The sequence below is a fragment of the Camellia sinensis genome, chromosome 15, assembly GCF_055761805.1.
Source record: "Camellia sinensis isolate YWXY chromosome 15, ASM5576180v1, whole genome shotgun sequence".
Lineage (NCBI taxonomy): Eukaryota > Viridiplantae > Streptophyta > Magnoliopsida > Ericales > Theaceae > Camellia > Camellia sinensis.
In genome coordinates this window covers 8511443-8583531 of record NC_138975.1, presented here as the reverse complement: position 1 = coordinate 8583531, position 72089 = coordinate 8511443, and the positions used below count along the sequence as shown (strand labels likewise).

Sequence of the window (72089 nt, the reverse complement as noted above, 5' to 3'; positions counted from 1 at the left end):
ACAATTCGATGACCAAAACAAATATAATCTTCTCTTATCTATGGTGCTTCTCTTCTTTCATAATTTAATTTTGAGAACTCATGTTTATAAATAATAAATTTCTCAATATATAGATCAGAGTATTTGTACAATATATATGGGGCGACTCCACAGTAGTGTTGATGGTCCCATCCCCCATCAACCAAACAAATGTCCTTTTAAAAAAAAAATTATTTGTATTATTAATTAATATTTTATTTTATATAGTTTGATTCTTTTAAAAAATTAAAGGAGCTCATCAAATAAGGGAAATAATTAAAACAATGGAATGGTATCGTTATTTGGTAACATTTCGCCATTTATCCTCTCATCTATAGGAAAATTTTGAGAGTGGGGCTCACCATTCACATATAAGTTTATTGTTAATATGCAATATCGCGTGTCAATGGTGACATGATATCATTATGATACTGAATTTTTGCTCATCAAATAAGGAAGTACACTCATTAGAAATCTACTATTTGAGAAATTTAAATCACTTTGTTTAATAAACAGTTTTTAAAAATAATTTTTGATTTTTTGTGTTACTTGTCTTTGGTTATTTTTTTTTTTCAATATTCTAAGTAATTTTTTTTTTAAAATTTTATTCTTAGATTCATTTAATCTAGATATACTTAAAAAGTAAAATATTTATGTGTGTTTTTTTAAATTATTAAATACAAAAAATACAAAAATTTATTATATTTTTCACAAATATTTTATTTTTTAGATGCATCTAAAAAAATGACTAAGATATAAATAAATAAAAAAATTAAACAACAAAACACACCAAAAAAAAAGAAGAACTACTTTTAAAAATTCAAAGTCAAACAAAATAAATGTTGTTTAGTTTAATTTTTTTTAAAAAAAGAAAAGAAATTATAAAATTTAAATTTATGAAGTGACCCATCTATAAAAATTCTCTACTAATTATATATGCCAAAAGTCTTTGAACAAATACACGTAATAAGATATTTAATGTACGCAAATATAATCCCTTTTTATTTTTAGAATTTCAAATTGATGTGGGATTACAAACAGGACCCAAAAAATAAAATTTCAAAAACACAAAAAAAGAAAAATACTTACAATCAGGTAACCAAAGTAACGTCAACTATATATCCCCGAAATGTTTCATCCAAACCTTCCACCTCTGTTTCTCCCTGACCTATTATATTTGATCTCGAGTTGCCTATCTTCTTTTTTTTTTTTTTTAATAAGGTTTTGTTAATGAGTGCGGCTAAGGCATTTGATATGAAATTTAAAATGTTTGTAAATGATGCATAAGAGAATGTATAACAAACAATATACAATCAATTTAAATATTATTAATCAATGCCCTTAGAGTAATACTATGAACCCACCCATATTAATTCAGAAATTATCTAAAATTTTTATTTTGTGATTCAAATTTATTCTTTATATAAATTTCACATTATATAAATTCACGCATAACCATACAATTGCATTCAAGATAAATTAGAGAAAATTAAGTGGATACCTGAATTGTTCATGCCATTAAGACACTTTTTAATCAAATCCGTTTATTATATAATTATTTTGCTAGATGAAATGTTAATGAATTAATAAGTACAACTAAACATTTAAGTTCCAATCTAAATTTCTTCTTAAAAATCTAAAAATACAACTGTGTTCAAATTCCTCATCAACTGACCTGTCAACAATGCCATTCTAGTAAGGGGTAACCAAAGGATTTATTATCTAAGAAGTCTCAAAGGTGAAATCTTACAAAAGTTAAACATCTAAAATTTTGAAACTATTAGAAGTTTCGAGATTAATCCAAGAATGCGTTAATTCGCTCAGGCACCCTTATAAAAAAAAAACAATGCCATTCTACCACATCAGCTCAAGTACTGAATCAATTCTCTTTTATGACTATAATAATACTAGAAAGAAGACAAAAGCAATAAAATAGTTCATGTGTGTTCGTCTGTGTATGAGAGAGAGGGGAAGAGAGAGAGAGAGAGGGGGGGGGCCTTGGGATTGCGAGCCACAGTTTGAAACAAGCAAACCCTGCTCCCTCTCCCACTCCAAAACTCACATCAGTTGGCCGACACCCTGTTCCCTGTGACGCACCCTTTGCCTTGTCCTCATTATACACCCTTCCTCTTCTCATGCCCTTCTTTCCTACCTTTCTATTCTTCTTCTACTTCATTCACAGTAAAATTTGACAAAAACAAAAAGAAGGGTAATACTACAATAATTATTATACGTAAATAGGAAATTTTACTATACATATTCTTTAAAAATAAGGTATCATATGTATATTTAATTATATAATTTTTTAAATTATGATTAATTTTTTTAATTATGATTCATGTGATCTTTCGTTATACCTCATGTAATATTTAGTTATGACTTTTTATTTATTTATTTATTATTGTTATGACGCAGAAAGTATGAATTCTATTATTTTCTTCTATAATTATAAGGTGCATATGTACCACAGTCATTCCCTATATAAATGGATAATTATTTAGTAGTTTTAGAATCTTAACATTGTTTAACTAATAACATAATGAAAAAATTTAAGATAAGATAATGCTAACTCATGATACTCTCAGTTAATAACATAGTGAGAAATTTTAAAATAAGACAATGTTGGCGAAAAATTTCAAATGGAACAATGCTAATCCATCTCTGCTAGGTAATTGGAATAGGTAATTGGAAAACAAAAGTAGACTCACCTAGTGTGATTTGTAATTTTTTATTTATTGGGAGTATCGGGTAAAAAATGACACATAATATTTTAGAATTAACAATCTTTTTACATAAATTATTTTTTTATTAATTTTTTTTAAACACTAGACATAAAGACATGAATTTCACTACTATATTTATGTATGGTAATAAGAAAATCATATACAATAGTAAAAAGTTGAGATAAAAAAATTAAGTAAAAATTACAAATCAGTGGAGTAGTGAAAAATAATTATACTATTGACGAAATCTTTTTTAGTTTAATTCTAACACATAAGAAACATTATAACATATCAGAGTCGTAGAGATCAAATATTTTGGTCTTTAAAAGTGAAAATTTTGTTGTAAAAAATATTTAAGGATCAATTTTCATCGTTATGAGGATAGTCTCTAAAATATCATCCTGAAAATTCAAAAACAGGACTTTTAGAGACAAAATTTTAAAAATGTCACTAATAAATAGACTTTTAGAGACAAAATAATTTGATTTTAAAATAGTTTGTTATTTGAGATAAAAAATTTGGTCCAAAAATGATAATAATTCATCACTAATGTTCAATTTTCGTTGCTAAAAATATAATGACGACACTTTTCGCAACAAAAAATTTGATCCCTAAAAAATAATCTTATTCCTAAATTTTGGTCTTTAAAACTTTAAATTTTTAAAGTGAAAGACTTGCACATCATATACACAGAACATTTATACTACTACAAAAATATAAATATTTTCACTGTCCCGTTAATTTACAATCACTACAAAAAATTAAGGTTTTAGAGACCAAAGTTATTTTTTAGGGACCAAATATTGTTGTTACAAAAAGTATCGTTATTATATTTTTAACAACAAAAATTAGACGTTAGTGATGAATTATTATCCTTTTCAGACCAAATTTTTTATCTCAAAAAATAAATTATTTTGAGACCAAATTATTTTGTCCCTAAAAGTTTATTTATTAGTGACATTTTTAAAATTTTACCGCTAAAAATCTTATTTTTGACTTTTCAAAATGATTTTTTAACGATTATCTTTATGATGATAGAAATTAATTTCTAAATATTTTTTACAACAAACTTTTCACTTTTAAAAATTAAAATATTTAACCTTTAAAACTCTTATATATTATGGTGAATTTTTTCAAAAATTAAATTATATAAACATTAGAAAAAACAATCATTCCTTGGGTTACACTACTTCACTAGTTTCCATTAAAGTAATCCACAAAAATCCATGCCCACGTTCGCTACACCTTTCCATGCACGAAAAAAAAAACTCCCTCAGTTTTCGAACCATGACCATGTTCACTCCCCCCCCTCTCAAAACCTAGTCAACCGTTCTTTCTATATATACCTCTTTCTCCACACTCACTCCCCTCAGGGTCCAGCTCCATACATTGTGAGCTTTTTTCCCAATACTTCTCTCTTTCCTTTTTTTTTTAATCTCTGAAAATTTAAAACCTTTCATTGGTCATCATCATCAACCAGACTTAACCACCATGGCTGGGCTAAAGAAAGAGTTGAAGAGCAGTGTCTATGGCACTTCAAAGAGAAAGTCTGGCCATGGCTTCTCAAGGAAGTGTGCTTCCTTGGTTAAGGAGCAACGTGCCCGAATCTACATCCTCCGCCGCTGCGCCACCATGCTTCTCTGCTGGTACATCCAAGGAGATGACTAGCCCACCCACCACCACCACCACCCTCCTCCAATCTTTCTCCTCCCAACTCCATTTTCCCTCATTTTCTTTCGTTTTCTTTCACTTTCCTTCTTTTTTAACCTAATCACTGACACGTCTTCCAACCAGGCTTCACCTATAGATTCTCCAGGGCAGGATTGCAAGGCAGGTCTAAAACAAGCAATCTTGCCCTTGAGAATGCTATCAGTAAAGATTTGTAGGGTAGATGTGTTTGTGATCGGCTTTGTCCATTAGTCCGGTCTGGTTTGGTTTTATGGGGCTGTGTAGGGTTGTGGCCTTCTTCTTATCACTCTTACTACCTTTTGTGCCCTTCTCTATTTTTTACCTAATTGGTTATATAGGCCAATGGGTTTTTTAGGGCACAAGGGAGGAGAGAGGTTTACGGCTGCATTCCACCGCTTTTTACCGAACCACCCGGCAAGCAACCATGCAAGAACTCTGACGCGGCTGACATGGCGGGGTTCAGCTCATCATCCTCAACGTTGCTCTGAAAATATATATAGCCGCTTAACAATTTATGTATAAGGAAGTCCAAGTGCACAGAATAAGTTTATAAAATGGAGCACAAATGTGATGTAAAGGGTGTGCCCTATATTACATCTGCGTCCTATTTTGTGAAATTTTACTATATGCTTTTAGCACAGTTGTTTATGTATTACGGGCTCTCCTCTCTATGTATATTTTCTTCTTTGTAATTTTCTCGGCTTCCAAACATGGAATGAAATAATGAATACAATAAGAACATGGAGGGGAGTGGCATATGGTACTGCATGTGATGTACTAATAAGTTGCAATGTGCAACGCTTCAAGTTATGATATACTTGTTTGTACTGTGGCTAGTATCAAGTTATAAGAATAAAAGGTTTATATTATTATTATTATTATTATTATTATTATTATTATTATATGTGATCTCTGGATGACTAATGATGATTGTACAACATTTTGATCATGTTCTACGGTAAAAAACTAGACAACAACAGCTGTAATTGAGATTATGTTTTTGAGAATCGTAAAAATGGAATCATTGGATGAGAGTCACATTTTGTGCTTGAGATCATGTTGTTGAGAGGCAAAAAAATGGAATCATTAGATACTCTCGCATTTTAAGTCATCATGAATAATAGTTGATTTACCATAAATGAACATGAAAGGAGATATAGCCATGAATGGAATCATTAGATTCAGTCAAATTTACTCAATAAGATTCAATTGTCAAGCACCAAGTCTACATACTTGAAAAGAAAAAAAAAAGAAAAAAATATATATCCAAAATTTAAAATTTAAGGCCAAGTTCTTCATAGTGCCCACAACAAGAAGTTTAAATACACATTTTTGATATAAGATTTTGAGAAAAAATTTTGATAATTTTTCTAGGTGTATAGACTTTTCCATTGTCAAGACTTAAGAGGTACGAAATTTGTGTACATGAAGTTTGATCATAAAATTGTTGCCACATTAATCAAATCAAATGCCTAGCCTGCTCAAGATATAATATAAATAATAAAATTCATCTCTTTATTAGAGTAGGCAACAAATCTTGTGTCTTAATTTTTATGTTAAACATGTTATCAGTATTTACTAGCTCAATTCTGTTATCAAAAATTAAATATAAAGTGTGATATACTTGTTTTTAATGTGACACTTGTATCAATATTGTAAGAATAAAAAATGTATTATATTATATTATATTATATGTGATCTTTGGATTACTAATGAGAGTATTGTATAATTGTACAGTCCTTTGAGCATGTTCTGATGGTAAAAAGAAAATCTGGACACCAACAGCTGTAAATTGATTCTCTGTAAATCGAGACCATATGATGTTGAGAATCAAAAAATAAATAAATAATTAAAAAAATGGAATCATTATCATGTTGTTGAGAGGCAAAAAAATGGAATCATTAGATACGGTGTCGTTTGAAGTTGACATGAATAATAGTTGATTTATCAACATCTTCTCTGTTATTACATGAATGAATATGAAGGTGATAGCTAGGAATGGAATCATTAGATTTGATCACCTTAGCAAAGATAGATTCTGTTGTCAAGAGATGTACAAACTTTGTACATGAAGTTTGAGCATAATTAAAAGTAGAGTAAATTACATTAACTATTCTTAAAGTTTTGAAAAAAAAAATATAATAAGCTCAACAAATTTAATATAATTAGATCGATCTCTTTTTAAATAATAAGGTAGACACATTGATAAATAATAAAATATATATTTTCGTATGAAAAAAATGACGACATCATTTTTCATCAAACGATTAACAAATTACTAATGAAATGAGGCTAAATCTTATGCAAATCAAAACATTGAAAGAGCTTAATATAATTACGCCAAACTTATAGGAATCAGTGTATTTTCTTTAAAACTCAAGGTAGATTAGTGTAATTTACCCTTGAAATTATAGTGGTGCTAAATAACTTCAATTTTTCATTTTCTTTGCATCCCTAGCTTCTTTTGGACCCCCATCCACCTAAAAATTACTCCCAAATGAGCATCTACTTTAATCCCAACTATAGCCTTACTTTTTAGGACTCCAACTCTAGGGGTGTAATTTTGGCCCGGCCCGGCCCATGTTGGGCCTTGTATGTTCCCACCAAAAATTGGGCTAGACCGAGCCGGCTCACGGGCCAAAAAATTAGGCCCAAGTCCAAGCCCAAGGGCATTCGGACTTTGGGCGAGCTAATGGGTCGGGCTTGGGTTAAGGCTTGGGCAAGCCTAAGCAATTTTTTTTTAATTTTGTCCATCAAAATTTTATTATTTTCCATTAAAAATAACACTGGGCCTTGCGCGAGCCGGACCTCGAGCTGAGCTTTTGAGTAGGTTTTGAGCGGGCAGATGGGTCGGGCCACAGGCTGGGCTTCAAAACAATGGCCCAAGCCCAAGGCCTCGAGTTGGGCTTGGGCCCAAGCCTACATTGGCCGGGCCCAGCTCGGGCAACCCATGGGTCACGGGCCATTTTTACACTCCTATCCAACTTCCACTATCCCTTTCCTCTAAGAGTAATTATTCAGTAATTCTAAAATATGGATATGTGATATTTCATAACATTATGATTGGTGGAGAAAGTGAATAGGTGGGGTATTGTGTTGGGTGATTAGGGAATATGAAAGGGACATATTGAATGGTAATTGGTTAAGAAATATAGATACGTGATACTCCAAAAATGTTAAATAATTTCCCTTCCTCCAATAGCTCTCTTTCTAATCTCCCCACCCTCTTCCACTTTTGGTAGCCCCTCTTTCACTAGCCCTCACATTTTTCCTCGCAACCTTTCAACGTGCAAAAAAAAAGAGATTGATAGAGAGAAGAAATGGGAGTGAAAGGTATAGGTGATGGCCAAGAGGGGCCGGAAAGGGGCAAAACAAGCTAGATGAAGTGGTTGGTGAGGAGCAGGTTACGGTTAAAATTAGGGATTGAGAGGTTAGAGATAGAAATAAAATTATAATTTTATAATAAGATAAATTTATAGTTTAAAAAATATGAAAGGGTGGGTCCAAATTGAATGATTAAATTCTTCATCTTGAACTTGAAATAAATATTTTCCTATTTTCAATGCTCTTGAATTAAAAATCTCCATTGCAATTTCCATGGATTATGATATGCCTGAATCTTGTCTTTTCCAACCTGCTTTTTTAAACTTGTGGCCCATTTTCATATTCCTTCATTCTTTCGGTTGTTTTGCTTCTAAAATGGTTGATTTGCTCAATTTGGAAACCCATTAATCTATAGAATTTGGAAACTTTATATCAGCATCTCCAATTTTATTGTTATTATTTTTTTAATCTAAAAATTTACTTAAAAGTTTGATCTCGTATAGAACACTCCAATTCTTATTCCTTCTATTTTTTTCATCAAATCTATTTGAAAATTTTCATATTTACTCTAAAAATCCGTTTTAACTATTTTTGATGAAAGAAAATCATCTTCAATCTTTACTATTTAAAAATTTCATCAAATTTGAATAGAATTATCACTATTAAATATTTGGTGAAGAATTTGATACATCTTTGATTTGATGAAAATTTTACCTCCCTTGATTTGATACAAATTTAATGAAATAATTAGATTTCATTTTAGCTCTATATTCACCAAATCTGTGGTCTAAAGTGGGCTGTTATCTCCATGGAATTTAGTGGGCCAGCTAACTGGGCCCAAAGCACAGGTGGGTTATTTGAAATTGTTGACAGTAATTGTTAACACACTATCTATTGGTCCGATGAGAATCCTTCATCATGATTTTTTGCAATAATCTTATTGCTTTACTTTTTATCAGAAAAGTATGTACTTCAACGACTCGAGCTTAAAAATGAAGTAAAATAACATTAAAATACCACACATTTTCTTCAAACCACTCTTTAAAACAAGGTAGTTTGCTCTAATCTTTAAACTTTAGATCACTAAGTTATCATAGCAAGATTAGGGCAGAGAGATTTAGGAGTCATGTTGTAGGAGCTTCAAACAAGCTAAGTGAGTCTAGCTGGAGCTGAAGTAACCAAATCAGTTAGCAAAGTAGTCAAAGATTATTGGGTTGGTTTGGAGTGTCCTAAAAAAGTGTACTTTTTATCTTTTTACGAAAAGATGTGTAAAAAAGTAGAGAGGTGATGTGATGAAAAAAAAAATAAAAAGATAGATTATATAATAGATCCCATACTAGGCCTTAATCTGTTATATTGACAGTTACTTTGTTAAGAGAGTGTTTGTAATGAACTATTTTTTCTCATTCTCTCACTCTGTTTTTCTTTTTCCTTGAATCCTTTTTACTTTCTCTCCAATACCTACCCAAACTTAGGCCTTAGGCCTCGTTTAGGAACAACAAATTTTAACCAAAAAATCAATATAAAAAGTCAATCTATTCTCTTCACTCTTTTACACGTCTCTTCATAAAAGTTAAAAAATCACTAAAACAAAATAAAGTCCCAAATGAATCCATAGTTTCTCCTATTTCCCACTCTGTTTCCTGCAGGAATTCGGGTTTTATATTTTGATCTTCATCAGAATTTGAATAAATTAAACAAGTGCATCAACAATTTCTAGGAAGAAAAACTAAAAAATACTGAGGATGATACACTGGCCTATGGAGCAATTATATTCTGTAAGTTTTAACCAAAAAATAAATATGTATCTTCTGTAAGGTTGTGCCACTTTTCAAGACAACTCAACTGTTCAATCATTATACAGTACAAATAAAGAAATTTGATAACCGTAGAGAACAAATGACAGGGTTCAGCTGATATACTTAGTGAACAAGTCGAAGCACCATTTCTGAAATAAGTGGAGCGAGGTAGAAATAACATGTACCCGTATGCTTCAAACGGGTGATGAACTTCAGCCTGATATCCCATCCGTGCAAGAGCAGGTACATGCAAAAGCGTGTTAAGTGGAATTCTGACATCATTTGTCAATCCAATCCTTGAAGAGCAACATCATATACAGAGGGATGTTCACAGCAGCAATGACTATAAGTGATCGAAATGTTCGTACCAATCTCTGTATGACCTTTCTTGTCTTTGATTTGCTTGTTCTAGATGGTAATTTTACCATATCATCCAACCCTACCTGTACATTCACATCCATAGAAACAGAGGCATCCGATTCCTGCGACATCTGTTTTTTAGCTGTTGGCCGAATCACTGCATTTCCCCTGTTAAATAAAATAAAGAACCAAGTAAAAATCACAGCTTATTTGAGTGTGACTCAAGCATAAACCTTTTTGTTCAGTGCAACAGAACCCTAAAAACGATTGCACTTGCAGTGGTACTAATAAAAAAGATTTTGAGAATTATACAAAAATAGTAAAATCTTACAAAGATAAAAATAACACCAGAAGTGCCACTATAATAGCATGCCTATTTTTCACACATCACATATAATAGCATAAGTGCCATTATAAATCAACTCCCAATAAAACTACCCTACATATGTAACATTTTAGCAGTCTTTTTAGTTTTAGTATTCTTCAGTTTCATTCCTCAGTCGAACATACCATGCATAGTAGAATAAGTGCCACTATACATCACCTCCCAATAAAACTACCTCATTTCTTACATCTGTTATTTTTTAGCAGTCTTCTTAGTTTTTAGTATTCTTCCGTTTCATTCCTCAGTTTTATCGCCACACGTTCATTGAGACAATCAATGTTTAACACCAAAGGAAATTTCTATTCCCCAAAATGGCCAACCAAATTGCTACATCAATAGTTAACAAATGATGTTGCAAGAAGAGGCAACACAAATTGGTGAAATCATTTTGCTGATCCCAAAATAAAAAGCTCCGTGAATCTTTTGTGCATGCAGTGGAAAATTGAGCCTCACACATGGAGATAGAGACATTCCACTGCTTAGATGTAAGAGTATAAAAATACACCTCGCAAGGCATTAGAATAATGTAGTACTTACCAAATGTGTAGATAGCGTGTGTGTGTGTGCGCGCGCGCAAGATTGCCCCTAGTAGTGCATAATATGCTGAGAGAAGCTAGTATGAATGACAAACTATTACTTATTGTGGTTACCTTTTATAAGATTCATGGACAGCAATTCTAGAAAACTGTGAACAGCCACCATGACACAGGCATCCATATGGAAATTACAGCATCAAAGTCTGCTCACTGTAATTGGTCTAAACAACTGTACATACCTTTCCAACGAGCTCCCCTCATTTGAAACTTTAATAGGGGTCTTCAGGGTTTTTTTAATAAGATGCATCGATCCTTCAGCATCCCAAACCATCTCATACTCACAGTTCTCATCTTCATTTTTCTCTTTTTCTACACGTCTGAAAAAGTTGCAGCTAATTAGGCTTCTGATATACCCCATTAAACGACCTAAGTGATGTGAGAAGCCTATGCCTTTTGTTGGCCAAAGGAGGAGGGCAAGAAGGGTCAGAACAAAAAGACAAATATACCTGCCATTTTTAGCAAATGTAGTTCAGAACTAGCCAGCAATCCCCAAAAAAATAAAAATTTTGGCAAATTAAAAAGGGAGAATTACAACTCAGCCCATCTTTTCAAAAATATTTTCAAATTGATGGTAAAGTTTATAAACATTAATAATTAAATTTATAGACTTTTCCACTAATCTGTAAATATTTTCTAAATTTCCCAGAGATGTAATTTTCCCAATTAAACTGCCCATCACTCATACATCAAAAAATAGTAAAATTACCATATGTAAATGTGCGTTTGCATAGGAAGAAAGCAGAGATGAGTTAATACTGCATTTTCTTTGCTCGATACATTATGCAATGCATGATTACTTGCAGATAAAAGCATGAACGACGGATATAGGTTACCCTGCTGCCAACTTATGGTCCCTAGCGTATGCTGCAGAATACCAATCACAAATCAAATGATAAGCGTAAGAAATACATTCTCAGAACTCGCTAGGAGGTCAAGGATTCAAGTCTCTGGCCTCCAATGTACCCAAAGAAAAAAAAAGGTAAAAAGCTATGGCCTCCGATGTACCAAGAGAAAAAAAAAAGAAAAGGAAAAGACATATGTTCTCAGAACTCAGGTTCTTACCTCTCTCACTTGCCCATACTTTGATATGTGGGTCACTGTACACTGATCATGGTCATGACCAGACAAGATGAGTACCTGACAAAATTACAAGTTAGTTTACATGAAAGCAGTTACCCTTTATCATTATCTCCTTATGCTATGTTTGATTCATTGGAATGAGCTGGAATGGAATATTCATTCCATCAAAATGTCCATTCTTACGTTTGGTTCACTAAAATAGTTAAGAAAAATGCATTGCAAATGGATTCATCATTTTTCGGGAATGGTCATTCCATAAGAAGGCTAAGGAATGACCATTCCATTTCATTCCAAACCACCTTCATTCCAGTGAACCAGACACTACCTTACGTTTTCTTCTCTCTCTCTCTCTCTCTCTCTCTCTAATTTTTTCCCCTCATGATCATGAATCAAGGAAGGGAGAGAAAACCTACAGGTTTGACCATATCCAGCAAGTTGTTTGATGTCTCTTCAGTGAGATAATTTTGGTACCTGCACCAGTAAATCAACTATCAAACTGAATGTGCAATCACCAGAAGCAGAAACACACAAAATAATGTGATTTCAACATGGCCGCCAAATACAAAAATGAGACAAGAAGTGTACATTATTTCTTGACTCCGAGCAGCACGAGAAACCCTCTGAAGAAAAAGAAACAGCATGTGTAAGTTCAACTACTGACAGGACCATGTCATTTTGATTCAGAACCTACTAACTCACCACCACAATGAGAATTGCAATGATGCCCCATAAGTAAATGCATTAAAAAAGTGAGATTCATAAAAGAGAAAAATCTCTACAGCCATTCCTCCTCATACACAAGGAAATGTTAAAATAAAATTTTGTACCTGATTGATAATTGGGGAAGAACGGTGTGGACCACAGGAGGTCCAATCCGGCCGGTACAATGGGATATGAGTCAATAGAACCCTTGGAGTCGAACTACCATCTGGACAAATATGAAGTACATTTTATGATATGTCATAAGTGCCAAATTAACAATATATTGAATGATAAGTCAACAGCGTATACCCTTTGAGACATTTTTGACAAAATCCCAGGATGCAGTCGTCAAGTTTCCTTGTGAATTCCCTGTAGATAAAAAATCACTCTTTTAACACGACCAACTAATAATCGATACCAATGAGAAGAATCCATTTACACCCAGAACCATTAAAAAATATCATGTGCATCTAAAATTTGAATGAAACACATTTCATGCAATGCACTTTAGGCTAGGTGCTTAGAAGTGACAAGGAGAATTCGGAAGATGATGAGGTTGATGCCAAAAGGACAGTTATTATCAGTCAGACTCACCAAAATAATAGGTCAGCCTAAGATTTCCTCACCACTGTCATTCTCACAATGTCTCTTATTAACTATTAGTCAGCATAGGAATCCAGCCAGGCCATGCCATTCCTCACTTATTAGAAATCAACTTCAACAATACGTGAAAAATGAAAGTAAGGTAAAAACCAAGGGGGAAAATAAGTTTGATAGAGAGAATTTTATAGAAATTAAGCCAAACAGATTGTACATTTGATCTCTTATTTTGTCAATGACAAATATTTAGAGTCCTTGGACATCCCAATCAAATCAATCCACAAGAAGTCTATCATCTGCAATACACACCACCCAAAGTAACATAGCTGCACAAAAATCAATCTTAGAAATGGAGAATCTGAATTATGGCCATTTTGTATACCCTGTTGAGGTCTGGAGACCTCAGCCGGCATGGTCGCTATTTGCTGAATTTAAGCCATAGGAATTTCCAAGTACAAACAGCTTGGACAAGTTGAGTATGAGTGATAAATTTATTTACCATGCGTTCTCAATGATTTTTCTCAACTCTCATTCTAGCTCCACCCCCTAGCAATGAAAACACTACAAATAAGTTTTGATGGGGGAGAAGACCAGTGCTTTAACGTTCTTGTCCATTGAAAATGTACAAAAAAGGGACTTGAGTTGAGCCGCCAGCTTATTAGAATGGTTTAAAGTTTAATTTTTGCCAATAATACAGTACCTATAATATCATGGTAAGGTTTCATTGCTAGCAAAAATAATAGGTTCTACAAGTGAAGATGTGTAATCAAAACGTAACTAATCAAAAAACTTCATTAGCACCAATAAACTTGCCCACTTGCATTGATAACTGCAGGCTACAAGCTACTCATTACATACAAAACAAAAGTAAACAACCTATCAAATTCCTTGAGGTATTCTGTATATAGGGGAATGTAACAATTTTGTCCTTTCTTTCTATAATTATATGGGAGAAAGAAACATACGGTGACAGATGATGAAAAGTTAACAATTGAAGGTGTCCTTTACCATCCAGAGTTTGAGCATCAACGGCAATGAAATCCACATTTCCAACTGTAAATCGATAGTTCCTTGAACGAAATTCTTTCTCATAGCGTTTAATAACCTATACAAAGGTAAATAAAAGCTAATAAACTATGAAGGAACCATGGTGCAACAACAATTGATAATACCAAAGGGTGTATCAATGATTATCAACTGTGTGTGGAAGTATTATTTTTTATACAACAGATTAGGTTAATATGGGCATACAAGTCATGATACTGCTGAATAAGGGCATATGAGTCATGTTACTGCCGAATAAAAGCCTTCAATTTTCAATTTCTATGCATGAAAAAAGAAGTAAATGAGATAATTATATGATTATGTGCATCCATAATCATCCTCAACTTACCAACATTAGTTTCCTAGTTGGGATAATTTAAAATGAATATATTCCCTAGGGTGAAATTAAGGTGAGTTGAGCTAAGCCTAGTAAGTAGTGCAGTGATGGGATGGGCTTGGTTTAAGTTTGCAGTGAGCCAAGTTCAGTACAAGCCTTTGACATTGCGTTTTGAGTTTGACAAGTAGCTACGTCATCTAGCTCACCTACCTACCTTAAGGGATATGCATGGTTTAAGCCCCAGTATAGGAAAACGCAGTCATGCAGACCACGAGACAGGCATTGGGTTCCAAAAACTTCAATGTGCAACTGTAAAGGAGCAATTATTATAGTTATATGAATCAAGGTTAGTCTCTCTTCAAACGTTTTATTTATTTATTTAAATGTAGGTAGGGCAAGGAATCAAGCCAGCTGGAGAAAAGACAAACTAAATGGGGACTAGGCTTGTAGATTAGTAGGTAGGGCAAGGTATTTGTAGGGAAAATGCCATATAATCTGTTGTTCAATATTGAAATGATCGGAGAAACATTGGAATTGGAGAGAAAATACACACTGCCTAGACATTTTTCCCTTTTGATAACAGGGTCAAGGAATAACAAGTAAACGTACCTCTGGCATACGAGAGTGAGAAGCTGCATAGCCAATATCATGATTTCCAGAAAGGTAGTATACTTGGGTGTTTGTACTTCTTTCAAGCATATTCAGGTTAAAAATATGCTTAAAACGACTCAAAGATTCCTGCCATCTATTAAACAATATCAATGGCTCCACAGTTAGAAAACTAGCAATAGCAATGCTTGCGAAATTAATTGAGATTAATCATCCTTGTATGAAATAACAAACAAAGCAGAGAAGTAGATTGTATAGCATTAAATTTGGCACAAGTAAACACTCGGATCAAAAGAAAGAGACATTGAAAGTAAATAAAGCAACACGAGCATAATATTTGAATGCTACAATAAGATAATAGTTACTGACGAAGATTCCAACATCCAGTACAGAAACAACAACCTAACTTTCCAATCACACTCAACCACTAAAATGCAATGCTATGTCTCTCAGTTGTTTGCCCCTAGTTGTTAAAAAAATAAATATCCAAAAGAGCTTTGTACCTGTTTGGAAAAACATAAAATAGCTTTTAAGATTATGTCTTTTTAGATCATTATTGGATTAAAATGCTTTGAATAACTTGTAAAAATGTTTGATGCGGCTTTTTTGATAACATTTGAACAAGTGGGAAGTGTTTGGCAAATAATCCAAAACATAGTTTTTGGTTGTGTAAAGTTTGAAATGCCCGTAGTCTTTTTGAACATGACTACTTTTTAGAGGGGGTAAGCCTGTAATTATGAAAATGCTGAAGGGCGTTTTTGTCCAATAATCCAAAAGTTAAAAACGTTGGGGTCTTGCTAATGACAGCCCTAAGGGCAGTTAATAACAAGAAGGACAAAACGTCAAAATATTTATAATCCCAATACACTTTCCACATATCCCAAAACACTTTTACATATCTTTATACACTTTTTACATGTTTTAATATACTTTTTACGCATTTTCTAACACTAAGGTATGTTTTTAGCATTTTCCAAAAAGTTAAGCTAGACAAGCACCCCCTATGTAGCTTAGAAAAAGGTAGTTTTTTTGCTAAAAATAAGCTGGTTAAGTTCAGGGTTTTTAAGAATGCATTAATTGAATAAAAACTTCCTCCACTATTATAGAAAGTAGAAAAAAAAAAAATGTATAGTATTAAAGAATTTTTATTATTTTTTTATAATGAGACTAAGGTCCATTTGGGAATTGGCTATTTTAGTTGGCTTTTTTTTTTTACAACACAAAATGCAGAAAAATAAAGAGAGTGATGTGACAAATTGTAGTGGCTTTTTGGCTAAAAACTAAACTCCCCAAACGGGGCCTAAAAATGCCCCTTTTGACATTTCCTTATATATATATATTTTTTTATCTACTTTCTTTTTCTGGACTTTTTCATCTCCCACACGCATTATGAGTTACTCTTTTGATATTTCATACTATTATTTTTTCGCAAATTAACGAAATGCAACACTAATTTTCTTTTCATTGACATAGACAACATAATAGTTCCAGATAATGAGACTCTATAATGGGTTCATTTGGTGAAATTTATAAACAAAAAAAATTTTAAAATTTTTCATGCAAGTTTGATAATATGTAGAAAAAGTTGAACTTGTTTGGTTAAATAAATTGTCACATAGCTTTTTGTTCTATAAATATTCAAAAGTCTTGTCCGTATGGTTCAATAAGTTATTAATTTAAAAAAAAATGTCAACGAAAAAAAGTAGATAAAAAAATGTAAGGAAATGTCAAAAAGGGTATTTTAATCTAATTATATAAAACAAGCATTCTTTAATACTATGCATTTATTGTTTTTTCTACTTTCTATAATAGTGGAGGAAGTTGATACTCATTTGACGCATTCTTAACAAGCAACAAAACCCAAGTTATATAAGATGAATGCAATAAGTTGTGCCAAACGCCTTCCACCAGCTGTTTTAAAGCTATAATCTAAATAACTCTTTGTAGGTTGGTAGGATGGCCATACCTCAAAGAACCAATAAAAAAATTCAAGGTGTATGGTATATTTGGGAAATAAATTGATTGGCATCATTTCTTAATTCATCAAAAAAGCAATTGATATTTGAAAATTTTGAAAAGAAATATATAGTGACCGAAAGGCATTCATTATTGATTCACAAGCAGTTAATTCAACTTTCAAGAAGAATTATGGATTCCTTACTCTTCATTAGATAAAGAAGGTCCCCCATCAAAGTAATCACCCAAGAACAAAATCACATCAGGTTGGAAAGGCAATATAGATGCCAACATTGATCTGCGCATGAACAAATCTGTGTAGAATTCCACAATCTCCAGAGTCAGTGATTTTGGAGCAAGAGGAAGGGAGGTTCTATCCATGACCTATTAAAAAATACTTGACCTGTAATATACTGTAAATGTGAATATGACCAAGAAAGGGACAACAAATGAAAAGAAAATTATAAAATTAACCTGTGGATCAGTAAGAACAGCAACTTTCACGTAATCACTTGAATATTCTACTTCACTCAGCTGAAATAGCAAGCATAAATGTTAGAATGTTTCAATGAATGTACCCATAAATACTAGTATGCAATTGTATATGAATAAAAAAAGGTAAATTGGCTACATGTATCTGTAGTTGTTGCAATTGAAAAGCTCAGCCCACACTTCTCCTTAAAACCTAGGTATTAAGGAGAGGAAAACTGGAACCTTATAACCAACACAGATGGAGTAACTCCAAGCAATGTGGGACATATTCTAACAAACTCTCCTGGGCCACAACATTTAGTAGCCAGACAAAGGACACACCAGTCACAGGCCCAACCAAGCTCTGATACCAAATTGAAAAACCCAACCCACACTTCTCCTTAAAACCTAAATATTAAGGAGAGAGAAACTGGAGCCCTATAACTAGCAGGCAATGTGGGACACATTTCAACAATTGCAACCTGTTGCATGGTAACTAGAACATAGGACAGTGATCTTATGTTCATATAATGGCATGTTGAAAGGAAGCCACAAAAAGGTTTTCTAGCTTCCACCTGCTATGACTGTGTAGGTATCTACAAGCCACATCAGCTTTGCGTGTCTTCTAGGTTGGTATGAGCAGACCATCGCCTCTCTGCGAATCATGGTAAGCACTAAGACATCGCAAGATCACTAGCAATGGGACTTGGGGGAGGAGAGAGTCAAGGCAGGTTTAAGAGAAAGAGTGGGTCGTGGACCGCTCTATGGTGAAGAGGAGCAAGTAAATGTTAAATGTGTCCGTTGCATACATGGAAGTTCCCTGTATATAGGATGGGGAGTCAAGGGGAGCCAATTTGCCAATTTAGCTAAAGACACATGGCTTACCTCTCTCGGCTAGGCAAAATTGAGGGAACTCAGTCTGCAACCTTAGCATAACCACAGGAGATGTGTCATATGCAGACAATTGAAGTAAAACCATTTTTTGTCTATTCTATGTGTGCTAGTCAGCTAGTTCCTATGGTCATCTATGGATTTGGCTTTAGCTACAAGAATATTCATTGATGACTTTATCAAAATTTGACAATTAAGTTATCTCCAACACTCTTGAAAATAGATAGAACCAATCAGTTATCTCCAAAACTATGGAAAAAAGATAGAACCATGATTTCGCCATGCATTGTATGCCTAACTTTCTCAAGATTGGCCCTCAAACACAAATGTACTTAGCTAGCTGGCAGCTATAAACCTAAAATGCACTTCCACATTTAAGCTTGCAATCTTTGTGGCTTTTATTTAACAAATGTCCAGATAATTGTCGACAATATCAGTACAAGGGTCCATCACATTCACACCATCTCACACCAACTTTTTTTTTTTTTTTGCAACACCATATGTTGGATAATTTTGTTTTTTTTTTATAAATACATGTTGGATAAATTTTTCATTCGTTCTGATCATATTACTGCCTCCTTAACTTCTACTAAAAATCTTCTTTTGCTAATCTAAAACTGGGATTACCGAATTAGCCATTGGGGATCCAATACAGCAATACAATTGCCAGCCAATCCCATTAACTAATCTCCAATAAAATCAATTCTATACAATAAAATCTACGTCATAATTTGATTTGTCAGCAGTACAATACATAGTTCTATAATTAATTTGCCCAAGGCACTAGAAAAAATACAATCACAACCGTAAACCCAGCTCAAATCAATACAGTGTCAAAATATTAAAAAATCACTACAAAAAATGAAAACCCACTACAAATGTCTGAAATGAATTCACCACCAGATTCAAAAACAATACCCATTAAAATAAATAAATAAATAAATAAATAAAATAAAAAACCATGAACTTGTCTCAGCTCAGATCACGAATAAGTTTATGAAAAAAATGTTCAAGAAAGAGAGATTTATATAAAACTATTACCGATCGGCGGCGGAGATGAGGCCAAGAACAGGACCAAATAGAGGGAACCCAGAACGCGAACATCTCACCGTAGAGAAGGGTCGCCGCCCAAATCAGGCACAGCACAGCCGTCAGATTCCACATCCTCCTCCTGCGCCCCGCCGTAGTAGCATATCACTTGTTCAGTTTCTTCGACTCCATTGCACCGTATTTGTCGCTTTGTTACAAGGTGTTTGTTTGACCACTTTCTAAAACACTTAAAAATGTAATCAAAATTATTAAGGTTGGTTTGGCATGCGCCAGTCATATAATAAATAATTTTATTTAAATAGGGTATCACATTTAATTTATAATTATTTTATTTTTTCTCATTAAAGTTTAAAAATTAAAAAAAAAATTCTGAAACGTGATTGTTTAGTCCCAAGCTAAAATAATGAAAAAGTCAAAAACTCAACTCACATCCCAAACGAGCTCCAAGGAAATTTGGCCAAAACTCTTTTATTGGACTTTTTTTTAGTAAAAATGATAGTTTAATTTATTTTACTTCATAAATTTTTTAAGGAGAAAATATATAATTGAGTGAGGATAAAGTAAAATATATTTTCTTTTTTTTTCCTTAGACAATATTGCACTAACATGTTACTGTTAAACAGAATAATATGTTACTGTTATTGTTTACATCAATTTTGACGGTAATAATTTTTTTTTTATAAAGAATTTCATAGTCAAGTAGATCTTATTTGATAAATTTTGATGAGATGATTATAAAAATACTAATTTTATTAAAAACTGACATTTACATCAAAAGTTATATTATTTTAAAATTTAATATTTTGATAATAGTTGTATGTATTAGAATTTTCAAGATTTTTTTTTTGTGTTTATTCTTAATGTATTAAAATTTTTATTATGAGAGAGTTTTGACAAAATTTCCTAATAATTAACCACAAATATAGGAAATTCAGTTAAAAGTATGTTTTATTAAATAGTTACACAGAAGTGATAAATTATATATATATATATATATATTTTGTCAAATAATAAATTTTATAAGTTAACGGATGAGAATGGTAGAAAATGGGCGAAACAGACGCACAAAAAAAAAAACTATGAATTTGTTTAGTGTGAAAGTGATAGGAATTAAAGATTTTTTTTTTTTTTTTTTTTTTTTTGGTATAACTCATAATAATATAGCAACTAAGCGTTTAATTTCTTGCAAAATTTTTTTTAAAGAGTTTAAATTTATAATAAAAATAGTTACTTATAATAAAAATTTATATAATATTTTTTTTGCAAAAATAATGAAATAAAAGAGTAATATATTTTTCAAATTGTTAGACCATTTTAATATCTTTTATTTATTTATATATTTTGGTCATAAATGGAGCTTCATTACTTTGGTAACCTCTTGGTCATGAATAGAGATTAATTAGAATTCATGACTTTGAGGGTGAGTTAATTTTGGAGTTTCTCCATTTTTTCTTGGTTAATGATTATTATTTTGGTGTAACCATTTTCTTTTTATTATTTGGAGTCTCTCTATTTTCTCTTATTTAATAGTCATTATTTTTGGTGTAACTATAAGGTCCTAATGGCTTATAAATAGTTTCTCTCACCCACTATTTTCACCAACACAAATTAATAAATTTTATAATTTTTTTATTTATTTATTGATGTGACACCCATACTTGATGTAAGTCATTTTTTTGATTTCTTAAATTTTTTTAGTGTGAGAAATCAATTAGTAAAATATATTTGTAAGAATTATTAGTTTGTATAAAAAAATTTATTTATTGCATGACAATCTATTTTTTTTTAAAGAAGGAATCATAACTAGTCTTACCATTTTCAATCTATGAAAATGTGGGGACATATTTCTTGAATGACAACACGTGGCCAATGTGGCACCAAGTGCCAGCCGAAGTGTCACGTGTCTTAGTCATGACGCCGAGATTATCTTAGTTAGGCCGAGGTTATCTGCGGAGATGCCGGAGTCCGAGATAAACGGATAAACTATAAGAGTCTTAGAATGGGGAAGGACCTCAGTCTGGATAAGGATAAAGCTCTTAGGGAGTTTATCTTTATCTATTTAAGGGTCCAGGATGAGCATTAAGCCAGAATCCAAGAGAAGCTAGGCTTCTGTCGGAATCAGGTTAGTGCTGGTTATAAAAGTAAGGCACCATCGTAGGTCTAAGGTACACTTTTGATATTCTGGCTAGTGAGTTAAGCACTAATTATTATCTTTGAGAGATAACTGAGTATTGACTTGATCGTTGGAGTGCTCTCGGGTGGACGAACCACCGCCGAAGTCTTTTCTTTCTATGACAAGTTGTTTGGGCGTAATCTATTCTGCCAATGTTCTCTAGCTGAGTACCTACTTGGCAGTGTGGTCAGAAATTAGCATACACAATTTGGCGTCGTCTGTGGAAAAGAAATGAAAATAGATAGCCAACGACGGACAGAAAGAGAAGATCAGGGACGACATCTCTACTGGAAGTAGTAAACACTTTGATCCCAACGTAGAGGAGGTTAAGTGCAACAAACAAACTCGGGATCAGAATCCCGGAGAGAAAGACGTCGGCCAGGAGGGCGACGTACCAAAGAAGTCAGACCGATGCGGGTATTATAACGAAGATAACCTCCAGGTATGGAAAGATAGATGCCTACGGAGGGACGGTAAGATGAAGGGAATGACGAACAAATTGGCAAACCTGCAATCAGTCGTCAATTTCATGATGCAGAACAATATCATGCAGCCACTGTTTCCATTACAAGACACGCCGATTCCAGCGACCAAAAAAGATGCCCAGAAAGAGGGGCAGAAAATAGTTTCTCTAGTCTCCCAGCACACCAAGACCAAGAAACACTCTCACTGGCCTTCAAGGGAGGTCGGGCAAGGAGAGTCAATGAAGGGAGATTCTCAGAGGACACATCGTATCAAAGAAGCTGAGCCCAAAGAACATCAGCATGTTCAAGGGAATGAACTTTGTTTCGACACGACCAATGGAGGGAGGTCTAAGAGGACTCATAATGATACTGAGAGTAGCTCACCGAAAAGGCTAAAACCCGTTGATAGCCGAGCTCCTGGACGAACCAAGGAGGATTTGAGAAATTACCTCCAGAAGAAGCGACAAGATGCCGAGGTAACCTCACCGGTCAAGCAGAGAACGTCGTTCTCGGAGAGGTTCCACATGCCGAGATTCCAGATATACGACAGTAAGTCTGACCCTAACTTTCACGTTGGCTTGTACTTGAACTCAATGGCGTTATACACCGGGAACAAGCCGTTGCTCTGCAAGGTGTTCCCCTCATCCTTTGGGGAAATCACATCAAACTGGTTTTACAAGTTGCCGAAAGGAACTGTGAAAAGTTGGGAAGGCCTAGTCGAGATGTTCGTTTCCAGGTTTGTGACAAACAAACTACAGCCATTGAGGGTGGACTCCCTAATGGCTTTGAGAATTGACGAGGATGAAGGCCTCAGGGCCTATGCCAAAAAGTATTATGAGGTGTTCAACCGAATACCAGAATGCAACCAAGAGGTAGCGGTCGTGTTTTTTAAGAACGGTCTGAACGATGATTGTTTGCTTCAAAAATCACTGGCAAAGACATTGCCAAAAAGTATGGAGGAACTTATGGCCAAGATAGAAAAGTATGTCAGCGCCGAGGAGGACATGCCACGGACAAAGGCGTCAAAACAAGAGAAGAGATACGGCTCACCGAAGCGAGGCCGAGGTAATAGTGGATACAATAAGCAAGAGACAGAACTGAGGGCTACACAGGCGATCACAACCGTATTCCAAATTCCGGTCTATAAAGTCTTGGAAAGAATCCGGAATCAGCCCTATTATAGAGCACTAGAGAGGATTCCTAGTGAATTTATGGAAAGAAGTCTGGGGAAACGCTGTGCCTACCACAATGAGGATGGGCATCTAACTCAAGGGTGTAGAGCCCTAAAGGCACATCTGGAAGACCTGGTAAGACAAGGTCATCTAAGGGACCTGGTAGATGAAACCAGGACAAGAGAAGAGCAAGCGAGACTGCCTTAGGCACCGGCAGCACCGCCTCCATCAACACCACAACCACAAGTAGGCGGACCTTGAGTGATCAATGTGATTCATTCGAAGGTCAATGAGAATGAGATACATGGGGAAACTCAGAAGGTAAAACACTTGCAACATGTGTATCAAGTCTGACAGAAAAGACCTGAGGTAGATGAGTGCCAGGGACCAGTGGTGTCTTTTACTGAAGACGACCTAGAGATGGTGCAGTATCCACACAACGATGCCTTGGTAATATCTCTCCAGATTGGAGAATGCTAGGTAAAACGAATTCTAATCGACCAGGGCAGCTTTTGTGACATCATGTATGTCAGGTGTTACAAGGAGCTTGGCCTTCACCAAGATGATCTGGAACAATCCAATGGTCGCGTTCAATAGAACGCCGATGTAGCCCCTGGAAGCAGTAAGTTTGGAGGTGCAGGCTGGCACCAAGAAGGTAAAACTGAGTTCACAATAATTGACGCTCCCTTCCCTTTCGATGCTATCCTAGGAAGACCATGACCGCATACAATGGGGGTTGTTCCCTCAATATTGCACCAGCTATTGCGATTCCCAACAGAGCATGGAATTGAGGAGGTCAGAGGAGATCAAGTGCAGGCAAAGAATTGCTCCATGGCAGCAATGAAATCCATTTGCAACATACGAGATGCAGAAACAACAGAGATTGAAAATGAGGACATGGAGGTCCTTTAGGACGTCGGCAAGGAACTAGCCGAGAAAAGTAAGAAAGTTCTTAAGAAGATCTTAGTCCAGTAAGGGGATGAAGAGCGCTTCTTTTTTCTCGGCTCAAGCTTGGCCGAGGAGGACGAAAAGGAATTAGAAGCGTTCTTGAGAGCAAACGTTGAGGTAATTGCCTGGACACCATACGAGATGCCTAGCATTGACCCTGAGGTCACTTGCCACAAACTGAATATGGACAGGTCGGCTAAACCTGTCATCCAACGAGTAAGGAGGTCGACGTTGATGCATGTTGAGGCAGTAGAAGAGGAAGTGGATAAACTTCTAGAGGCCAAAGCCATTCGAGAGGTAAACTACCCAACGTGGTTGTCAAACACAGTTGTTGTGAAGAAAAAGAATGGAAAGTGGAGGGTCTACGTGGACTTCACCAGCCTGAACAAGGCTTGTCCCAAAGACAATTTCTCACTGTCCAAGATTGATCAATTGGTGGATGCCACTTCAGGGCATGGAAAGATGAGCTTCCTAGATGCTTATAGAGGGTACCATTAGATAGCCATGTATCCCTAGATGAGGAAAAGACTGGGCTGTATTGCTATAGAGTGATGCCTTTTGGGTTAAAAAATGTAGGAGCAACCTACCAGAGATTGGTGACTAAGATGTTCAGACATCTAATAGGCAAAATAGTAGAGGTATATATTGATGACATGGTCGTGAAGACCAAGGAACCTGAGGATCATCTAGCTGACCTAAAGACAGTCTTTGATATCCTAAGGACATTTCGGGTCTGACTCAATGCATCGAAGTGTGCATTTGGAGTTGGGTCAGGAAAATTCCTGGGATACTTGGTCACCAGAAAGGGCATTGAGGCAAGCCCGGATCAAATCAAGGCCATCTTGGAGTTAAAGAGCCCAACGTCGGCAATGCAAGTACAGATGTTTACTGGAAGGGCTGCAGCCCTAAATAGATTCATAAGCAGAAGTTCTGACAAACGCAAACTTTCTTCAGTTTAGTGAAGAAAGCCACAGACTTCTTATAGACAGAAGAGTGCGAAGCCGCCTTGGCCGACTTGAAGAAATACTTGACCACAACTCCAGTTCTCTCAAATCTAGTACCTGGAGAAGAGAGGTTCTTATACTTAACGGTTTCAGACCATGCAGTAAGTACAGTAGTAATCAGAGAAGAAAAAGGAGAACAGAGGGCAGTTTACTACATGAGTAAAACCCTAGCAGATGCAGAGACCAGATACCTGCCCTTGGAGAAGTTGACATTGGCTTTAGTAATGGCCTCCAAGAAACTAAATCACTACTTTCAAGCCCACAAGATTGTGGTGTTAACTGAGCATCCTTTGAAGTCCTTGTTACAGCAAGGAGATTTGACAGGTAGGTTAGCCAGATGGGCAATGGTGTTAGGCCAATATGAGCTGGAATTTAGACCCAGAACAGCAATCAAAGGCCAAGTTTTAGCCGACTTTGTGGCCGAGTTCACACCAGGCGCCATCATACATCGGGCTCCGTTGAGCCGAGGTATACAATGTCCAGGTGAACAAGGAGAAACCTAGTTGGGGATAGCCGAACAGAGGAAAGAAGAGAAACTCAAGCCATGCAGTATTTACGTCGGCGACTCCTTCCGCCTGTTTGTTGATGGAAGTTCAAACCGACAAGGATCGAGGACAAGAGTAGTGCTAGTATCACTGGATGGACAGATGTTGGAACAATCCATTCATTTGGGGTTTAAGGCCTCAAATAACGAAGCAGAGTATGAAGCATTGATAGCAGGATTAAAGTTGACAGCAGCAACGGAAGCCGACGAGGTAATGGTCTTCTGTGACTCCCAGCTTATCGTCAACCAGACAACATGTGAATACGCTACCCGCAATGAAAGGATGGTGGCCTATGTAAAGGAAGTGGGCAGATTGGTAGCATTGTTCCAAAATTGCCGACTACAGCAAATTAGCCGAGATGACAACAACCATGCTGATGCCTTGGCCAACCTGGCTAATGCAATGAAACCAGGAGAGGCAAGGACAATAATGGTTGACTACTTATCAGGTCCAAGTGTAGAACCACTGAACACATAGCATGAAGCAATGTGTGTGGAGATGGGACCAAGCTGGATGGATGCGATAATAGCATTCCTTAGAGATGGAAAACTGCTAGATGATCATGCAGAAGCACACAAGATCAGACTGAAGTCGGCAAGATTCAGTCTGACAGTAGAAGGGCATCTCTACAGAAGATCTTTTACTGGACCCCTTTTGAGATGTGTGCACCCTTCACAAGTTGAAGACTTCTAATATGAAATACATGAAGGAGTATATGGAAACCATACTGAGGGCAGGTCACTTGCTCATAGGGCCATTACTCAGGGGTACTGTTGCTCTTACATGCAGAAAGATGTTGAAGCTTATGTCAGAAAGTGTGAGAAGTGTCAGAGGTTTGTACCTTTGATACACCAACCAGTAGCAAATCTGAAACCAGTGTCCAGCCCTTAGCCATTTGCCCAATGGGGCATGGACCTTGTTGGATAGTTGCCTCAAGCGACTGAACAAAGGAAGTTTCTGCTAGTGGCAACAGATTACTTTACCAAGTGGGTTGAAGCTAAACTCCTCGCAAAGATTCAGGACATTGATGTAAAAAACTTCATATGGAAGAACATCATCACCAGGTTTGGGATCTCAAGGGCAATAATAGCAGACAATGGTACGCAGTTTGACAGTAAGCTAAGCAAGAACTTCTGTGCAAAGTACAAGATCAAGAATTATTGCTCTACTCCAAGCTTCCCTTAGAGTAATGGTCAAGCAGAAGCATCCAATAAGGTTATCCTGGATAGGATTAAGAAGAGGCTGGAAGCAGTAAAGGGTAAGTAGGTGGATGAGTTGCCTAGTGTACTCTAGGCATATCAGACTACGCCGAGAAGATCAATTGGGGAATCCCCATTTGCCATGGCTTATGGCACAGAGGCAGTAATCCCATTAGAGGCCGGCATCCCAGGGATCAGAATCCAGGGAGTGGAGAATGGGACTAATAATGCATTTTTAGCCCGAAATCTGGACCTACTGGAAGAAAGAAGGGAGAAAGCAGCAATCCAACTGGAGGAATACCAGCAGCAGCTTGCCAGGGCTTACAATAAAAAGGTCAACCCACGAGAGTTTCAAGTTGGGGACCTCGTCTTGAAAAAGGTCGTCGGTAATAAGAAGGATCCCAAAGACGGCAAGCTTGGCCCAAATTGGGAGGGACCATAGAATCATCTCGGTCCTAGGCAATGAGGCATATCTGCTTGAAGACAGTGAAGGCAAAGAGTTGCCAAGACCTTGGAATACTTGCAACCTGAAGTTTTTTTATTATTAGATTTTTTATTTTTTAAAGTTTTTTGTTATTAGCCGAAGTAATAAATAAAATTTTAGCTCGATTTTTAATGTCAAAACTTGTGTAATACGACTAACCAATCACTTGGCGATGTTTCTAAGTGAAACATAATGAGTAACTTAGACTTATTATATGGCAGAGTTGAATCATACTTGCATATAATAGAGTTGAACTAAGTTGGCGATGTTTCTGATTGAAAAATGATGAATAACTTAGACTTATTATATGGCAGAGTTGAATTATACTTGCATATAATAAAGTTGAACTAAGTTGGCGATATTTTTGATTGAAACATGACGAATAACTTAGACTTATTATATGACAGAGTTGAATTATACTTGCATATAATAGAGTTGAACTAAGTTGGCGATGTTTCTGATTGAAACACGACAAATAACTTAGACTCATTGTATGGCAGAGTTGAAATTAAACTTGCATATAATGGAGTTGAACTAAGTTGGATTAACTTAGATTTACTGTATCAACAGAATTAAAACTTTAAATGATACTAAGTACATGTCAGTTAGATTCACAGAGAAACCGAGGTTGATAAACACGGCCAGTCTCTGTTTGAATCTGACCTCGGCGCCAAGATCATAGGTACATACTTAATGTGAACATAAGTGAAACTTAAGTTCACATTAGGGGACAGAGAGCTGGAGAATAATGTTTGGGAGTCGGAATTTACAAGTTAAAGTTGGTTTAACACTTGTTGAAATTTTAAATTTACAAGCTAAAGTTAAGCCGAGGTTATGTTGAAAGAAAATTGGTTTAACACTTGTTGAAATTTTAAGAAAAATTTATAAGTTGAAGTTAAGCCAAGGTTATGTTAAAAAGAAGTATCTACGTACTTGCCAAAATTACCATGTTGCCAAGACTTGGAAAATAATGGAAGACAGAAGTCTTGATAACTAAAAGTGAAGTGGCAAGTTTTAGATAAACACTTGTGAAAACTTTCTTACAATGTTTTTTAAGTGCTAAGACATGGCCGAGATAAACATTCAACAGGTATATCCGAAGTATTTTATCCCGAGAAAATTGCACAGTTAAGGTGTATTTTGAAGACATGCAAATTACTCTAAGTATAGAATCATACAAGATAGTAAAGAAGACAAACATACAAACATTTTGAAAAGAGGAGTTGTACTTGCATTTAAATGAAGTAAAAGGACACTTCGGCCTACAAGAAGGGTTACTTGTTCAGATTACAAAAGGGCACATCGGCCAAATACAAAGCTAACATTGTTTAAAGGCAAAGTATTACAACTAAGAAGAAAACAGAAAAAGAATACAAGAAAAAATATAAATATCCTAAGTGTTAGGATTGGCTTCATCAGCTGGGGTTTTTACACTTTTGTCGGCTTCAAGCTCAGCATCTATTTCTTCTAAAGTCTTATCCAGACTCTTCTCAATGCACTGGACCTCAGCCTCGGAAATGGTTGGTTTGGGGGAGACGACCTTGGAGGCCAAGTCATCCTCCTCATCCTGAGTTAAATCAATTTGGTCATTGAGGGTTGGAGACTTGGCATCAGCGGTAACCTCCTCCTCCACTTCGTCGGCTTCATCGTCTTCGGCATCTTCCTCGGGCTCTGGAGGGAAAGGCACCTCGAGCTAGTTGATGTCGCGAAGGTCGGAGTTCAGAGGAATATCTAATTCGTTGAGGGCCGCCGTCCAACCAATGTAGTAACCTCAGTTACAAGCCAAGTTAACTTGTTGTTTGTATTGGTCACGAACGGCGACCTGTCCTTCTTCAAAGGCCTTTTCATCGGCCGCCTTCACCTTGGCCTCTTTATTAGCAAGAGCCTCCTGAAGCTTGGCTTCCATATCAGCCACTTTTACGTTGGCAGCTTCGAGGTCGGCCCTTGCAGCCTCGGCTTCATTTTTTGCCTCATTGGCCTTTTCCTCAGCCAGACTTTGAGCAGTCTTGGCATCCTTGGCCTAGTCCATAAGGGCGCGTTGCTGGCCTTAGCTTTGTTAAGGGAGGATGGGAGCTTGGCTGCTTCTGTTGTCTTCTTCACCAAGTCCTTCCTCATCATCTCGGTCTTTGTAGCGTAGGAGTGAGCGTGCTGGATGGCCTGTAAAGAAGTAGCACAAGTTAGCAAAATTTCACTAAGTGTGGAAAGATTGTCAAAGTGAAAGGCAGAATACTTACCAAAACCGAATGCTGCATCATGAAGGCAAAGTCTTCATATTCATAAAGTTCGGCCATTCGGTTCATGTCCTTGGGCAGAAGAACTGCCGTGGACAGGGCCACACTGACCTCAAGATTGGCAGCACTGTCACCGGCGGTAAGAGGTCTATCGTCGAGCATGATCTCGGACGCCCAGACCATACCTCGGGGGTAGCTACTGCTCTCTTGATGGTCTGACCGTGGCTTTTTAGCAGGTGGGGCCTCGGAAGATGGGTTCTCGGCAGGACGCTTCTCGGTAGAGGGGGCACTCTTCTCGGTTTCGGCCAATTTTGAGATAGGCACAGTGTCCTCAGAATCAATCTGGGTCACTGTGGCCTTTGCCTTGGCCTTCTTCACTCGTTTTGGCTTAGGGGTTAGCTGAGGGGAGGATAAAGGCTGGACATTGACAATGCCAGGAAGGTTAGTGAGCAAATCTTTGACTACTGCAGGTTTTCGGTCCGTCTCGTCAGCGGTGGCGGCGATTGTGACCCTTGTACCAAAGTGAATTGCTAATAGAGCTGTTGGTGGATTTGCTGGGTCGTAGGCCGACGACTCAGCACTTTTGCGTCTTCGGTTTCGAGTTCTACCTGCTGGTGCGAGCAGTGGAGCTCGACGTCAGCGTTGGCGTTAAGAAGGTGGAATCAGTTGTGGAGCAGAGGTTAATAGTTGTTCTGCTGGGGCAGAGGTTGATCCCTGATCTGGTCGAGGTGACGAAGTTGTAGCATAAGTGGTTGCAGAATGGGGGACTTGCTCTTTTTCGGGACGTCGGGCAAAATGGACTTATAGGTTGGGATATAGTTGAGCAACAGAGGGGCTTTCCGCTGGTCAACAGGCAAACTCAACAACTTCTTGAAATCCTTGCTGCGATAGAAGGATTTGCGAAAGTCCTTAGATGTGTGAGGAAGAATTGCAAAATAAAACAAACAGACATTAAAGCATACAAAAATATCAAAGTAAAAAAGACTTGAAAGCAAGTAAAGGTGACACTTGGCTCTTACCATTTCCCTCTCTGAAAACTGTTCGGCTTAGGGGATAGAGGTGAAGGTCATCATCTGATAGGAACTCTCAGTTGCCTGAGACGATGAAGTAATCATCTCCAGCACCCTTGTTGGAGTCTGAGAGGTCGGCGACAAGTTTGTATTCCGCGGATCTTGGCTTATGATAATAGATATAGCCTTTTTCTGACTTCAGGTCACACATGGTGTAATAGTACTGGATGTCGGCAAGACTAATCCTAGAGTTCTCTTCTTTGGCTAAGGCAATTATACCATTGATAACTCGGTAAGAGTTAATGGCAAGTTGCATTGGGTTCAGTTTGTAATAGTGAAGGACTTCTTGAAAGAGGATGTCAAGAGGGAACCCAAGTCCATACTCTATGAAGGCTACCACTGGGAAGGGCATGGAGTCGTCTTTGGGCATGATGGAGTCCTCCTCCCTAGCCAACCTAAGATGAACGTCGGCAGGGATGGCAAATTCCTGCCTAAAGTATTCTAACTTAGTTAGGGTGTTTACCCTCCCCTTGAACATATCCATAACGTCGGCTAAGTGGGGGAGGTGTTCGATATAAGAAGGAAGTAGTTTGTTAAGGTTTAAAGGATCTCGGCAAAACCTAAACGTATATTGGGGCAAGAATTTTTGAGGATCTAAGGGGAATTTGTTTCAATTTTTCCTAAAATTTGTGAGTTCTACAACAAATTCCAAAACCTAAGACTATGCAAACAAGAATTGAAGGCAGAAATCTAGAAAATACAACAAGAAAACATAGCAAAAAGGGTGATTCAGAATCAAGAATAGTGATGAACTATCAAGAACTCTGTGACAAAGTGTGTACCAGAGTGCGAGGCCAAGATCAGTGGCAAAATAAACAAGTATGTGAGCGGTGTGTGTGTACTCAAAAAGAGATTGGGCTTCAAAATCATGAGACAAACATACCCAAATATATGATAGAATACAACGCACAAAATAATAATCAAGAACATGAACAGGTTGGCAATGGCAGCAAATAATGCAGTGGAGTTTTTTAAGAAAAACACAGATTGATAAGAAGGGAAGCAGTGACTTACCAGAAAGAGTGACGCTGGTGTGAGGTACGCCAGAGTTGAACGCTGATGGCGAATGTAGTAGAACGGTGGATACTTCGCTGGTGGAGGTGAACGGAAACAATTGCAGAAAGCTTTGAGAAGATGACAATGGTGGTTTAAAAAGAGAGAGAAAGCTTGAAGCACAGAAACAAATCAGAAAATGTGAAGTAAAAAGACGAAGAGAGATGGAAGTGTTTTTGTCAAAACACGAAAAGACGGTAAGTCGCAATTAGTGTGCCTAGAACGGCGTGCTTGTTAGACGGCGCACGCAAGTGCGATGCGACTTAATGACGTGTGTCAAGTACGGTTCAATGGAGAAAAGACGCGTGGTAAAAACAGTTGAATTATTGTGCGTGACAGCTCATATGCGTGTTGAAACTCTTGGAGTTCTTGATTTAATGAAGCAAAGACCCCGATTAAGGGAACGATCTCAGTTAAAGAAACTTGAGAAACTTGGTCCTTGGTTCTGAACAAACTACAAGTCTTGGTCATATGGAGCCAACGAATGATGACCTCAGTAATGAAGGATAGAACAAGTTTAGCCGACGTGCTATAGGTTCAAATAATATAGGTTCTATCACCTCAGGATGTCAAAGTAATAGAACCTAGGGAGCAGTTGTGGGGACATATTTCTTGAATGACAACACGTGGCCAAAATGGCACCGAAATGCCAGCCGAGGTGCCACGTGTCTTAGTCATGACACCGAGATTATCTCGGTTAGGCCAAGGTTATCTGCGGAGATGCCGGAGTCCGGGATAAACAGATAAGCTATAAGAGTCCTAGAATGGGAGAGGACCTCAGTCTGGATAAGGATAAAGCTCTTAGGGAGTTTATCTTTATCTATTTAGGGGTCCAGGATGAGCATTGAGCCAAAGTCCAAGAGAAGCTAGGCTTCTGTCGAAATCAGGTTAGTGCTGGTTATAAAAGTAAGGCACCCTCGTGGGTCTAAGGTACGCTTTTGATATTCTGGCTAGTGAGTTAAGCACTAATTATTATCTTTGAGAGATAACTGAGTATTGACTTGATTGTCGGACTACCCCCGGGTGGATGAACCACCGTCGGAGTCTTTTCTTTCTGTGATAGGTTGTATGGGCGTGATTTATTCTGCCAGTGTTATCCAGCTGAGTACCTGCTTGGCACTGTGGTCAGAAATCAACACACATAAGTATGTCTTTACTCTTGGTGGGGCGACTGTATCTTGGAAATCTTCTAAACAGACTTGCATAGCTAGGTCTACTATGGAATCAGAATTTATAGCTTTAGATAAAGCTAGGGAAGAAGCAGAATGGCTTTGCCACTTCCTTGAAGATATTCCAATGTAGCCAAAATCGGTGCCTGCTATATGCATACATTATGATAGTCAATCAGCAATTGGTAGAGCATAAAGTCATATGTATAACGGTAAGTCACGACACATTCATCGTCAACATAATACCGTAAGATAACTACTCTCTAATAGAATTATTTCCATTGAATATGTGAAGTCTAAAGGCAACATAGTAGATCCACTAACCAAAGGGTTAGCAAGAGAGTTACTTGAGAATTCATTGAGGGGAATGAGACTTAAGCATATTAAATAAGAGTTACCACAACGGCAACCCAACCTAGTTGACTGGAGATCCCAAGTTTTGGTTCAAAGGGACAACCGAGTTATGTATGACTCATAAGGATCACTGGGGAGTCAAAACTCCTACCCATTTCTATGATGAAATAGTGATGTTTGCAGTGTTTTAATTAAAGTAATACTTTTAATGACTTATATCTAGGAATACCTAGTGGAGTATGGCAGGATACTCTTCATAAGAATCACCTATATGAGTGTGAACTGAGCTTGTTCTATGAGAATTGTGAAGTGCTACATTTCTCTAGAACACTCATGAAATACCAGGTTATTCAGGGCCAAAAAGAACATAATAGTGAGAACTAAACTGTGCCTGGCAATATACTGTATGAGTGCTATTGTCTTGGTTTACACAAATGGCTGAACAGTTCAAGACATCATGTTCACTGGTTAGCTAGTAAATTGATAGTGTCTCATAAGAGAATGTTCAAAGCCAAAAGCTACCTATCCTTTGCGTAATAATTCCAATTCCTATACTCTCTGTAATTAGATCATGTTGTTACATTTTCTCTGTGTCAAATTCCATTCATGTGAGGAATTGTTAGAAAAGTATGGTTTTTATAGGTTTATTTTGGGTTAACTTTGAGCCCAAATTTGAGTGGGTCCCACACGTCTTTTGGGGTGGGTCTAAGGGGTGGCGTGTTTCTTGCCGTGTGGCGAGTCACACGGAACAAATGGTTCGTCAAAACCATTTATGAGTGAATGTGAAGTTAACGTCGTTTTTGGGTTTGTGAAATGGACAATTAAAGAAGTAAATGTGGGTTTCCTTGAAATGGATTGTCCCGTTGAAACTTAAAGAGAACTTATGTGTGTATATAAGTTCTAGGTGGGAATACTTGGTTTAGGCCCCAAAGGGCATTCTAAGTTTGTAGAAGGAAGGAGTTATGGACAAAGTAGACTTTGGCTCAAACCACCACACACGTGCGCCGTTGCTTCCGACCGGCCGGCCGTGCAAGGCCCAGGGTGTGGGTTGTGGGTCGGGTCAATTCTAATATTAATTTTTTGGAAAAAATTTATTTGAATTTTTTTCAAAAATTCTTGCGATTTTTTTTTTTTTATAAAGAAATTAATTCAAATTTTATGCCAAATTTGAATTGAATTTTCTGTCCAAAACAATACCTCCTCCGGTCCAATTTCCAGCAGTCCAATAGGTTCACATAAGTCGACAGTTGCACCAAATAGATTCGATTTCTTCCAGATAGATTCAAAACTGGGTTCAAACAATTTTGCACCTGCTCGAGTTTGAATTCATATTTGTTCGATTTGAAATTCATACATGTTCGGCCCTATAAAAGCAGACCCTTTCCAGCATATTTCTTATTCAAAAAATTTATTTTTCTTGCCTTCCTTTGTGCTTTCTTGCATATGTATTCAACATATTTTTTTAGGAAAAATTCTAAGAGTATAGAACACAGGTTTTGTTCACCGTTCAAATTGTTTGGAGTGCTACTACAATCTGTGTAAAGATCATTATATCCTGAGAAATAGACGTCATTTATCTGTAAACGCCAAAGCGAGGCAAATCTGTTTTAAAGACAAAGTGTCACACAGTCGACTTGATCTATTTTTGTATTTATTCATTTCGATAAATAAATTCTATAAGTAATTTATTTTTATTTGTTTGATTTGGTTTCAAATTCTTTATTTTACACAGAAGATTGATCCAACATTAAAATCTTACGTAGAGTCTTTAGCTTGAAGAGTTCTAGCCCAATCTTCAACTTCTCCTACAATTCTTCTTCTCTTCATAATATTGGAACTCACTCTCTCATTCTCTAGAGTTGGTCTCTCTTTCTCTCCCTCTAAAGTAAACTCTCAGCACAAACAAATGAACTCATCTATACTCACCAGCACATAACACATAACACATAACACATAACACATACATACACAACACCTCTTGACACCACACAAGCACACATGCACACTTCTTGAATTCCAACACATCATTCACATGCACACATACACACATAGAATTTCGCTGCACACATAGAATTTCTCTGCACACCCACTCCCACATACACCCTCAAATTTTAAGCCATTCAATTTATGATTAAAATTAACTTAATTAGGCAACACTTGATCATAATACATCTTGATTAACACATGCCTTAATTAATCACAACTAATCATAAATTTCACATAATTCAATTTGTCTAATTTGATTTTCTTTAGATCCCAATTAATTATATTAAAATTTATCATTCTGAATCAGTTTTTTAATCAAACTCCCAAAAGGCTCCAAATATTGAATTAAACTTATTTTTATCCTCAATTTTGGTTTCTTAAATCATTAAGGCCTTCAATTTCAAATTAAACTTCAAAATTTTCGCCAATAAATTACATACTCAGTTGAATACCTCAATTAAATACCTCATAAATAAATTTAATTTATAATAACCTTAATTCCTAATTCTCAAAATTTATTTAACTCCAATTCAGACCCAATTAATCAAATCTCAATTTTACAAATCTGAATCAAATATTTAATTAAACTTTTATACGGTCCGATACTCAAATTAAAATAATTCAATTTACTAATTATACTCTCTTGAGTCATTTAAGCTTTCAATTTCTAATTCCAAAATAAATACTCAATAGAATCATATATGAATCAGACAAAATAATTCTTATAAATCCCAAATTAAATTAGAATAATGACCAATTAAAATTCAAATCTCCTTAATTAATTAAGCGTTAATTACTATACGTGGTAGGGTCGTCACAATTGACAAAGTCAATTTTTAAAATGGACTACTAAAATAGGACAAAGGAAATATTAAAAAGAAAAAAGTGAATTTAAATAAAATAACTCAAAAAAATTCTTATAATAGCATCTATAAAGTACAATTTGAAAATATCCCATTTTTAAAAAAAAAAAAAAACAAACAATGATAAGAATAAAGAAAATTCTATCAGATTTTTTGTTATGCCCCAAGCTCCATGATAACATTGCACACTCATTTAAGTGAACATGCAAGGTTAAGAGTCCAATTACATAAACCAACAATGTAAAATACTCAGATTAAATCTTTAATTATCATAATGCCAAAATCCATAAAAATAAATAATTTTTATCATATGAAATTGTCCACCAAGTCCACTAATATAATCCACTAACAAAATAATAATCAAAGTACTTAAATTATAGTCCTACTCTCGGCACTCCCACCAGAAAAAAACCCCGCGAATCTCTACTCCTCAGAATCTGAAAAAAAAATAAAAAATAAAAATAAGGATAAGCTAGACAGCCTAATAAATAACCAACCATCACTTTTAGCTGGATTAGGTATACAAAAAAAAAAAAAATGGTCGATAACAAATAAATATATTTTTGCTACAATTCAATAAATAACAATTATTTTGTAAGATGGTTTTATAGTTGAAAATAAACAGTGTAGCAATACATTTTGATTGAAAAGACAATGAGATAATTCGAAGAAATTTCGTTGTTCAAATCGATAGTTCAATATTCAGATAGTTCAATGATGCGATTCACAAAACCCAAGTCTTGGTGACTACGGTCATTTAGCCCATGACAAGGCCCAGAACAACACATAGGCCGGTGGTAAAGCTCCAAAAGAAACTAGTTTTTTGTGCCAATAAATAACCCTCATTGGCTAGGGTCCAAATCATAGTTAGACTAGAGTGATGTTTAAAATTCAAACAATACACAACTTTTAAATAAAATATTCAATATTTTCAGAATAAACATTTAGTACAATTTTCAGAATAGTTTCACAAAATATTCAAATAATTTTCATAATAATATTCGATATTATTTTATACTTGACCCATATTTTATTTTAAGAGAACATGAAGATTATAAATAAATATTTATAATTTTAAACGATTCAATAGGAATAAAAATGAACCAACAGTGATAGAGGGTTACTTACCTCAAACAGCTAAAATAATATTCCACTACACTAACTCCAGACATCCAGTTCCACCAATTCAATCACACAAACCTAATAAATAGAATCTCAAATAAATTAATATGTTGATGTCTTTCACACAGCAACAAAAACCCATTATATATATATATATATATATGCTTAAAATCCAAGAGACACCAAATCAATTCACCCAATTCAATAGCCAAACACATCTTATCCAATGTACAAAACCCAAATGTCAAAACACACCCACCCAAATTGCCCCACTGTTTCTACTCTTTACCTAGACCACACTCCACACATGGGACCATTCATCAAGCTCTCAAAATCAAATAGGCACATACAAGTTACATAAAGCTTCGCCCCTCCTCCATTTTTTTTGTCATCAATAGAAAATTAATAACTGATTGGTGATACAAAAATCTTACCTCAATCAATGGTTGAATCTTACCACAGGTTACAGAAAGCTTCGCAGCCTCACTTGAACCTCCCTCTTTGGTTTTCTTTTTCTTTACTTTTTCAAACTCTTGCTGCTTCCGAAACTCCTCACCGCAATTCACCAGTCTCTGTTCTATTTTTTTTTATTTTTTTTCCAAGGCTTAAAGCTAAGACCTGTGGGCTTATTAACCTAATTTCCCAAGATTACAAAATTACCCATCTAAGTAATAGAAATTATAATACCATCTCATAACTAATTCCTTGATATTACTAAATGACCAATGTAAATTAATTTAATTACTAATCTATCCAAAAATAATTATATACAAAACTTGGGTTTTACATTTTTTACTAAACATTTATATGGCTATGAGACCAACACCTTTGGTAGAAATTTTCATAAAAAATTTATCCAAAATGGAGACCGAAGAGCATTTCCAATGGTACTGCCAAAGAAGCTGTCAAGGCCATAATTTGGCAAGAGTGATAAAAAAGGGGTCTCTAATGACTTGCTATTTCTCCTGCTAAACATTGCAGATGCCATTTCTGTTGTCAAATTTGACAACATAAATGGCATTTGCCAAACATGCCACATCATCAAAAATATCTGATTTTGGCTCCAATGCTCAATTCATCCTCTCCCAGAAAAACATCCCAAAATGTTTGAAGGTATTTTTTTAAACGAAATTCACTAATATTTTTTTTGTCAAACAGAATTCATTTATTTATTATAGCATCTGTTCCTTCAAAAAAAAATTTCTCAAAATAAATTTCACCAATTTCTGCATTTCCCAAGCATAAATTTCACAAATTTCAAAATGATTAGTGAAGAATTTGTTTCACAAATTTCACAAATATTTGCAACAATCAATCAATAACAAATTTCAGAATTATCAGTCAACACAAATTTCACAAATTTATATAAACTTCTAAAGGAATCTAGTTTGAATTTATAAGATAAATACCTGGATTCCAATATGATTTCGGCAAACTTGTTCTTCATCTTAACCAATTCCTGGGTTTTGCACTGAGTTTCAATATTTGAAAATCTCATAAAAGATCTGTGGATCTGTTGTATTTTTTTCACCTAATTTGGTCTGAAACGGACACAGATTAGAGAGAGAGGAAATGGGATTGGTAGGTCTCCAAGAAAATGGTAATAGAGAAATGGGTTTGATGATGGTGAGACGAGATCTAAAGAAAGAGAAAGAAGGTGAATGGGTTTGATAAAGATGGAGATATGGATATTTCCAATCCAAGGAAGAAAGAAGGAAAAAGGGCGTTTTGAGAAAAATCAACAAACAACTTGATCAAAAAGAAGAAGATGATTCTAGCCGAGAATGAGACATAAATGTGTTGTCTTTAGAGAGAGAGAGAGAGAGAGAGAGAGAGAGAGAGAGAAAGAACGATGCTCAGCCTACTTTGATGAAAATGAATATGAAAAAGAGATAATGGTGTGTTGTCTTGTAAGGATGATTCTAGAGAATTAATCTCAACCGTTGGTTTAGGGTACGTGGACTGTTAGAAATTAGGTGCCCATGTAGCACGACCCTTTGAACCTTATCCATATAAGTTTGAATTTGAATTCAAAACTTATTTGGATAACCACTCATGATATCTATATCTATCATATCAACTATGGATAGATGATATATTTATCCTATGTATCTGATATGATATATAGGATATCGGTATAAGGAAACAACGTATGTTTTTCCCATACTGACTCTCTCTCATTAAACAACAATCAAGCCATTTTACAGTGTAACTTGTGTGGGTGATACTCATTTTGTAGTATCACTTCACTGTTGGGTTCGTTGTTCACATTTTGGAAGCACGTGATTTACCCACGAGATTCTTCACTTCAGGCTCTGTCAATAAGGAATGATATGAAATTTTTTATCCGCTGCGTTATACTTTAATTTACATTGGTATCAGAGAATATATGGGTATTTTCGTGCTTATTTTTAAATCATGTGTATATTTTTATATAAATATGTACATATTATATGCATAAATATTAATGAAGGAGGAAAATGAAGTGCAGGGTTTCTGCACTTCCACTTCTATTAGATTGAGAGTGTAAAATACCTCGTTTTTATGTTCATTAAATTTCTTTTTTTAAGACTACAAATGTATTTATTTTGGAAAATGGAGTCCGATAGTACCGAAATTGAACCAAAAAACATCTTGGAAGGGGGCACGTGGGCCATACGCGCCATCTGACGCCGTGAGCGGCTTCCACGCGATGCCACGCGCCAGGCGCATTTCCCACGCGCCATCACGCGCGCGTCAGCCGCGCTGTCCACGCACCGCCGTCAACGTTACGCACGCGCGCGCCGTGTGCTGAGCCGCCTGCTGAGCCGCGCCGTTTTCCTCCGCCGACTTGGCTGGCTTGGCTGCTGATGTTAAGGCACTATTTGTTTTTTTTTTAAATTCTGAATCGCGTTAAATGGTCATAAATAATTCGTTATATATTTGTTTTATGCGTGGTTGGTAATGTTAGACTCAGAATTAAATTTTCTATCTTCTGTAAAATTTTAAAAATTTTATGAAAATGAAAAATATTTTTTTTTGTGATAATAATTCATTATTTCTGCTTTAAAATGCTTCTAGTGTTGCATGATTAATTTTCTGGGGTTGAACTTTTTATTGTAGCCTATCGCAAAGTTTTACCATTTACTGGTATAATTTTTTCAGTTTATTAGATTCTAGAATATTTATTTCTAATTTTATGTGTGTTTATTAGTTATTTAAAATTCCAGAGAATTTCAGAAAATTTCAAAATGATGTACATTCTATTATGGCATAATCTAAATATTAAATACACATTTAGGGTTTATAATATGTTGCAATTAGAGAAGCATGATTAGTTATTTATTTATTTATTTGAATTCATTATTAAATGAATATAGTATGGGTTATTTATAAATTTACATTAAGATGCTATTGTATGAAATTTATCATGTTTTGTATATGCCATAAGCAGTGGGAGATTTTTTTTTTTTTTTGTGCGCATGGAATTAAATTAAATTTTGATAATTATCACTAGAGGCGCATGAGATGATTACAAGCATAGCAGATTTTCGATCTTGAGACATGTGTAAAATTATCATTCTTTAATTTAGATTCTTTTGCTGCAAAATAATTTTTTGTGTTGCTATCATTAATATCCCCTGCGCATTTATTTACTCTATATGTAGAAATGGCTGCTAAGACAGTGGTGGCAGACTTAACTAAGGGAGAGAAATTGGATGGCGACAATTATAATATATGGCGCCGTAAGATCCAATACCTTCTCAATGAGCAAGAAGTGTTGACCACACTTGAACAAGTAATGGTTGAGCTAGAGCGGGGCAATACAGCTCAACATCGTCGTGATCTTGAAGTCTTTTAGACTTGGCATAACAAAGATCGGTGTGCGCGCTTTACTATGTTGAGTAGCATGCACAATGACTTGATTAGTGAGTTTGAGCATTGCCCGACTGCATTTGAGATGTGGGAAGCTCTCAAGCAAAAGTTTGGTATTATCTTTTTGGCAAAGCTACGTGGGCTGACTATGAAGTTTGACTCCTATCAAAAAAAGGCACATCACTCGATGAAGCAGTATTTGACAGTCATGTCAGCCATGATACGTGAGCTTGCGGCTGCTGGGCACAATTTGACTCAAGAGTAGCAAATACAAGCTGTGATTAGCTCTCTACCAAATTCTTGGGAGCAGATGAAGCAGAACATGATGCATAATGAGAGTGTGAAAACATTCGAAGACATATCGCGTCATTTGGAGCTAGAGGCTGAGCGCCTTGAGGCGGCTAAGTCTGATGGTTCTGCTATGGTGGTTGTGTCGAGTTCACGTAGGACTTCTTAGTTCAAATGTGGAAAAGCAAAATGTGCCCCTAAGAAGCAAGCAACAGCCGCGCTAAAGCCCAATGGCGCTAAAAATTTCAAGCGTAGGGGCAAGAGAGGTGGCAAGAAGGTAAAGGCTAAATTGACATGCTTTAACTGTAACAAAGAAGGACACTTCGCTCGGGATTGCCCTGAGCAGAAGAAGGTACTCCCTTACTTAATTTCTCGCATTCAATGCTTTGTTTCTAGTCGAGCATTAATTGTTCATTCTCCTCATTTTTGGGTTGTAGACTCCGGAGTAACAGACCACATCGCGAGGGACAAAGTAGGGTTCGTTGAGTATCGCCGAGTACCTGCTGGGAGCGGAAAAGTTTACATGGGAAACGAGTCCAGTGTGGAGGTGCTTGGCATTGGCACATAGAAGCTGGAAATGCGACGAGGGCGCACCTTGTATCTTCATGATGTTCCTTGTGCTCCAGATATTCGGCGAAACTTAGTTTCAGTTATTAGCATGATGAGCCTTGGTTTTAGCTTTTGTTTTGAGAATAATGGTGTTAGCATTTATTTGGGAACAATTTTTTATGGTTTTGGTTATCTTTCAGATGGTTTTTTAGTTTTGGATGTGGATGATTCTAGTTATAATAAAAATGTCAATGGCTCTGTTTCTAATATTGCATTTTTCTGTGATAATGATTCTATGAGATGGCATGCTAGATTAGGCCAAATAGGGCAAGACAGGGTGACTAGATTGGCTAGAGAAGGTCTTTTAGGCCTACTCGTTAGAGTCACTTTGCCTACTTGTGAGCACTGTCTTGTTGGTAAGGCAACAAGGAAACCATTTAGGAAAGCCATAAGGGCATCTATCCCATTACAACTTATTCATTCTGATATATGTGGACCAATGAATGTGAGGACAAGGCATGGAGCCCCTTATTTCATCACATTTATAGACGATTGCACGTGTTTTGGTCATGTCTATTTGATTTCTCACCAGTCAGAAGCATTGGATTACTTTAGACGGTATGTTAATGAGGTTGAGAATCAATTGGATAAGAGCATTAAGGCTCTAAGGACTGACCAGGGACGCAAGTACCTATCTGAGCAATTTAAAGTGCTCTGTGAAGAAAAATGAGTAATCAGGCAATTGGCAATTCCTAGGACTCCTCAGTAAAATGGTGTAGCGGAGAGAAGGAATCGCACATTGCTTGACATGGTTAGATCAATGATGACTCAAGCTAATCTTTCCATTTCTTATTAAGGAGATGTTTTGTTGATTGCTGCCTACATCCTTAACCGTGTGCCCTCCAAATCAGTTCATTCCACCCCATATGAGATGTGGATTGGCAAAAAGCCTGATTTGGGCAATTTGCGGCCTTGGGGTTTGGTAGCTTACATACACAACACTTCTCATAAGTTTGGGAAGTTGGGCCCTAGAGGAAAGAAGTGTATCTTCATTCGTTATAGTGAGCATTCTAAGGGCTATGTGTTTATTGGGGAGCATCCGGATGGAAGTGTGACTGAAATTGAGTCACGAGATGTGGATTTCCTAAAGGCGGATTTCCCTAGCAGAGGTGAGGTAACTAGAGAAGTTGAACTCTATGAGATAGAGGATCTACTTGAAGGCGCACCTAGTAGCCTAGTAGAGAATGATGAGATAATCTCTCAAGCTCTTAGGGACAGTGGGAGCGATCTACCTGCCCATGGATTAGATCCAATGGATGAGGATTCTCAACTACGTAGAAGCAAACGTGGTGCTATACCCCGTCGTCGTTTTGAGATTGAAGGGGAAGCATTCATGATTGTTCTCTGTGATAAGATAGAGCCTAAGAATCTCAAAGAGGCTCTCTCATCCCCTGCTAATAAAGAATGGAGTACTGCAATGGATGAAGAAATAGAGTCTATGAAGAAAAATCATGTCTGGGACTTAGTTGATTTGCCGCCAGGGCGCAAGACTATTGAGAACAAATGGGTTCTCAAAATCAAGCACAAAGCAGATGGTTCCGTAGAAAGGTATAAGGCTCGCCTAGTGGCGAAAGGTTACACCCAACGAGAGGGTGTGGACTATGAGGAAACTTTTTCACCAGTTGTAAGATTTGCCTCTATTCGTCTAATTCTGGCCATAGTAGCTCAGTTAGACTTAGAGCTATATCAAATGGACGTTAAGACTACATTTCTCAATAGAGAATTGGATGAAGAGATCAATATGGATCAACCAGAAGTCTTTGTGGTAGTAGGTCAGGAGCGCAAAGTTTGCAAGCTTCAACGATCTATTTATGGCTTAAAGCAATCATCCAGACAGTGAAATCTGAGATTTCATCGAGCCATTGTTTTTAATGGGTTTACGATGATCGACGAAGATCACTGTGTATACGTTAAGCGGTCCAAGGACATTTTTCTGATATTGTCATTATATGTAGATGACATATTATTGGCTGGAAATGACAAGGAGATGATTGTCGCCACTAAAAGGTAGTTGTTCTCTACATTTGAGATGAAAGACATGGGTGAAACGAGCTATGTGCTCGGTGTTAAGATCCTTAGGGATCGTTCTAGGAAACTTCTTGGTTTGTCTCAAGAGACTTACATTAAGACTATCCAAGAGCCAAATGCAGAGCAGCAAACCCATTGACACTCCTGTTGCGAAAGACAAGAGCCTAAGCCTTGATATGGGTCCTAAGACTCCAGAAGAGAATGAAAAGATGGCTCGTGTTCCCTATGCAAATGCTGTTGGAAGCTTGATGTATGCTATGATGTGTACACGCCCTGACATTTGTTATGCAGTCGGATTGGTGAGTCGTTACCAATCCAACCCAGGACCAGCTCATTGGAAAGCAGTTAAGAGGATATTACGATATCTTAGAGGGACTGCAGATTACACACTTTGCTACCAAAGTTTAGATCTACATCTAGTTGGCTATTGTGATGCTAACTGGGGAGGAGACTTAGATGAGCGTGAGTCTACTTCAGGATATACTTTCATGCTTAGCGATGGTGCTATTTCTTGAAGTAGTAAGAAGCAATCCTGTATCGCCTTATCGACTATGGAAGCTGAGTTTGTGGCTTGTTCATTTGCCGTTCAGGAAGCCGTTTGGTTGAGGAGATTCCTTCAGCATTTGGATGTTGTCACACACACTTCAGACCCTGTGACTATCCATTGTGACAACATGGCTGCACTCGCTTACGCTAAGGATCCTAAATACCACGGCAGAACCAAACACATTGATGTGAGGTTCAACTTTATCAGAGACATTGTGGTGCAGAAAGAAGTGATCCTGGAGCACATCCCTACGAGTCGTATGGTTGCGGACCCTTTGACAAAGCCCATTGGTAGAGATGTTTATCTTACTCATGTTAGGGCTTTAGGACTACGTAGGTGGTGATATATTTATGTGTATTCAATTGAACTCATATTTTTTGGGATATTTATGCCATTAGTATTCATATTTGTTTCTATTACACATTTATGTTTACTACTTTTTGCAATGGTTTGTGAATTAGCATACACAGAATAATTAAATTGATGTTAGCAGGCAAGATTGGCTCACTCACACGAGCAATCGCCCTTAGCGCTAGGTAGCGAGCAAGGATGAGACTAATGGTTTATTGTATTTGGAGCAAATAGAGAAGCCAAAATTATCCACTAGCTATGTCGCCTTGGTTGGAGCCAAGATGAGGTCTTGTTAGAGACCGACATGGATATAAGAGTGCCCACTTTTCCATGATGTGCCTGTTATGGATAGCCAGATGCGAGATCTCATTTGATGCCTAAGAGGCGAGCAAATAGAGAATTCGAGTTAGACGCTAGGAAGCGACTTGTGTGCTCAAGAGTGACTAGACTAAGATCTGTATGGTGTGTGAGTTTAACATCACTCTTTGGAAGAGTTACTCCACTATAACATGCATTCGTACTGCATGTGCTGAGCGACCCGTTAGTGAGGTGAAAGAATGGATCCCTACTTCTTCACCGTGTGAGTCCTAAAAGTCATTTTTCTCTAAATGACTTCACTTTGTGCCTTTTGTGACCTTTGACTATGTCATAAGATGAGGAGTTGATGTTCAGCTACTTTGGTATGTTGCCTACGGTTATGTATGATTCGGCTTTAAGGGACATTACTAGGAAAATGGTCAATTTCAAATTAAATGATATGAAGGTGAAGGGAAGATCATCTAGTTTTACATCTCTGCTCTATATTCACTGTCGACAACTCACATCGCTCTCTATGGGATGCTGATTGGGTGTGAGTATAATGCGGGACCTAGGAGAGTCAAACATGCTCTTTGAGGGATTATAGATGTTTTTGGACCGATGTAGCTAGATGGGTCTGGGTACATGAGACACTATTTCTATTCATTTTGGGTTGATGTCTCTATGCTGACTCATATTGAGTTTCTAGTATAGAGCTCCCACATGCAAGTGTTCTCAGCGGTTGCATGGTGTATTGGCTAGTATGAGATTGTTCATTTTTTGGGGAGATTGAGATAGAGATGGGGCAGTGTCATGCCAACTCATGTGCGAGAGGGAGATGTTAGAAATTGGGTGCCCATGTGGCATGACCCTTTGAACCCTTTGAACCTTATCCATATAAGTTTGAATTTGAATTCAAAACTTATTTGGATAACCACTCATGATATCTATATCTATCATATCAACTATGGATAGATGATATATTTATCCTATATATCTGATATGATATATGGGATATGGGTATAAGGAAACAACGTATGTTTTTCCTATACTAACTCTCTCCCATTAAATAACAATCAAGCCATTTTGCACTGTGACTTGTGTGGGTGATACTCATTTTGTAGTATCACTCCACTGTTGGGTTCATTGTTCACATTTTGGAAGCACGTGATTTACCCACGAGATTCTTCGCTTCAGGCTCTGTCATTAAGGTATGATATGAAATTTTTTATTCGCTGCGTTAAACTTTAATTTATAGACGATGATTTTGTCTTAAAAATAAAAAGAGCCGTTGTGCTTTGTTTCCCTTAAAAAAAAATAAAAATAAATTCAAGTACAAACAACAATTATAATCTTTGAACGGTCACCTTCAACAGCTATTATCTTCAAACGGTCATATTTTGTATTTTTATAAATAGTAACCCTCAATCTCAATTTCATTTTACAGCAAACATTTCAAATTTTATTTTTATTTTCTTCTCTCTTTATCTCAATTTCATTTCACAGCAAACCTCAACAATTATTTTCTTTTTAGTTTTTTCGCACAACCACTATAGAAGGTTCATCAAAAACAAAGAGAGGAAAATCATTCACTATTGATGAAGATGTGACAATTTGTATATCTTGGTGTCACATTTCTAAAGACCCAATTGTTGGCAATTCGCAATCGTATACTCACTTTTGGAGAAAAATTTACGAAAATTATTGTTTGCTTTAGAATGATCAATCAATAACACAAGTGTCTATCCAATCTCGATGGGGCATAATCATGAAATGTTCCAACAAATTTCGTGGGTGTTTAGTGCAAGTTGAAAATCTTCACCCAAGTGGAATATCTCAAGTTGATATAATAAGGTTTCATCTTCATTTATTATGTTAGTTTTTTTTTTTTTTGTATCGCATAAAAATTAACTAATTAATTAATTTAATATTTTATCTATACAGATGCTTCAAGCAAAACTTTTATACCATCAAGATGGAAAAAAACATTTTGTTTTTGAACATTGTTGGCAAGTATAGCAAAACAATATCAGGTGGCAAGATGTAACTCCTACGAATATAGTGAAGTCAAGGATACATACACCGTTTTTCCCTAATTCAGTCCCCGATTCCCTATGAATAATTGCATTTCTCTTGAAGATGGCAACAGTCCAAGTGTTGGTAACAGTCTAACTGTTGGTAATAATCAAATCGGTGAGGGTAGTGTCTCTGCAAGGGGTAAAAGGCCTATGGGTAGGAAAGCTGCAAAAGAATTATTTCAGCGAAATCAAGTCGTTGAAGCTGAAGTCCAAAAAATGAACATACAATTTGAGACATTTAACCAATACCTTGCTAAGAAGGAAAAGAAAAAAGCTGAAAGAGAAGAAAAAAAGAATTCAAGCACTGCAGTAGATGAAAGAACTTGAGATTAGAAGACAAGAACATGAGATAAAAAAAGAAAGAACATTTGATAATGACTACGGACATTGAACATTTGGACCCTCAGATAAAAGTGTATTATATAATGCGAAAAAATGAGATTTTTGCCAAGTAGTTCGTACATGTCAGCAACCCAAATTACTATTTTTCCCGGCTCCTGATAAATAATTACGGGAGAATGTATTTTTTAATTTTGCAATGTCATTTATTTTTTAATGTAATTGTTTTAGTCTTTATTTGCAATGTCATTTTTATTTTGTAATGTAATGTAATGGTCCATTATATTAAATTTGTCCCCTGCCTCCTGATAAATTTTTTTTTTTTTTGTAGTGGTATATTTTGTGGTTGGGTAAATTATATTTAATTTTTTTTTTAATTTTCCAATTTTTTATATTTGTCTAGTCAGGAATAATATAAATATATAATTTTTTTTAGAAACAATTAAAAAATGTCACAAAAAAAAAAAAAACTATATCCAAACAACACCTACAAACTCGGATGGAAAGTTGGTTGAGATTTACTAAAATAGCAAGTGACCATTGGAACACTATTGTTATAATTTGACAAAATAATACTATTCATTATCAAATTATAACAATAGCAATACTAAGTCATTAGAGCTACTATTGCCAAATTATGCCAGCAATTCACAGAAATTCACCTCCAATAACTTATGACAGTTGTCAAATTTGACAAATAGCAAAGCTTGTATCAAATTTGACACAAGTTTTGGCAATAGCTGCCAACTCTCATCAAAAACTTCCCTCCCTCCCCCCTCTCTCTCTCTCTCTCCCAGTCAAACATCACTTCCTTCCTCACGTCCGCCATTTTTGCAGAACGAAAACTGGAAACCGGTGGATGACCGACCTGACATCCCACACGCCAATTTTTTTGTCAAAATGACAAAAATGACAGTCCTCCATTGAAGCACCCTTGCTATAATTTGAGCCAAATGCTACTATTCACTGCCATAATTTGGCAATGGCAATGCTTACCATTTGCCATTGGAGATGCTCAGAGTGCAACTTCTTTGGACTTATTATGCTTTGCTTGCCAGTATAAAAGTCAACAGAGTCAATCTGAATTCTTGTTACATGACTTGTTCTTCAACAATGCTATTTCTTCCAACTATATTGGGTCAGTTTGTTTCACACATGAATGTTTAGTAGTGTCATCTTGGGATTCTTGATCTAAAATGGCGCCAAGTTTAGAATATCGTTGGTGCTTGGTTAAATGGCCAGTTGATTTTCCCTTTTTTTGTCTCAACCAAATCAATTTCTCCACCAAGTTTTCAATTTCAAACCCATTTTCTTTGTAATATTGTTTTAATTTTTACATTCAAAGATTGATTGTTTGTTTTCTTCAATTTTCTTGTAGTTTGGTTTAGTCCCAGCACCTGTTCATGAAAATGCCCCACCCAGATGCTGAGCTTGACAAAGCAACCAATTTACTATCTGTTTTCACAAGTATTCTGTCTCTGCATCACAACAGTATTTGAATATTTGTGAGTGTATATATTTATATACACATGGACACGAGTTCTTATTACCAAATACTATTGTTTTGAAACAGAATTCCCAAACCCAGGTTGTTTCATGACTTCAAATTTGTGTTTGAAAAATAACTTTGAACTTGCTTGGATTTGGGAATTCTGTAATAAAATTATTTGGGTTTGGTAAAAACCTCCATGGACACACTGTATGTCAGTGATCATTCCTCAGGAGCAAGTAAAAGTGCTGCCAGGGAATTCTTCTCATGAGTTCCTGTGTTTGAAGGTGTATGTATGTATGTATGCATATCTCTATACCACAGTATCTTAGTGATCTGCCATTGGTAATTTTCATGGTTTCTGTCGCTGGTTTATTGTTTTTCAGACTTTATTATTTCAGACCTTCAATGAATTCTTGAAATTATATTGGTGCATTGGGTTTTTCAGGTACAGGAGGAGTGGAGGAACCCTATGTTGTATAAATTTGTGGAACAACTCCAACAAAGTAGAGGAGCAAATTCAATTTCCTCATTATCGAAGACCTTATGACGAGAAAATTTGGGAAGTTGTAAGCTCCTTTTCATTCATTTCTTATGCCGCATTCCCCCCCCCCCCCCCCCCCACCCAAATTAAACAGTGTGCTTAATTACTGCATAAATAAGGCTAGTTGGAAATCTATCAGTAAAGAATAAGAGTCACAGTCTTGTAATTGTGAATCTTGTGGTGGATAGATGTTAATATTTTTATTGATAGGGTTAGAAATCTTGAGATTATGATTATGTGATTGCTTGCTTTAGATCATCCTTCCGATGCCAGATTAAAAAAGTAGACTGAAAATTGAACAGCTATGGCTTACAATGATCACACAAGTGCTCCTTTAGAAATTCACCAAGTTGTGGGTCAAACTCCTCTAAGGATGATTGAACCATATGATTAGTCTATATCTCATAACTATAACTTGATGGAGTGATATTATTGATACTGAAGAGCACATAAATGCTTGAGTAATGGCATGGAGCTGATTTGCTTGCATAATGGATGCTCTGAATAGGCATGTTTCACTATCCATTTTCTTGATTATAATCTTTCTTTACATTGGGATCTTGATCTTCTTGGATTATACTCCCAGTATCATAGTTAGCTCATAGCCTTCTTGTGGGTCGGCTTCTCACCCTATAATTCTAAGAAGTATAATATTAGTAACTAAAAATCGACAGGCCAAATGAACTTTATAGGGAAGAGGGGGACAGATGGCCCTTGGGAGACATGGCCCCATAGCATCTATGTTAAAGTCGAGGAGTCCTCATCCTCATTAGGGTTAGTCAAGGGTCCCAAACCTTTTTTTGAATGCAGATCCAAAAGTAACCAAGGGAACAACGGTTGTAGGAAAAGGAGTGGTCTAGGAGGGAAGTGGAATGTGAGAGAAAGTCCTACGATCCTACTGTCTGTGGTCCCCTAAGATCCTTGGTGTAGAGGAGTCTTCATCTTGGCATTCATCATAACTCCACATGCTGGTAAAGTTGCGGGTCACTATGATCACTCATGGGTTCCAATATGCGCATATCAAAATGAGTTGTTAACTTTTGTTGGATTTCTTTCCAAAGGAGGTATATTTGTATTCGAGATGGTATTGATGCCTGAAACTCAAACTCATGCTTCGTATAGTCTTTAATATAGTAGCACAGGTACTCTTGCATCTTTTACTGCACATTGAGGGCCAGAAGTTTGTCCTTTTATAATCGTAGAAATTTATGCTTTTTTAACAAGAAAATTCATTGGGAAAATTTAAGATTACAGAGCAAAACATATCAATTCTTCCATCTCATATATTTGTTTCAAGCCGAAAAATGGTTAAATGATATGCCAAGCTGCTAAAATGATCTTAAGTTGAGCGGTATATAGACCCGTTTGGTAGCATTTATAAGTCAACTTATTTGCTTAAACAAAAGTTTAGTAATGATATTTGGATGCAATTTTAAATTATTACTCTTTTTTTTTGTGTGACTTTTTCAGCATATTTAATGTGTTACATGGACTCGGGTACGGGTGTCGGATGCGGGTGCGTATTTAAAGGTCAGACTTATCAAATCTCAAACTTAAGAGTGTGTGGACTCGGCAAAAAAAAGTCATATTTTTATATTTTTAATCTATTATGTGAGATAAAACGGTACTATATATAACATACAACATTAAAAAGGTATTTATAAAAAAAAAGTATTTTATAGCAATTACACAACAAATGATACATGTAAAATAGTGTTAATGAAAAGTATCGGACACATATTCCACACCCGTATCCGAGTGTCGGACATATTTGATTTATTTTGAAAAATTTTAACCAAAAAAGTGAGATATTTTTAAATTACAATTTGTAGCTTTTTTTCTTACTTTACTTAAACCCTTAAATATATATAGACAAGAGCCACTCTCTTTTGTTTAAATTACTAGTGTAAAAAGACTTTTCAGGGCATTCTTGATATTTGCATATCAAACAAAGTTATGTGATAGCTTATTCAACCAAACATCTTAAACCTTTTTTTACAAATTATCAGAAGTTGCACCAAACAGATTTATAATCTATTTTAATTCTTTTGGGCCATGTTTGATTCATGGATTTAAGTAAAGATTTAGAAAGAGATAGGGAAAAGGTGTGTGAAATATAGTTATACTTCACCTACCCTTTTCGTTTCCTTTTTCAAATCCCTACCCAACTCCATGAATCAAATACAATCTTGAGCTAATAATTTAAAAAGTTATAATTATAAAAGCTAACTTATAAGTGATACAAAACATGGCCATAGTGTTAAAAGCAAACTCATAATGTTAAAGCAAGGTAAACTTACCATCCCTAAACGCCATGTATCCATTGTGAAACATCTAAATTGACTTTTAACCGACACAAGATCTAAGTCTAAAAAGTAAACACTACCATAGATGCTTTTTAGTTTTGAAAAGCTGTCACTTTATGAGGGTGGAGTGACATTCCTCAGGGGACTTGACAACATATTAGAATTTTATGCCTTGACCTTTAGTTTCTTTGTAAACTGAAGTTGGATTACATGGTTATACTATTTATACATGGGTTATCATACATTGTCATTAGATAAATTTAAGGGAAAAAATTTATTGTCTCCACAGACAACTAGTTATACAAGTATATTTGCTTTAGAACATGCAATAACAATAAACTCATGTCCTGTAAAGTATACATACATGTTACTAATGCCTTTTCATTTTGATTGCTGCCTGTCAGCCCCAACATTCTGAAGCCAATCAACCACTTCTGTAATCGTGGGCCTCTTCAAAGGGTTCTGATTGACACACAAACAGGCCACATCAAGCACCTGCGACATCTCTTCTTCGAAGCCCCTTCCTTTCAGGAGAGGATCGAAGACTTCATCATGTTTTCCCTCGCTTCTCATTTGCTGCACCCAAACAACCAATTCCCTTGACATCTTCGGCTTAGATACCTCCACAGGTCTCGTCCCTGTCAGCAGTTCAAGCATGACTATCCCAAAACTGTAAATGTCCCCTCTCAAAGTGGCTATCCACGACTGGCCATACTCCGGGGGAATGTAACCCAACGTGCCAACCAGTTCAGTCGTGACATGGGTATGATAAGGAAGAATCAATCGGGACAATCCAAAGTCTGCAACATGCGCTTCAAACTTGTCATCAAGGAGGATGTTGCTGGACTTTATGTCACGATGGACTATATGTGGTTCACAGATTTGATGCATGTAAGCGAGCCCACAGCTCGCTCCTTGTGCAATTCTCAATCGAGTTGGCCAATCTAGCTGGACTGAACCGTCAATCTTCTCATGCAACCAATAATCAAGACTTCCATTCTCCATGTAGGAATATATCAGTAACCGAAAGCCATCATGCACACAATAACCTTGCAGGGAAACCAAGTTCTTGTGCTGGGCTGTTGATAGAGCTTCTACCTCTGCTTTAAATTCCCTCTCCATCAGACCCATATCTCCCGATAGTTTCTTGACAGCCAGCTTGGTCCCATTTTCTAAAGTTGCTTTGTAGACCAATCCGAAACCCCCACAGCCAATAATGTTTGCTTGGTTGAAATTGTCAGTGGCTTTCAAAATCTCAAATATTGTGAGATTCTTGATTTCATCGGTATTGTTTGGGAAGACTATTACTAGGCTGGCATCCTTGCAGAGCTCAGTAGATATTCCGGAATTAGAGTTGAAGGAAATTGAATCCGAATCAATTTTTTCAGGGCCACATTTCGGAAGAATCCTCCTGTTGGACAATATCATTAATGCTAGCACAGTAAGAGTAAAGCCAACGCCAAAACAGATACCGAGGATGAGTCCAATGATGATTTTCTTTTGGGGGATTTTATTGGGCGCAGAGGGGTTCCTAGACCCCGGTTGAATTGAGCAAGAGTGGTGAAGAACTGGACCGCACAACCCTTGATTTCCCTCGAAGCTGGATGTCGAAAAAGTATCAAACTGACCTCCTGTTGGTACCGGTCCTTGAAGATTGTTATATGCGACGCTGAACGAAGACAAGAAATGGAGACTACTCAGGGATGCTGGAATTTCACCGGTGAGATGGTTTCCAGAAAGATCGAGTTTTTCCAAGTTAGTCAGATTAGATAATTGGTCCGGAATGGTACCGGAGAAGTTGTTATTGCTTAGGTCTAGCACATGAATAAAGTTCAATTGGCCAATCTCGATGGGTATATTGCCACTGATGTTATTGTTATTCAAGTAAATTGCTGGTGGCAGATTGGCTAGCTGATTGTACTGCATGAAAGAAGCATTGTTGGGTTGTACAAAGACTGGCAATTCCAGATAACTCCGGCTTATTTCATCGGCGCCCTGTTCTGTTGCCAGTGTTGGCATTTGAGTAAGCTCCATTGGGAAGCTTCCCAGAAGGAGATTATAAGACAAGTCCATGTAAAAGAGGCTTGGAAGAGTCCCCAACCAACCTGGAATTGAGCCTGTGATTTGATTTTGAGACAAGTCCACCACCTCCAACTTCCGAAGTTTAGCCAACCAACTCGGAATTTCACCGGTGAAACCACAACCCCCCAAACCCAAAACTTGAAGATTTTGAAACCCTGCTGAATCCATCATATTCTGATCATCTGATATCGATTCATTATAGAAATTCTTCGATATGATGAGGGTGCTGAGGTTCTTGCAACCCATGAGAATCTTGATTGCTCCTGTGAAATTGGTCAGGCTATTGTTAGAAAGCGAAAGGAATGAGAGCGATTGCAATGCGACTATGTCGGGCAAGACTTGTCCCACTAGTTGGTTAGTTGCCAATCGAACAGCCGTCAGCGATTTGCATGAGTAAAGGCTTACAGGCAGGGCACCAGTGAAGTTATTGTTCCCCAAGTCCAGTGTGGTAAGTTGAGCAAGATTCGAAAAATTAAGCAATGCAAGCTCGCCTTGTAACCAATTCACCCTTAAATTCAGTGTCTTGAGATTGGTGCAATTCATCAGTGACGGTGGCAGAGTACCGGTCAGGAGGTTAATGTGAAGAAGCAGTTCTTCCAAGTTTGAGAGCTTCCCAATATCCTGAGGAATCACGCCGGTCAATCCATTACCATACAGTGTAAGGATTCTGAGATTTGTCAGGTTAACAATTCTACCACCAATCGTTCCGTTGAGTTTATTGACTGGAAAAGAGATTTCTTGTAGCGCCCCGGCTTTATATATATCGCTGGGGATCGGTCCTGAGAGCCGATTGAAATCTGCTCGCAGGACCTCGAGTTTCGAACACCCTCCGAATCCGAGTGGAATCTGACCACTGAATTCATTGAATGAGAAATCCAGGAACTGGACTGAGGCTGAATTTGTGCAAATCGAGGAAGGGATTGGGCCCGCAAAACTGTTGTTACTGACATTAAAAGCTGTCAAATTCCAACCTGGCTGAAAAAACAAGGACTGAACTGTCCCATTGAAGTGATTGCTTGACAAATCCAATTTCTGGATTGTAATTGGCAAGCTATCAGTCGGTGGTAATGGTCCGGATAACCTGTTATAGCTCAAGTCGATGATCTCGAGGTGAATCAAGGATGAGAAGAATTGGTCAGGGAGAGTACCAGAAAGATAATTGTGGGAGACATTGAGTTGATTGAGGCCGGTGAGGTTTAAGATGGAGGGGGAAATAAATCCCCGGAGGCCTTGGGAAGGCAGCCAGAGACGGGACACGCGATTGTTCCCATCACAGGCAATGCCTTCCCAGAGGCAGCAATCAAGGTCTGAAGTCCAATTGAGAGGAGGTGAAATGGTGAGAGAAAAGGACAAGAGAGAATCTTGATCAAGTTGGTTGCAGGCATGAATGGGATTGGGAAAACAAGAGAGATAGAGAACAAGGATGAGCATAAAGAGATAGTATGGCATGGCTGGTCTGTGATGGTGGTGGTGGTGGTGATGATGTCTTTGATCATAATCAGAACAAGAAGAAGAAAAGAAGAAGAAGACAGGTTAGGATGCTAAGATTCTCCAATCAATCATGCGGGGTTTTTCTACTTTTGATTCTAAGTTTGTGAAGAATTTTAGTCAATGCCCATTAACCCAGAAAGATAGAGAAAGATAGAGAGGTGAGAGGGGAGAGAGGCGTTGATGTTGACACGGAACAATAGAAAAAGATGGAAGGGGGGTATAAGCGTTTACTTTTGGGCGGCTTGAGCAGGTGGACTTTTGTGTGAATAGGATTATAATCTATTGCAAATTGATGAGAAGAAATGAAAGGGAAAGTGTGTAATGTACGAGAGGAGAGAGAAACACTCACCACTCTCTCTCTCTCTCTCTCTGGGTGCTGTTTCTCTTTTGTTTGTGCCTTCCCCAAATAGATGATCTACTTTGCTTTTGCAGGCTTATTACAAGGAGCATGACTTTTTACTCAGAATTATTACCCTGAATTGAAGTGTGCAATGAATATATCTATGTAAAATGGATTGATATTTCTTGTAATTTTTTTTGGTAAAATTTGTGGATTTGTAGTGTTACTGTATTGCTTGATGTGTACAAACTAGATGTAGATTGTATTAGGTGAAGTTTAAGGTTTGGGGTGTGTTCTTTTCAAGTTTTAAGATTTAATTCATAGTAGGTGCTATTAAGGTCAAGTTTGGCTATTCTAAATAAGTACACACTTTTTATCTTTTTATCTTTTTTCCATCACATCATCTCTCTACTTTTCTGCACATCTTTTTGTAAAAAGACAAAAAGTGCACTTATTTAAGTCATCCCAAACAACCTCGTTTAATTTTCATTAGGTGCTATCAATTATTTAGGGACCATGTTTGCCGACTGTGCCCCGAAATTTACCTAATTCACTTGGAGGGGGTGTTTTGTGTGTGTCTCAGGATTAATTTAGGTACGTGTAAATTGATCCGACATCCTATCATCAAAAAAAGATGTAGATGGTATGTACTTGTTTGATAACATTATTAGTTTTTATTTTTTTTTATTATAAAACAGAATATATATATATTTGTTTTCTAATTTAATGTATTAAAATGTTTTGAAAATAGATAAAAATTACAGATCAATGGTAGTTACAGAAAAATACTTCAGATTCATAGAAAATTTTATATTTTTAATTATCAATATTTATAAAATTTATTACTTATTTGTAATTATTTTTCAAAATCATCCCCGGAGTGAAATTTCTCTAAAAAAATAAGGAAATGATAGAGAGCTCTAAATATAGAGCTCTAATTTGAGCTCTAATGATGTGTCAAAGCAAAAAAAAAAAAAAAAAACAAAACAAGGCACAAACATCACATCAGGATGGGACCCACCTTCCCATTAGAGCTATTAGAGCTCCTATATTAGAGCTCTAAGGCATTGTTGGTAACATGAATATTTCATTAAAGATATGTTACATAAATAAATACAAATTTAGGTGGTGTTTGGCAAGTGGGTTGGGGCTAAAATAGCCACAAAAGACAAAACAGGCTATTTTAGCCACAACAAACAAAACATCACATCCAACCCATAATTATTACACTCTTCTCTCACAAAAAAAAGCCAAAAAGCCAAAAAGCCCTTCCCAAACCAAGCTTTTTAGCCCAGGCTAAAATAGCCAAAAAAGCCAAAAAGCCAAAAAGCCAACCCACTTCCCAAACGGAGGCTTAACATGACATCTCAAATCCTATGAAATATTTAAAATAAATTTATTGTTTTCTTTTTCTTCTTTTGTCTTTTCCTTTCTTTCTCTTACCGTTGTCAGCAGTTATAATTGCTTTCATAGACAACCATGAAAACAAAATAAAATAAAATAATTTTAGGCATTTATAAAAGTTGAATTGTCATGTATAAATCAAATGTTAATTTATTTATTTTTTTATCTATTTATGTAATAAATTTTTAATAAAAAGTTCACATTGGTGAAAACTATTAGGATAAATTACAAACACATCTCTTGAAATTTATTTAAATTACAAATTATTCTCTGTGGTTCTAAAAATTACATTATGTTCCTAAAGTTCCTAATTTCATAACAAATAGATTCTTTTATTAATAAATCATCAAGTTAATTAACAGTTTTTAATAATATTAAAATTTTATTTCAATTAATAATTTAAATAATTTTATTATTGTATAGTTGAACAGTTAGAAATTTTACTTTTTCAATTAATTCTAAATGAAAAATTCAGACAAAGAGAAATTTATAATTTTTCAAATTAGATAAAATAATTTCTATTTTAAATAAATTTTAAAAAATGTGTTTATAATTTATCCAAACTATTAATTGATTCAAAGTAACAAATTATAACATTTTTTTAATTAAATGGGATAAATGATATTGGCGTAATAGTGCAAATAAAGTGTAGTTTTCCCCCAAATAAAACCTTAAGCCATTTTCAAAGTTTCCAAATTTAAGGCCAAGTTTGGGAAGACTAAATAAGTGCACTTTTTGTCTTTTTAGACTAAAAAATTGAGGTTGAAAATATGGATGTTTGGGTTAATTTTTTGACTTTTTATTGAAAAATGTGTAATAAAAAATTGTAAAAATTGATTTGTAGGGAAAAATTTGAATTGGGAGTTGTGCAGCCGTAATTGTTGACTTTTGATGAATAGTGTTAACTTTTTAACTTTTTGAGTAACTTTTTGACTTTTTGACTTTTTGAGAACATGCCAAACTTGGCCTAAATATGATGCGACTTTTTGGTGAATGTGATGGAAACAAAAAAGAATGAATGGTCTTCGCATCCAATGAGTGCTCTAATAAGTAGGGCTCTAATTTTTGTGTAAATTAGTGTTAAATGAACACGTCATGCCCTAACATTGATTTATGTTTTTTTTTCTCTTCCTCTGAAGTCTTCTCTGCAACCAAGCATCAATCAAGACATTAATTTTGGCTTCGTTGACCCACTTTGCAAATATTCATGATGTGGATTGGTGTTTTCTTTGTTAGGCATAATATAAAAATTTTTAAAAATTAAAAAGTTACTATTCTATTTAAGTTATATTATTTTATTTAAATTATATTATTTTTTTGTTATATTACTTTAAACTCAATTTATATTTTATATTTTTTTTATAAAAAGTACACTTATTTAGATCATTTCAAACAATCTCTTAATTTTTTAAATTTTTAATTATTTTAGTTTAGAATTAAAAAAATTTATTTGGGATGAATTTTTTAATTTTTTAAAATTTTATGAGAAAAAAATAAAATGATTATTGTTTAGATATGACATTTTATCTTATTAATTTTTTAATTTATTTTATTTAAAAAAAAAAAAAAACTTATGCCAAACATGGCCAAAGTTTTTACTAGAAAAGGACTCTCAGTTTTCTTATTTTCCGGAAAGTGCCGAGAAAATCAAGTGCTGAATTTCAGGGTTGAGAAAGTTTAACGAATAGTTGAAGTTTGGATTTTCAAATTACCATCAAAGTCAAAATTGCGTGAATGTGATTTTTGTTTGGTATGGTTTATAGAATTATTTATATATGGGTAAATTACATTTTTTTGATATTTAATTAAAATGTTAATTGTGTTATGTGATTTTAAAAATTATACGTTATCTTCTTAAAATTTTTAATTGTATAACAAATAATTTTTTTTTATTAATCAATCATTAAATTTATTAGCAATTTTCAATAAAATCAGCAATATATTTCAATTAACAGGTCTAATAATTTTATTGTTGTATAGGAAGATAGTTAGGAATTTAATTTTTTCTATTAACTCTACTGAATAACAAATTTTGACAAAAGGGTATTTGTAATTTTTAAGATCATAGGGGCCAATCATATTTTAAAAAATCTCACAAGATATATTTGTAATTTATCTTTTATAGAAATATATACATATTTTAGAAATTTATACTTAGGGTTGGTTTGGGAAGTGAGTTGGCTTTTTGGCTTTTTTGACTATTTTAGCCTGGGCTAAAAAGCTTGGTTTGGGAAGAACTTTTTGACTTTTTTGACTTTTTTTGTGAGAGAATAGTGTAATAATTATGGATTGGATGTGATGTTTTATTTTTTGTGGCTAAAATAGCATATTTTGTCTTTTATGGCTAAAATAGCCCCAAAAAACCCATATTCTTCTTCCTTACGCTTCTTAAATAAGTTGAAAAAAAGTTAATTATTGAAAAGTGGAGGAAATAATGTTTTTAGTTTCTGTTTTCTGATAATTTGCTTTCAACTTATAAAAAAACTGTACTAAATAGACTCATTGTTTGAATTTGATTGGAAGATCGTTGTGCGATCATCCAATGGCAGTTTAGTTAGATGATCCGTCAATGGCAGTTTAATTATTAAGAAGAGAGGAAATGATATTTATGGATTTGGTTTCTCTGATATTAGCCATCCCAGCTTGAGAGAGTTTTAGTATGTTTATTTTGGGACCAACATCAATCATCTAAATTGTTCATTTTTTTATGACTTGTTGAATAGAATATATCGATAGAGATATATTTGAATCAAATTTATATTATAAAGAATGAATGATTATTTTTGAAATTATATTTATCGACTATTTTTTAAAAATAAATATGATTTAAACATATAAATACCGATGTCTAATCATCTTAATTTTTTGTATGAATTCTACTCAACAAGTCTTAAAAGTTAACGGTTAGTATCACCAAAATCGTTTTCAAAATAGACTTAGTAAGCCTAAATGCTCTCTCAAAAAAAGCTAAATCTTTTATTTTTTGATAATCAATTTTTAACTTGTAAGAATTTACATTAATGTCAAGTTTGGCAATTGCAAAATAATTCATCTTTTTATCTTTTTTTCATCACATCACTTTTCTACTTTTCTACACATCTTTTCGTAAAAAAATAAAAAATATACTTATTTAAGTCATCCTCAATAATCCCATTGTCTAATTTGATTGGAGGATCATCGTGTGGTCATCCAAAAACCAAAATGTGCTATTTGGATTTTTAAAATTAATCCTCAAAAGTCTAATGGTTTTTAATTAGGAAGTTGAAGATTAAAAATCCTATGATCCAATGATCTTGACGGTTGTTGAGAAGCCAACCTAAGCCATTAGGATTGAGTGGATTGACTCTTTTGTCTGAACTATGGTTCCACGTCAGCTTGCATAATCTCTATCTCATTCAAAACATTAATTCATTCATTCAAGTTACACATTTGCTCCACAGACTTTTCATGAGTGATTATACAACTTGGCATCATTTTCAGCCACGTCATTTCATAATTATGAATTACTAATAAAATTACGAAATAATTCTGAACTATGACGTCAATTTGGTAACGACACAAATCAATCACTCTATTTGATTTTAATTTTTAAAATTTACTTCAAAAAAATTAACTTTTTGTTTTTGGTAATTTTTAGTTTTTTATTGAATTTTTTAAATATTTTACATAATTTTTTTAATTTTTAGACACACCTAACATAAATACACTTAAAAAAATAAAATATTTGTGAAAAAAATTCTTTAAAAAATTCACTAAATACTAAAAGGGCAAATTCTACAAATAGTCCCTATAGTTTGAAGCTTGTATCACTTTTGTCCCTGACTTTTCAATTGTGACATATTTGACTATGAATTTTAAATCTTGTTCCAAATAAGGACAATTGAAGATATCATTAGATTTTCAAGGGTGAAATTGTCAATATAATAAAATATAAACTAATTTGACAAAAATAAATATCAAATAATTATTTTTGAATTTTTAAAAATTATTTCTACCTACTAAAAATAAAAATTATGCAAAATTGATAAATCTTTTAAATATTTATTTATTTTTTTACCAAATTAGTTTTTATTATGTGCTTGGATGATGATCATGTAAAATTAATTTTAAAAAATTAATCATGTAATTTTTATTAATTCTACATAATTTTATCATTGATAGATAAAAATAATTTTTTAAAAATTAAAAAGATTTTTTTGACATTTATTTTTATCAAATTAGTTTATATTTTATCAAATTGACGATTTTATCCTTGAAAAATTTAATGATATTTTCAATTGTCCTTATTTGGAACAAGATTCAAAATCCAGAGTCAAATGTGTCATAATTGAAAAGCCAAGGACCAAAGTGATACAAGTTCCAAACTATAAGGACTATTAGTGTAATTAACCCATACTAAAAATATAAAAAATTCAGTATATTTTTTTGTAGTTTTATTCAATTATTAATTTTTAAAAATATTTACTAAAAATAAAAAATACAAAAAATAAAAACTTAATTTTCAAAAAATTGAAACCAAACACACTGAATATGTTTTTTTTTTTTTAATTTTTTTTTAGAGAAGATAGGTCTATAAAATGGAATCTTGAATCCTATTTTTATTAAATGATTAACCCATAATTAATTCATATCGAAATTGATATCAACAAGTTGCTTCTACTTATCTTAATAGTCAAAATGATAATTAAAGGGTTGTTTAGAATGTTCTAAATAAGTGTATTTTTTTAATTTTTATAAAAAGATATGTAAAAAAATTGAGATGAGATATTGATTGATGTGATTCAAAAAAGATAAAAAGATAAAAAGTATAGACTTATTTAGTCTTCCCAAACCAGGCCTAAGAATTACCCCCTTTTTTTAGGTGTTTAGATCTCAAAATTAATGATGCAAGGAAAACAAAAGAAATAAAAATATCTGGCACTCATCTTTTTCTTTTTGTCTTTTTTGTTTGAAGAGATACTTTAAGAATATCTGCATCAGTCTCTCTACAATGACCTTGAAGCTATTGTAGAGAGCAAAAGTTGCGAATATCAGCTCCATTAGACTTTCTACTCTCTTCATTCATTTTGACTTTATTACAGTGCCTCAACTGTTTGGTGAGGCACTGTTTATACGGTAATCTATTTTTTCTTATACTTTCTGGAGTAAAACTGGGCCAAAAAGCCATGGCCAATCGTCCACTCGGATGTCCTCGGGGATGTCCCATGAGTTCTCGAAACAAAGAAGAAAAATGCCCAAAATTGGCCTGACCAGTCGACCGCTCGATCGTTCAGCCGGTCAACCTCTTTGTGTGATTATGTTATTGCTGTTTGCTTGTTGTTTGCTGCTCTTCTGGGACTAATCTTGTTGGAAAATGACTTTTGTATAGCCTTATTTTTTTTGCTAACTTTGAGCATTAATTAAGGTGAGACCCAAGCGTTATTTTTAATGTTTCTAATTGGGTTCATGTGTTAATGCCGTGTAGTGAATAAATTCGTGTATTTGGTTGCTCAAAACCATTTTCGGATGAATGTGAATTCAACGTGCGTTTTCGGGTTTGTGGAACTAGTTTTTTCGGTGGGTTTTCTACACATTTATGAAATGTGCTTGTCCCATATTGGAAGAGCTTGAGGTTTTGAATGGGTTTATATGCCTTAGCTTGGGATGGGCCCCAAGGGGTACCTAAGTTTGTGGAAGGGTGAGGTTATGGGTATAGTGGGTTAGACCTATTGGACCCAAAATTAAAATAGCGCCGCTACCGCCGTCCATCCGGTCGGTCGGGCGGGGGCGGGCTGGGCTGGGCTTGGGCGCGGGCGCGGGTGCGTGGTGTGAGGTTGGGTTGGGCTTGTCCGACCCAATACTTAACTTTTTGGGCCAAAAACATTTGAATTTTATTTATTTATTTTTATTTTTGGTTTCAAAAATCAAAATAAATTGGTCCAAATTTTTTTCCTTCACCCAAACAGTTCCTAACACACCCGAACGGGTATGAACCTTTTGAATCTTTCTCGGACAGATCTGGAACTGTCCAAACAGTTCAAACAGATTTTCTATCTGTTGAAATCTATCCGAACAGTTGCCTATCTGTTGGCACTTGTTTGAACAGTTACCAATCTGCCTATATAAAGTCTGCTCCAACAATTCATTTTGCATCTGAAAAATTTTCAGACTTCTTTCCTTTCTTCTTCTGTTCGTCATCTGTTGCTCCTGTATCTGTTTCTGCATTTATTTTTAGGAAAAGAAAGAAAAAGAGTTACAGTATTGTTTGGTTCGCCAGACTTAATTTTATAGTGCTGTAAAATCAAGTGTTAGTCGTTGCATCCTGAGAAGTAGACGCCGGTAAAACTCGAAGCACCGGAGCGAGGGCGAAATCTATTTTAAGGAGATTGTGTCCAACACAAGCCTCGACATTAATTTCTGTAAGTATTTAATTCGGAATATAATTTATATAATTATTTTCTGAATTATTTTATTTTATTGTTTATTTATTTTATACATTTAATTTACACACATACACCTTTGTGGGTTCTAACAATCTTAAAGTAGATTTATTATTTTTATTTATTCTACGATAGACAGACAAATATTTTGTTTCGGGAAATTAAATAGTAGTAATATACTGTTTAATGATTTCTTTGGTAACATAGTAGTAATATACTGTTTGTCATTGGAATTTTGTTACAAAATATTATTTTGTTTATTTTGTGTATCAATTTGTGATTGGTGTATTATTTTTATTTGGTCAGAATTATGACAACTGAAATTAACGGTATTGAGATTGTTATTACTCAAACCCCCACACCTATTGTGCCAGTGATTACTCCGGCAGTACCGGTAAATTATGGGGAGAAGCCAAAAAAATTCAATGGTAATGATTTTAAAAGATGGTAACAAAAGATGATGTTTTATCTTACCACATTGAATTTGGCTCGCTTCACTCATGAAAAGGCATCGGCACTGAACGAGAGAGATACTGACCGACAAGTGGTTGCCACAGTCTATACATGGAAACATGGTGATTTTCTGTGTCGAAACTATATCCTCAGTGGGTTGGGCAATACACTATATAATGTGTATAGTGTGAAAAGCACAACTAAAGAACTGTGGGAATCTCTGGATCATAAGTATAAGACAGAGGACGCCAGTACAAAGAAATTTGTTGTCGGCTGTTTTCTGAATTTTAAAATGATAGATTCCAAAACGGTTATTAGCCAAGTTCAAGATCTCCAATTAATTCTCCATGACATACATGCGGAAGGGATGGTTCTCAGTGAATATTTCCAAGTAGGCGCAATCATTGAAAAGTTGCCACCATCTTGGAAAGAATTTAAGAATTATCTGAAGCATAAGTGCAAGGAGATAAAGTTAAAGGAACTGATAGTGCGACTTCGAATCGAGGAAGACAACTATGGTTCCGATAAGAAGTCAGGAAACCATGTCATGCAGGTTAAAGCAAATATTATGGAACATGGACAAGGGTCAAAGGTCAACAATAAGAAGCGAAAGCATGATGGCAATGGTCCCAAACAAGGATCCACTAGTAAGATCAACAAAGGAATTAACAACGGGTTCAACAAGAGGTTCAAAGGCAAATGTTTTGTGTGCAGAAAAGATGGACATCGTGCTAAGGATTGTCACGTTTGTAAGGATGGAGGGAGTTCAAGCAAAAAGTCAGCACAAGCCAACATAGCCGAGGATTTTTATCTTTCCGATGGAGTGGCAGACATCAATCTTGCTACAATAGTCTCTGAAGCAAATTTGGTAGGCAATCCCAAGGAATGGTGAGTGGATACTGGAGCAACCCGCCATATCTGTACAGATAAGAAGATGTTCATAACCTACAAAGTGGTGGAAAGTGGGGAACAAATTTTTATGGGAAACTCCTCCACTTCAACTGTAGAAGGACAAGGAAAGATTGTGCTAAAAATGATTTCGGGGAAAGTGTGACAACCCTCACTACTGTTTACTGATAACGCCACTGATTACTGCTAAACTAAGACTGATCATGATAAGTAATTGAATTGATTGAAATTCTGAGTTAATTGATTGAGTGTGTTAGTTTAAATGCATGTCTATCTGTTTGACGGTTAAATTATCTATTCATGTACTATGTTTAAATTGCAAATTGAAGGCCTTATCGGCGGCCGAATCTGAAATTGATTAGTGATTTATGTTAATTAGCATTTATGTGATTTTATGGTATTTTTAATTGAAAATTGATTTGGTATGATTAAATTGGATTAAATAGTGTTAAATCACATAAGTTAGACTTATTTACCTTAGTGCCATTAAGTGGACTTTGCTAGACAATGTTTAGTCTTGCTTTACATGTGTTGGCCTCACTTTTTATCACCCTTCTTGAAAGACCAAACGTGAGAGAGAGCTTGAGTTCTTCATTTTTGCTTGGAGTCTTGAAGAATTGAAGAGAGAATTGGCAAATTGAACTTCTAGACTTGTAATCCAAGACCTAAGGTAGAGAATTTATCTTCTTGTTTGTGTATTTGAGTTAATTCTTGCATGGTCCATGTTAATTTTGAACTCTAGAGCCAAGTATGGCTTAAATTGTTGAATTGAGTTAGAATTCATGCATGCATGTCCTTATATTGAAGTATTGAAGTTGTTTCATGAGAATTATTGCATGCATGTTCATATTTTTGATCTTGATCCATGAATCCACCATAATTCACCATGTTTTTGGAAGTTTAAACTCAATTGGGCTTGCATTGAAGCTTTGAATTCATTAGAACACATGCATGTTACATGTAAATTATGTTCTTGAAGTTTATTTGAAAAGTGTGTTTAATTGAACTACCTTTGGGTTTTGATTTCTCAAATTGATCTTTAAAACATGTTATACTATGAGTTTAAAAGTGTTTTCCAAAAAATTAGCCCAAAAAGATCGATTTTGGTACATTTAAGGTTGGTTTTGAGCTTGAGGTTCGAATCTGGAATTTCCAGAATTTGGACTCACGCTTGAGCGAGGAGTTCTACGCTCGAGCGTACGCCTTGAGTTCATGCAGTCCGCTTGAGTGAAGAAAGTGGCGCTCGAGCGTGAAATGCATGTATCCAGTACTTTGCATGTGTTTACAGTCCGCTCGAGCGAGAGAGTTTACGCTCGAGCGAGGACTTATGTCTCACGCTCGAGCGTGGATTGAGCGCCCGTCGAGCGTGATTTTTGTGCATCCAGTATTTTTACTGTAGCTTACAGTCCGCTCGAGCGACGGAAGTCATACTCGAGCGGAGCTCCTTTGTCTGCATGTCCGCTCGAGCGAAGAAAGCCACGCTCGAGCGAGACCCCTGTTTTCTGAAAATTTTAAAAATTGTTTTATAGTGCATCTTTACATCCTCATTCCATCCTAGGCATTCTTAGGCCTAGTTTAAGGCATCTTAATGAGGATATTGATGTAGAACCACACCGGGGCAAATTAAGGATTAAATTATCATTTTCCCAACTGTGTAGCTTAGTGTGTGTTTATTCTGTAACTGTAGGGTTGGCATCCGAGGACACTCTAGCTGCTTATAGCCCAGTGCTCTATGAGTAACAATGTTGTAAAGATATGTTCAATTGAGATTATTTTCTGAACAAATGGCTGTACTGCTTTATGAAATGATACTGTTTACTGAATGAATGGTTGTCCTATTTGTGAACTGTATTCGTGGCATCTATAGCAATTTACTGTTACTGAACTGTTACTGCTACTGTTATAGAGATCTCTGTCGGTTCCCATGTTGGCCATCATTGACTGCTCGGTCTGTTAAGACCTACTGTACTGTTTTGCTATTGGATGTACCACATATGACTATTATATTTTCTGAATGACTATTATGGCATGAATTATGAGCCACAAACTGAATGACTGATATACTGATAAATGACTATTTTCAATACTGAAAGGACATTTATTCTTAACCTCTTTACGTATATGTTATTCACTGGGCTTTAGCTTACTGTTTATATGTATATATATGTAGGTGTCCAGGCACCGGATCGGAGCTAGGGGCGTGGGGTTTAAGCTCCCGTTTTGTCAAGCCAACCAACGTGCCTCACTGCGAGGTTCCAAATCCTTCAAGCTAGGGTTTTTTGGGGTGTTTTAGATTTCTCCTTTTTGTATCTGGTTTTGTAACACTGTATAGACTGATATGTGTACCTGTACTGTATTGTTGTGGTAGGGATTTGGTCCCTAACCTGTATGCCTGTATATGATGTATGTACATGCTGTTATGGTTTGAATGTGTATATGTTTAAAAAGTCTTTTTGCATACAGATTGTCACAGCTCATTAGACATCTTTCATTTACTGTTTTGGCTTCCGCCAGCCCCTGTACTCAGTATTACTGTTTTACTGTACGGTGCTAAACCCATAGGGTCGGGTTTGGGTCTAGACAGAAAGAACCCACTCTTAACAATGTACTCCATGTGCCAGAGATTCGCAAGAATTTGATTTCTGGGTCATTGTTGATCAAGAATGGGTTTAAATTAGTCTTTGAATTTGATTAAGTTGTACTCTCCAAGAGTGGAATGTATGTGGGGCGAGGTTACATGAGTGATGGGCTTTTTAAGCTCAATGTAATGACTGTTGTACCTAATTTGGCTTTTAATAATAAAAACACATCTTTTGTTTATATTGATGAGTCTTATTTTTTATGGCATAGTAGATTAGGACATGTTAATTTTAATTCTTTGCGTATACTTGTTGTTTTAGAATGTTTACCAAATTTAAAATTTTATCATAATCATAAATGTGAGATTTGTGTTGAGGCAAAACTCACTAAGGCATCATTTAATAAAGTTGAAAGAAATACTGAACCTCTAAGTTTAATTCACATAGATGTTTGTGATTTAAAATTTGTTCAAACTAGAGGAGGTAAGAAGTGCTTTATTACTTTTATTGATGATTGCACTCAATATTGCTATGTTTACTTATTGAGAAGTAAAAATGAAGCCGTAGAAGCTTTTAGGCAATATAAACTTGAGGTTGAAAATCAACTTGACAAAACTATAAAGATAGTGAGGAGTGACAGAGGTGGTGAGTATGATGCACCATTTGAAGAATTTTGTTTTGAACATGGTATCATTCACCAAACCGCTGCACCCTATTCTCCTCAGTCAAATGGAGTTGCTAAGAGAAAGAATCAAACTCTTAAAGAGATGATGAATGCCATGTTGATTAGTTCAGGGTTACCTCAGAACTTGTTGGGAGGGGCGATTTTGTCTGCTAACTTTATCCTTAATAGGGTATCTCACAAGAAACTCAATCAAACACCTTATGAATTATGGAAAGGTCGACGACCTACCTATAATTACTTCAAAGTGTGAGGGTGTTTGGCCAAGGTGGCAGTCCCTAGTCCCAAAATGACTAAGATAGGACCAAAGACCGTTGATTGTGTGTTCATTGGATATGCCAATAATAGTAGTGTATATAGATTTTTAGTTCATAAATCTAAAAATCCGAATATGTATGCAACCACTATTATTAAGTCAAGAAATGCATCTTTTTTTAAACACATTTTTCCTAGCAAGGAAATTAAAGAGAAAAGTTTAAATAAAAGAACTTTTGATATTGCTATGGGTAGCAGTGAAGATCAAAATGATAATGAATTAGATGAACCTAGACGTAGCAAGAGGGTTAGGATCTCTAAATCATTTGGTCTAGATTTTCTGACATATCTGTTAGAAAATGAGACTCAAAACTTCAAGGAAGCAATGTCAAGTCTTGAAGCTCCATTGTGGAAAGAGACTGTGAATAGTGAAATTGAATCAATACTGCAAAATCATACTTTGGAATTGGTGGATCTTCCACCAGGATGTAAACCTCTTGGATATAAGTGGATATTCAAGAGAAAAATGAAAGCAGATGGCTCAATAGATAAATACAAGGCTAGGTTTGTTGTTAAGGGATACAGACAGAAGGAAGGCCTTGATTATTTTGACACCTATTCACCAGTGACAAGAATAACATACATTCGCATGTTGATTGTGATTGTAACTTTGTATAATCTGGAAATACATCAAATGGATGTTAAAACAACTTTTTTGAATAACGAGTTAGATGAAGAAATCTATATGGAACAATCGGAAGGGTTTCAAGTTCCCGGCCAAGAGAAAAATGTTTGTAAACTGGTCAAATCCCTTTATGGATTAAAACAAGCTCTGAAACAATGGCATGGAAAATTTGATCATGCTATGCTTTTGGATGGTTTTAAGATAAACGAATGTGACAAATGCGTCTATGTTAAAAACACAGACAAAGGGTATGTCATAGTTTATTTTTATGTGGATGACATACTCATTATTGGAAGCAATAATGACATGATTAAATCCACGAAGAAAATGTTGAACAAAAAGTTTGACATGAAAGATTTGGGAGTAGCAATTGTAATTCTAGGAATAAAAATTACTAGAACATCTGAAGGATATGCTTTATCTCAGTCCCACTATGTTAAGAAGATTCTAGAGAAATTTGGAAAGCATGACGACCGTCCTGCTAAAACACCTGTTGACATTAGTCTTCATTTATCAAAAAATACAAGTACAAGCATATCACAATTAGAGTACTCTCAGATAATCGGAAGCTTGATGTACTTAATGAATTGCACTAGGCCAGATTTAGCCTATGCTGTAAGCAAATTGAGTTGGTACACAAGTAATCCAAGGTCCGATCATTAGAAAGTGATAATTAGGGTACTTAGGTATCTAAGACATAGCCAGAATTATGGTTTACATTATACCAACTATCCAGTAGTGCTAAAGGGGTATAACGATGCAAATTGGATATCGGATACTAAAGACTCAAAATCCACTAGTGGATATGTCTTTACCCTGGGAGGTGCTACGGTGTCTTGAAAATCCTCCAAGCAGACATGCATAGCAAGGTCAACAATGGAATCTGAGTTTATCGCATTAGTTAAAACAGGAGAAGAAGCATAATGGCTTCGTAATTTCTTAAAAGACATTCCAATATGGCCTAATCTTGTGTCAACTATATGCATTCACTGTGATAGTGAAACAGCAATAGGACGGGCACAGAATCATATGTATAACGCTAGTCTCGACACATTCTTCGAAGACATAATACCGTTAGGTATTTGCTCTCATATGGAATAATTTCCATGGAATATGTAAAGTCAAAGGAGAATATTGCGGATCCATTAACTAAAGGGCTAGCCAGAGAGCAAGTATACCATTTATCGAGGGGAGTGGGATTAAAGCCCATTACTTAAAAGTCACCATAATGGAAACCCAACCTAGTTGATTGGAGATCCCAAGATCTAAGTTCAAAGGGACAACCGAATTATGGATGACTTCACGTATCACTAAGGAGGTTTACTCCTACCCATTTCTATAATAAGAAGAGTGATATCTGCAGCGTTAGTAAGATAAGCTTTGCTTTTAATGATTCTTATAGCTTGGACATCCAAGTGGGGTATAGTAGGATACTCTTAATAAGAAATCACCTATATGAGTGTGAACTGGGCCGGTTTTGTGAGAATTGAGAAGGCTAAACTCTCTAGAGCACTCATGAATTACCAGGCGTTATTCAGGGCCAAAATGAACACAATTGTAAGAACCAAACTGTGTCTGCGGGTACACTATGTGTAGTCTATTGTCTTGGCTTACACAAATAGCTAAACAGTTCAAGGCATCGCGTCCACTAGTTAGCCAGTAAGTCCGATAGGCTTTCACTAGAAAAGGTTCAAAGCCAAAAGCTACCTATCTCGATGTGGTGTATCTTCTTAATGTACTCTTTCTTTGTCTGCATTTTGTTGCATGTCTGTTATCGTAAATTCCATTCATATGGGGGATTGTTGGAAAATGACTTTTGTATAGCCTTATTTTTTGCTAACTTTGAGCATTAATTAAGGTAGGACCCAAGCGTTATTTTTAACGTTTCTAATTGGGTTCATGTTTAATGTCGCGTAATGAATAAATTCGTGTATTTGGTTGTTCAAAACCATTTCCGAATGAATAAGAATTCAACGTGCGTTTTCGGGTTCGTGGAACTAATTTTTTGGTGAGTTTCCTAAACATTTGTGAAATGTGCTTGTCCCACATTGGAAAAGCTTGAGGTTTTGAATGGGTTTATATACCTTAGCTTGGGATACTTGAAATGGGCCCTGAGACGGTAATTTATGCATAAATTGGGCCGAGCTAAGTAAGTCCGTTGGAATGAACCGAGATAGATATAGTCTTGGGCCGAGCCACGGACCGAGGTAATTATCTCGGTAGCCTTGGTCCTTGGTCGCATTGGTTCTGTCAAAGGTGGACTATCAGTGGCCTGGTCTAGCGGTCGTAGACCGAGGTATCTGTGGGAATCGGACCGAGCTAAAAGATAGCTCGGCAGGAGGTCATTCCAAAGACTAGGTTGACTAAATTGACTTAATTAGCACCGAGCTGTGTAAGCACGGTTATGTCTTGTGCTAGCCAGAGTAAGAGTTGCAGCTATCTCACTTAGACAAGCAGTAAGTAAGGAGTTATCATAATATACATTATCCTTGGGAATGTAATTCTTAAGAGGACTCTGCTAAGGAGAGTAGAGTCCTGCTAGGATTGTGCAAACCATCTCATTTGGTTGATAGTGAGTAGAGTGTGTG

The 72089-nt window shown here is 35.7% G+C and overlaps 3 protein-coding genes across 4 annotated transcripts; 1 reads left to right on the top strand and 2 right to left on the bottom strand.

The window, feature by feature from the left end:
- Nucleotides 1-9508: 9508 nt before the first annotated feature.
- Nucleotides 9509-19905, bottom strand: LOC114277520 (Calcineurin-like metallo-phosphoesterase superfamily protein). Of its 2 annotated transcripts, none has more exons than XR_003634623.2 (13): nucleotides 19626-19901; nucleotides 17697-17756; nucleotides 17428-17606; nucleotides 15267-15402; nucleotides 14285-14381; nucleotides 12986-13045; nucleotides 12802-12902; nucleotides 12560-12594; nucleotides 12388-12445; nucleotides 11957-12031; nucleotides 11601-11758; nucleotides 10949-11340; nucleotides 9509-10081 (listed from the first exon to the last, which is right to left on the bottom strand). XR_003634623.2 is itself a non-coding variant. In XM_028219421.2 (13 exons), exons 1-13 carry the CDS (start codon nucleotides 19746-19748, stop codon nucleotides 9832-9834), a joined length of 1599 nt encoding a protein of 532 aa, XP_028075222.2. In that variant the 5' UTR covers nucleotides 19749-19905; the 3' UTR covers nucleotides 9509-9831. The 2 variants fall into 2 exon arrangements, 1 of the variants encoding a protein (XP_028075222.2); XM_028219421.2 differs by having other exon boundaries at nucleotides 11074-11340; nucleotides 19626-19905.
- A 28601-nt stretch (nucleotides 19906-48506) lies between these two features.
- Nucleotides 48507-56321, top strand: LOC145813594 (uncharacterized). Its single transcript, XM_082909255.1, has 4 exons — nucleotides 48507-49001; nucleotides 49801-49921; nucleotides 51367-51426; nucleotides 52607-56321. Exons 1-3 carry the CDS (start codon nucleotides 48817-48819, stop codon nucleotides 51373-51375), a joined length of 315 nt encoding a protein of 104 aa, XP_082765381.1. The 5' UTR covers nucleotides 48507-48816; the 3' UTR covers nucleotides 51376-51426; nucleotides 52607-56321.
- On the bottom strand, nucleotides 52358-55733 carry PSY1R (Leucine-rich receptor-like protein kinase family protein). Its single transcript, XM_028219420.2, has one exon. It carries the CDS (start codon nucleotides 55731-55733, stop codon nucleotides 52584-52586), a length of 3150 nt encoding a protein of 1049 aa, XP_028075221.2. The 3' UTR covers nucleotides 52358-52583.
- Nucleotides 56322-72089: the final 15768 nt, after the last annotated feature.

What these genes read in the sequence shown, in the direction of transcription:
- LOC145813594 (XM_082909255.1), top strand. Translation starts at nt 48,817, where the DNA reads ATGCTACTATTCACTGCCATAATTTGGCAATGGCAATGCTTACCATTT. An exon ending in ATTTCTTCCAACTATATTGG is followed by an intron (nt 49,002 to 49,800) that starts GTCAGTTTGTTT and finishes TGGGTTTTTCAG; the next exon opens with GTACAGGAGGAGTGGAGGAA.
- PSY1R (XM_028219420.2), bottom strand. Translation starts at nt 55,733, where the DNA reads ATGCCATACTATCTCTTTATGCTCATCCTTGTTCTCTATCTCTCTTGT.
- LOC114277520 (XM_028219421.2), bottom strand. Translation starts at nt 19,748, where the DNA reads ATGTGGAATCTGACGGCTGTGCTGTGCCTGATTTGGGCGGCGACCCTT. An exon ending in TGTCAAAAATGTCTCAAAGG is followed by an intron (nt 12,903 to 12,985) that starts GTATACGCTGTT and finishes ATATTTGTCCAG; the next exon opens with ATGGTAGTTCGACTCCAAGG. An exon ending in AGTATGGGCAAGTGAGAGAG is followed by an intron (nt 11,759 to 11,956) that starts GTAAGAACCTGA and finishes GGTATTCTGCAG; the next exon opens with CATACGCTAGGGACCATAAG.